Here is a 71,339-nt window from a genome sequence, read left to right as displayed (position 1 = left end):
CATGTTACCATAAAAAAGTTGGATGTCGACATAAAAAGGTAGCATCTAGCATCTTGGATGTCACACGTGGGCGATATTTGAGATTTTTTGAGATTTGAATGTCAAATATCGCCAACATGTGACATCTAAGATGCTAGATACGCTACATATTGAAGTCAACATGCAACTTATTTATGTTAACATGCAACTTCTTTATGTCGACATGCAACCAATTTATCTCGACATGCATCTTAGTTATGTTAATATGCAAGATTTATTTGTTGACATGCAACATATTTATATCGACTTGTAACTTATAAGTGGCAACATATTTATCTTGCATGTAAACATAACTAAGTTGCATGTCATCATATTCATCTCGCATGTCAACATAAGTAAGTTGCATGTTGACATAAAGAAGTTGCATGTTGATATAAATAAGTTGCATGTTGAAATAAATAGGTTGCATGTCAGCATATTTATCTTGCACGTTAACATAACATAAAAAGGTAGCATCTTGCATCTTGGATGTCACAGGTGGGCGATATTTGAGATTTTTTTTTAGATTTTGAATAATTCTATGGTGGCATATCTCTGCCCCTTATGTGCAAGTTATTTTCTATCAAGTAAGTCGACATGCAAGATAAATATGTTGACATGCAAGATAATTATGTCAACATGCAACATAACTATGCTGCCAAGCAAGAAAATTGCAATCTGATAAGAATTTTACAAAATCTCAAAAAAATCTCAAATATCGCTCAACTGTGACATCCAAGATGCTACCTTTTTATGTCGACATGCAACTTATTTATGTTAACATGCAACTTACTTATGTTGACATGCTAGATAAATATGTTGACATGCAACTTAGTTATGTTTACATGCGAGATAGATATGTTGACATGCAAATTATACGTTGTAAGTCAACATAAATAAGTTGCATGTCGACATGAATATGTTGCATGTCACATATTTATCTTGCATGTTAACATAACTAAGTTGCATGTCTACATAAATAAGTTGCATGTCGACATAAAGAAGTTTCATGTTAACATAAATAAGTTGACATCAGTAGGTAGCGTATCTAGCATCTTGGATGTCACATGTTGGCGATATTTGAGATTTTTTTATAACTCTTATTTGATTGCAATTTTCTTGCTTGTCAACATAGTTATGTTGCATGTTGACATACATATTTTGCATGTCAACATCTTTATCTTGCATGTCGACATAATTAATAGAAAAATAACTGGCATACAAGGGACAGAAGTATGCCACCATATAATTCTTATCAGATTGCAATTTTCAACATAGTTATGTTGCATGTCGACATAATTATAGTGCATGTCAACATATTCATCTTGCATGTCAACATATTAGATACAAAAAAACTTGCACACAAGGGGCAGAGATATGCCACTATACATATGCTAGATGTTAGTACTAATTAGACTATTCGACAAAGTTACAAATCCGGTCAGGTAGTGGCCAAAATGTTAACCACCAGATTTACACGATCAGTAGTACATCTACTCACATTTCTGACATTGACATATAATGTTCACAGAATGTCCCTGTGGACATGATATCAGTGATATGCATCTTGCAATAGTCTACGCAATTAAGCATGGATAAAAGTGTCTCCATTTTGATTACTATATATTCTTATATCTATCTATCTATCTATCTATCTATCTATCTATCTATCTATCTATCTATCTATCTATCTATCTATCTATCTATCATCCATCCATCCATCTTTTTCTTATGAATAGCAATCAAAAGAGTACGTCACAGTGAAAAACGATATTACTGGCATAACAACCAAATCTCAATATCAAACTTGACCTTTTTCATACTTTTGTTTACGTGTTCTGTAATTGAATCTAAAGAATTACGGAGAACCCCCAATAATTTCTGTGCATACGTTAATACACTGAAACGTAAGGCCGACCACGAACGCTAAATGATTGACATGCCTCGAAATAAGGACCAGGCACGCAATGCGAGGACTTTGCTTTCTCTTCGTGTTCCATGCACACATCCAAAATAATTACTGCAAAACGGTGATAATCAGAGAATTGACAACGTTAAATTGCCCGCTGCCAAAGCGCCATTCCCCCAAGAATTGTAATTGGTCATAGACTGTCAAGTAACAAACATACAATATAAAATCATTGGCTTTCGTGCTTGTTCTTGCCAGCGTTTTTGGTCTTTGCTCAATTATAGAATGGCTACAAGGCCGTATCTGACTTTGACCAGCGGTGTAGAATTGCCAAACTGAAGGTCGATCCAAATGCTTCGCCAACAGTGAAGTCAAACATATATTTATTGAGCTGGGGGTTTATACGTCTCATGACGGGGGCGCTTGTCGATGTTTCCAAACATAACGACGAACGTAACTTAATCATATAAAACAATAATCGTAAATCGTGCTGCAGTGACTTCAGCAAAGACATCTATATGCCATTGTCTCAAAATGCAATGCAAATGTATCAATCAGAAATGGAAATTATGATGGATAATCCTTTCGGATTCGGTAACCCCAGATGTGTTTATAACTGTTGTTTGTGGTTTATGGCCGACTCTTTATCATCTGCTGAAATTATTTTATGAAGCATTAAAGATGTTTTTCAAGAATCAAGATGATTTATCTTAATTTTGTCTTTTATTTCACCTTTCCTCGATTGAAATACCAGTATTGTCCTTTTGTAAATAGAAAAATAAAGGTTATGGTTTTGGCATTTTAATCGATTAATAATAGTTTATTATTATTTTTATAGTGATTCTATAGGAATGAAAACTATTGGTTACATAATTATCAAAACAATTTGCCATTGATGAATAAAGATCGTTGATCATAAAATTACCTGTCTATACTTGAGACACGTGACAGGAATTCACACACGATAAACAGATCAATTCGAAGACCAATGAGCTTGTGAAATAAATAAAACAACAAAGATTTAAACAATTTTAATATTTTATTTGGGACAAATATATTGTGTTTTTAGTTTTTTGAAATAAAGAAAAGGTGATCCTCACAGCGCATAATGCCACTGTAATAAATAAAGCTACTTAAGGGAGTCGAGTTTTTGTCAGATTAATGTTTGAACAAGGTGGTATGAACATTGCGAATTCGGTGTCGTTATTACAGCTTGTCTGAAGGCAATATTCTCAAAACGTTGGATATTTTGGAATATTTACGTAACATTTGATCTGCTGTTTTAGTCATTTAATGTGTTTGACTTAATAAAAATCTAATATTCAAGAAAAACAAAGTAAATGTTGAATGACGTAATTACAGAATAAATAATTTTTCGAAATAAATTGTTGTCATACACACAAACATATCGGCCTTATTTTAAGTATACTCTTCATTTGGAATTCAGTTACATACCATTGTCATAAGACCGCGGAACATTAACTGGCAAGATTGGAATTATACAGCTTACGTCAATTTCACCTGTTACAGTCAGAGCATTTGAATTGGCGGGGACATGACGCGGACTTTTGAGAAAACATTGGATTGAAACTGTATTATTTCATCAATAAGTTAATATTCAGCAGATATGAGAGATCTATGGTGGCATATCTCTGCCCCTGGTGTGCAAATTATTTTTCTATTAATGATGTCGACATGCAAGATAAATATGTCAACATGCAACATAACTATGTTGACATGCAAGAAAACTGCAATCAAATAAGAATTATAAAAATCTCAAATATCGCCAACATGTGACATCCAAGATGCTAGATACGCTACCTATTGATGTCAACATGCAACTTGTTTATGTAAACATGCAACTTCTTTATGTCGACATGCAACTTATTTATGTCGACATGCAACTTAGTTACGTTAACATGCAAGATTTATATGTTGACATGCAACATATTTATGTCGACATGCAACTTATAAGTGGCATGTCAACATATTTATCTCGCATGTAAACATAACTAAGTTGCATGTCATCATATTCATCTCGCACGTCAACATAAGTAAGTTGCATGTTGATATAAATAAGTTGCATGTTGACATAAATAAGTTGCATGTCAGCATATTTATCCTGCATGTTAACATAAATTAGTTGCACGTCGACATAAAAAGGTAGCATCTAGCATCTTGGATATCACAGGTGGGCGATATTTGAGATTTTTTTTTAGATTTTGAATAATTCTTATCAGGTTGCAATTTTCAACATAGTTATGTTGCATGTTGACATAATTATAGTGCATGTCAACATATGTATCTTGCATGTCAACATATTAGATAGAAAAATAACTTGCACACAAGGGGCAGAGATAGGCCACCATACATATGCTAGATGTTAGTACTAATTAGACTTTTCGACAAAGTTACAAATCCGGTCAGGTAGTGGCCAAAATGTTAACCACCAGATTTACACGATCAGTAGTACATCTACTCACATTTCTGACATTGACATATAACGTTCACAGAATGTCCCTGTGGACAAGGTATCAGTCATATACATCTTGCAATAGTCTACGCAATTAAGCATGGATAAAAGTGTCTTCATTTTGTTGCATGTCAGCATATTTATCTTGCATGTTAACATAAATAAGTTGCACGTCGACATAAAAAGGTAGCATCTAGCATCTTGGATGTCACAGGTGGGCGATATTTGAGATTTTTTTAGATTTTGTAAAATTCTTATCTGATTGCAATTTTCTTGCATGTCAACATAATTATGTTGCTTGTTGACATAATTATCTTGCATGTCAACATACATGTATTTATCTTGCCTGTCGACATATTTGATAGAAAAATAACTTGCACACAAGGGGCAGAGATATGCCACCATAGAGATCACATTTCGGGAGAGATTATACGCAAGGCAATGCATTGTCCGATGTCTTCAGAGAGGCCAGCTCGCCAGCTCATTTTGTAGATGACAAACGATATCTATGTCTACCCTCTATACTACGAAACCAACTGAGTTTGATTATTATCAAAATTAGGTAAACTGACATGGTAAATAAAGTCTACATGGCTCTCTATCCCATGCACATCTATGTATGACACGTCAATTTTGTCATTACTCCTGTTGTATCGAATATCTTAAAAAGTTTCAAAGTACCTTGTTCTAAAGTCATCATATCTTTCATTTTCATGGAATTTAGGTAATATTTTTTTTTACACAACTTGAAAGTTTATCAATAAATAACAGTCTTATGCTGCGGATTCATTAATTTAAGAAGTGCATCAGTCTTCTCTTATTCCGCAGCGACCGATTGCAAAGAGGAGTTAATTTTGAAACAAACTCACAAAAATGAAAGTTTAAATGTATCAGCTTTAAAAAAAATATTGCTGTCAAATCAGTGTCGACCTACTTTATTAATTAATTTTAAAAAAAACCCAGTTAAATACATGTAGTTTAATCCATATATTACATGTATATGGTTATATATTGGTTTAAATATCAGTAAAGTGATGAATGAGTAAGGGAGTGTTGAAACCCGCAAACAAGCCTTAAGAAACAGACTGAACACTGGACCACAGCCAGCTGACTAAGATCTGCCAGAATCGGTACATTTACACAACCCCCGAAAATAGAGAGCACAGATGACGTAGAAAGGTTCAAGAAGGACAAAATGCATCGTACCATCTCGAAATGGAATAACAACTAACGCAAAATATAATAAATGCCCAATATGAAATTTTGCGTCGAGATCAACGCAAATGTTTTCCCCAGAGACTACTTGTGTTTATGAGACTACTATGTGTTGTTGGATATTCACATTGTCTTGACATGCCTTTCTAAACGAAAAAAAACCCCACTAAAATTCTGTCATTCCAAATAATACTATTCGTTGTAATTGTGAAAATACAAAATGTACTTTGACGTCGCGCACGGTGTTGGTGTTAATTTCGGTAACGTAAAAAACGTCAAAAACGTCATTTTCACTCGTCATTATCATAACTTAATGATACATTTCATTAACCACAACATACAAATAAATTGAAAAATAAGACCTTTAAGTTGATTTTTTTCCACATGTAAGAGATTTTATATTTCAAAACTGTTATATAAATAAATATTTGTAAGAAATATCAATGTTCAAAAGCATGTGATTCGCTCACAGCTTTCAATTCTTATTCCTAAATTCTTAAATGAACTTCCTCTGAAATTAGTCATATATTATAAAAAATAGCTCTTGATTCAAAAATGATATACAAAACTCCTTCATTCCCGAGTCTGTTCTACTCTTCTATGTTTCCTTTTTTCTTCATTAATGTTAATTCGTAGTGTAGCAGTCAAAGATCCCGTTGAAATAATCAAAATACATGTTCATCGTCACATTACGTTTAACGTCATTGCGTCATTTTACATGACCCTATATCTTATTAGTAAAAATAAATTAATTCGACCGGTTAAGTTCAGATATTTATCATCAATTATGTCTGTAAGTTATTATTCCTATATCTTATTTAGTTATTATTATACTTTGGTACCTTCTTCACAAAATAATTTGTAGTTATTTATAATTTTCTGTAGAACTGTTTTTATGAAGAAAAAAACCCCGCACACATACTGCATGCCGTAACGTTTAAGTCCTTGCGTCATTTTACGTACCCGTGACATATAATGTTGACATCATTTTTTTCCTAAAAATCAATTATTTTTATTCGCAATGCTTGTATATTTGGCATCAAATTGTTTGGGAAAAAAAGCACATTTCTAACTGCGATTCATTTTTGTGAATTTTCTGCGCGACTTTTTAAAAGAAGTGTCTAAGTTACTTTCTCTTTCATTGCTTATGTAGTTTAATGTGTTTTTATGAAAGTGTGACATTTCATGTTGACATTCTAAAATGTTTCTATTAAGAAAATTTGCGGACACATTTGCTTCTTTTTAATGGCTATACAACTTATGAAAATGCACATTCTAAAATGATTTCTATTATTATGAAATATAGCCAAAATTTTTTTTAATGGGCATAATACTTGTGATCGCCATGCTACGTATAACGTTCGACTGTGAAATATATCTCTTGTGACACGTGTCTTGAATAAACTCCAGCATAACGAAAAAAATTTTATCATTGAAAATTAAATTATTATAAAATATATATTACGAAAATTTTACACAGAAACAATTTCTCTTTATTAAAAAAGTCATATATTTAAAAAAAAACTTCAATAGATCATTGCAAGTTCCTGAATCACAATTTATATTTTGGCAATTAACTCATCTTGCCCTGGCCATTTTCGAGGATTTTTTACGCATCTACAACTCCATTCTGGGAATTCTTTGATCCGGCGTCGATCCCTGTCATTGATTACGTCAAAAACGTTATGACGTATATCTGTTACATTATCAAAATAATTAGTCCACCAAAAATTTCTCTCCCAAAATGAAAGTTCACAGAGATAATGTAGTTTATTTGAGATATGTACCCAAAAAGTGTTACCTATCTACATGCCATTTCTAGAAAAAATTTCAGGTTTTAACACCGATTTATGAAATATAAAAAAATATTCCTACATTTTATTACATGTTTTGTTGAAGTCCGTATACATTCGAACAGATCGGTATATAAAATTACAAATGTCCAAATTTTTGTTTTAAAAAATACTCAAATACTGTGCGCGCACCCTGAAAGGACATTTTAACACCAACACCGTGCGCGACGTCTATGCTTTTTTAGACTTTCGTGATAAAAACTCTAACTCATTAATTTTAAGGCTGTAACTCCGATTGTAATGTAAATATTGTTCAAGATTTTTAAATCGAAATTGATATGATATTAAGTATACAACAGCATCAATACTATATCTTTGTTTTAGGAATAAGGAATCATTCTTTGAGTATTATGAGGGGATAATTTCGGTCGGGGCGTGATCAAATCCAATAAAGCCAGAAGGGCTTTATGATAGATTTGATCACGGCCCGACCGAAATTATCACCTCGTAATATTCAAAGATTGATTCCTTATATCTTATATTTACATAATTCTAAGCAATTGTACGATTTGATATTTAAATATAAACAAGCATTCTGAGAGTATTGCATAAGCAATACACGTCCCCTACCGGTTTGTATTATTCTATGAAAGCTTCCAAGCACACAACTATTTCAGAGCTATTGTAAACGAGATGTCATGCTTTAATCAGAGATAAAAGAACAGAGGAAATTAAAACTATATAGTTGATATAGAAATTAAATAGGAAATAGGTAAAATAATACTCTTTATTTCATCTCCTGTTATTTTGCCAAGTCTATTCTGTATTCGCTGGTAAAAATTTGTGAAAACAATGCACTGTTATGCACAATATTATTTCTTACCGTCTTCTGTACCCCGAATCAAACCAAACAGTTAAACAGCCCAACCCGACAACGAACCCGATTGTAATTTATAATACAAAAAAACCCTGCCGATTAAATTTACAACACAATGCTTGACAGAATTTATTTGTTTGTTAGAAATGATAAAAGGAATGGTACAGGAAAAGGAATGGTACAAGTAACGCACGATATTATTACTGACTACATACTGACCTCGTTTATTCAGTTACACACCGAATCCGATAACGAACCCGAACATTTAAAAAATTGGAATATAAAAAATTAATTTTCTCGAAAATATGTCAATCAGACGCTACAAAAGTGTAAACTTGATCTGTAGTTTGACATTTTGAAGCTGTTCAGCAAGTTTCATATCATTCCTCAAATGCATAAAGAAAAAAAGTGTGGAAAACTGAAGTGGGACAGACAGACGGACGGACGGACGGACGGACAGACTGACGGACGCAGAGGAAAGCTATAGTCCCCTCCGGTGAAACCGGTAGGGGACTAATAAGCAAACCCCGCTGGCGCCTCAGTTATACATGTACGCCATTAGAAGTTATGGGTTATATAGTACAAAATCGATACGTAGTGTTATCACAGGCAAAGACACTGGAAAATGTAAATATATATTGTTAATCATGATAATTTTTAAGGTACGATTTAGTGATTATGAGTAATTATTACATTTTGCGCTAATCCCGATACAAAATAAGTAATAAGGTTAAATATAATTATTATGGAAGTACATCTATATTATATTTTGCGTATTTACATTTTGCGTTGCTACAGTGCATTTTTGATATGTACATGTACTTATCAAAGACTTGTTATGGTATTCTAGTTCCCGCCTTTTAAGAATTTGTAAGAAGGAAATCGATGAACATAATCTTATTTCAAAACATGTTTATATTTTTTAATTAACTCATTTTATAAAGTCGCTGATTTGATGGAACTTAATATTTCACTGTAAATTTAGATGTAAAACATTCTTTTAAAGACAAAAATCGTTATCAGGAATGACAATGTAGTAAAATTTCGTTTAGTCAACCCATTTCGTGAAAGCCAACCCTACTTGCACCAGCCATTACGCGACCCTATTTCGCTTCGTTGCGTATTTGGTACGGATTAGAGTATGCTCTTGAGCAGATTGGTGTTTGGCTGAGACGGAATGTCTCCCCCGCACGGCTCCGTTCGACTTTTACACATACCACTAGAGTTTCTTCACGGTGATTTTCTGATTGTCTGACAAATCCGATTACCTTTATCGATTTACATAATTGTCTGTCGAAGTCCTAGGTGCCGGTACTCCTCATTGGAAGAGATCGGCTTGTTCGCTGAATTCCGTGTATCAAATAAGCTTCGTTAGACTCACTGTGCAGAATGGGTCTGCAGGTATGAAGGATTGGACATTAGTAGGCACTACGTTCTGAAACGATTCTGATTAAAAATGGCGACTATTACGACAAATGTTCTGTAATGCAAAGCGTTGTCAAGTATAGTTATTACCTACACCCATTATAACAAATATTCCTAGTTTTTAATGAAACTACATAATTAAGCAATGCCTTAAAGGGATTAAGAAACGATTTGAGCTCAATCAATTTTCTTTTTTTCATTTTTAATGTCTAGAGTTTTCAATGTGAATGTTTTGAGTGCTTTGTCAAAATTTGAAAGTCAAATATCGAGTTACATGCGAGTAACGGAGGTGAGAATTCTTTTTTTATAAACAAAGATCGTGTCCAGTTATTGTTTACATATCTGTTGTATTAGTATATCAACTTCAGTCAAATGTGGTTTATTTTTGTTGATGAATGTATTTATTTACTCATTGAACCAGTTTATCTTGTTTGCAAAAGGAATTACTTTACATTATATGAAAACAAATATAAGACTCGAGCTGTGTTTACAACACGACTTTTCCCTCTGTATCTCGCTCGTAACTTGACTTCTGACATTAAAATTTTGGTAAATTATTCAAAATACACAAGTAAACCCTTTTATATTGAAAAGATAAGAATTAAACTTTCATCACAAATCGTGTCTAGGCCCCTTTAAGAAACCAAGAAACACAATTATAACGATACTTTAATGTGACAAAATAAATAAAAATGAAAAAAAATATTAATACTTACAGTGCTTTATGTTACATAAATGTAATTCCATATTGAAGTATTAGTGTCTGTTGACGATTTACAAGCGGAACACAGAGATTAAATTACCGTAATAGGATTTATAAAAGATAATTTTTGGGGGAATTACTTTATTTTTTGCTTTTAATTCTTTTTAAATGAAGCATTTAAGATATTAAAGATAAAGCATTGAAAACAAATTTAAGTTCGTAAATTTTTAGTTAGATGTAAAAACCTGACTAAGTTCAATCAGATTTAACATGGTAAAATAGATAAGATGAAAATCACAGCAGCAGCAACAACGATGCAACGTTGCAACGTTCACACTAAACATTATAACTTTTTATAATTGTAAAAATAAACCCGTTGATTTAAACTTCAACGTCCTTTCCGGCCAGAATCAAATGCCTTCAATGGCGAAGAGTTGCAGCCTTGCAGGCCTTGTTTATATGATGGTTTTGTGATGTTGATTTTAAAAAAAAAACAAAAAAACAACAGTATTGTAGATCTTTGGATGTTTGCTTCTGAAAGGTAGACAGGTGGGTGTCATGTTGTGTCATGTTGTAAATTTTGAATTTACCGGGTGGCAGTAAATACAAATTTTTGTTGTAAATTTTGTATTTACTGCCACCCGGTAAATTCAAAATTTACAACATGACAGTTGAACTAATCATTGGAACAATGGACCTCGATATCAACCCAATGGTGTATAAAGTTTACTACTTTTGACATTACGACTATGTTGTGTGCACAGTATACTTATAGTGGCGTGTTTTATTTAAAGTAAAAAAAAAATAAGTCAAAGGACCCATTTTACTTGATATTTTGTATTAAAATATAATTACTAGTAGTTGGTTTGATGAAAGTGAAAACAAACGTACACATGTGCACGTACCATCAACAATACATTGCTTTCCAACCACAATGCATGGAATTTTAAGTATATAAAAAAGAAAAATTAGAGATCGATATATGCCGTTTGTTTATTTCAGGAAAAAAGGTTTAGTTACACGCAATGATAAAGAGAGTAAACAGATATCTAAAGCTGTCAATTTTAGACAACTTCATTTTTATTTTCGCTGTCGACTTTTAACCAATTTCACAAATATTTATATTATTCATAAGCCGAAAAACTACTTTTCTCCGTGTTGTGATGAAGATGCATGGATAAAATTTCTGATTAAGAGACAATAATTTAAGAAAAATGATACTGGTCGATGGGGAAAATTGTCTGCCAAATATTTTAACCATTTTTTATTTCGGGGATAAAATTTCTTACGAAAATGTCAGAGGGTCACATCCAGCCGCAAAGAAAATAGAAATAATGGGATATTTGTGTGACTCCTATTTTTCTTGATTTGTCCCTGAGTTCGTTTTGTCTAAACTATACCGAAAAAATCCATCCACTTAGTGACACGCAATGCCGCACAAACGTAGCAAGCGATCGTCATTTTCCCCAAATTCCTTATAATACTCACTCTGCATGCAAAGAGAGTAACGAAGAGAGGAAAAAAAAAGCCCAAAAATGTTTTGCAAAGTTGAATCTTTTTGTCATTTAGGTGCCAACTGTAAATTGCGTAGTGATACATGCAATTGTGTAGAAACGTAAGGGGGCAGGGGTGGGATCAATTACTTATGATATGTGATATACATGTGTGAATGTGTAAATATTTCAAAATTGAATTGAATAAATGAATAAATGCTCAATTATGCATGCTTAAATTTAATTTAAGTGATGATGCTTTGGTTTAAGAATAACACATTGTTGATAAAATATTTAAGGTGATTTTTTTCTTAACTAAACAAGTCATTGCGTCTTCTTTTCGCACCTCGCGATACTTTGATCGTTGATTATTACATCGGTGGATGTCGATTTTACTCTCTGAAATAATTGTGTACATATATTGAGGTACTTATGTACGTTATGAATCGCCTCGTTATCAAAGAATATAACGTCAGCTAGAGTAAAATAGAATTAAAGAAGAAAGAAATTCTCCGAATGAGAGGAAAACAAAGCTAATTCAGGTGACAGGAAAGGGGATTTGACAAAGGAACAAAGAATAGCTGTCTGAACGGTCTTTAAATGTCTGTTGTAAAAAAGCACCTAACGAGAATGTCTGGATTTTTTTTTTTTTGATTTATAAAAAAAATTCCCAAAACAATCCGGTATTGTCCCTATTGGCATAGCTATAACATAAATGTTATATGACTATACTACTGTTTTTCATTATTTTATCCCCGATTTAACTCCTCTCCCATCATCAAAAAGTTTTAATATTGGTGGTTTACTCTCGTATTACAGGTGACATAAGTATTACAGGAGATATTTATAAGTAATACAGGCGATATAAGTCTCGCTTCTGTAAAACGTGATATAGTTGAAGCATTCCAATAAATATCATTACATAGTGGCATGTTTTATTTCGTACTTTATACATGTAGTGTTACTTGAAACTGTGATGTAAAATTGAAACCATCGGTTAAATGTCTATTACGCTGCATGATCGTTCATCCCGTTTTTTGTTTTTTTTTTTACCTTTTACGGTCAAGGATTTCAGTCACATGCGCAAAACGGAGAACAGAACTGATGGTCCAATGGGAATAAACATTCATCTTTCTGAAGTTTTTTTGGGGTTGGAAATGTTAAATAGTCTCTTTACATGCTAAATATTTACATGATGCAAAATTTGGCGTCCACATCGATCCCGAGATTTGTAGGAGGTTTCGCTATCTTTGCCAAGCGTCCGTCAGGTCACGTGGTTTACATCTTATTTAAACACAATAGAATCATTTAGGAACAATCGTATTTTGAAGAGAAGGCAACTAGGACTAAGACTTAGAAGAACGAACTCTAGGACCGCCGGTAAACAACAACTGACATCACACGGTAAGTCTTACACTTATAGTTACTCTAGTGTTAGCTTGTGGTACAATGGAAAATACCCATCCTTTTGAAAACCCAGATTTGAAAATAAAATTTTTTTAGATTATTTTTAGAATGATCACAAATAATTTTTTCATTTTTTATCTGTCTATTTTAAAAGTTAAATTTGTACTCATAGTCTGCATTTGCAAATTAAAGTATTAATGATCATATATAATTTTTATTATCATTTTAAGCTTCATAATGGTTTGTTTTAAGAAATTTGGAATGAATATAAGAACAAAGTTTGTGAATAGTGCATTTACAAATTAAAGTATTAATGATCATATATAACTTTTATTATCTTTTAAGCTTCATAATGGTTTGTTTTAAGAAATTTGGAATGAATATATAAGAACAAAGTTTGTGAATTGTGAAATTTAGGATGAGTAGAACTTTTTACAGCAATATCAGCATTCGCCTTCAATCTGAATTGAATCCGGAAATGAAACTGCTTTTATGTCATGTAATATTTTTGTAATACGAAGACAGATGCAAGATAGAAATGGGAAATTACGAAATTGGTCCAAATTGCTTACCACAGGGGCGACATTATATTACTAAAAGGCAGAAAATTTTAGAGTTCGACCGTGGTCTGTCTTTTATCATTACTGTTTATTATACGAAACAAAGCCTCCACTGCAAATATCAGGGGCTCTTGTCTGCTTCTACAAGTGTCCGCCAAAGAAATCAAGCATTTCACTTTGTTTAATGAAGCTCAAGTTTTTTTTTTGTCCCGAGATTTTAGGAATGGAGGGTTGGTGGGCGTTTCTGTTGGAGAGATCCTTACGAAAATGATGTCCCTTCTAACGGTCTTCGAAATGTTGTATTGGAAATAGAATTGGAAAGTTATGAAATATTTAAATATCGAACTTTTGACACGGTCATATGTTTCCCTCGAGGCCTTTTGGACTCGATGGAAACAGAGGCTTCCCGCGCACTTGTTGCTGGAATCAGGAGAACAACAGTGGAATTCTATTGTATCCCAAGTGTCTCGCCGACAACAGTCAATGTCAAAACAATGTAAAATTAAACCCCGGCACACAATTGTAATTGTTAATTTTACAAGAACAATATTCCAAATTTTCGTTCAAAACTTTATACGAATGATAGCGAGGTCTCAGGAGCAATTATACGCTAATTTTCAATATACATAACATTGATATTCTAATTACATGTATCAATTTAAAAACAAAAGCTGAATTAAAAAATTTCATTGAAACATTTATTCAAAATCTGATTAATTTCACCTTATGTCGCGTTTCCTAAGTTTAATCGAAATGAATAGATATTATCGATGTAGTAAATCGACTTGAAAATTCATTAAAAATTCGGAACACCTACATTGCCCCAAGGAAAGTTAACTCACCTTGTGACGTAATTCAGTCAGATGTCGTTATCGAATATCGAAAAGAGTAAGCATTTGAATTGACCGTAATGAAGTTGAGAGCAAAGGACCTTTGGGAGAAATACCAATTTCGTCTACAGTTGCAGTGGTGTAAATTCCTTCTAAATGGAAAATATTCCACTGTTGAATCTTTAAGAGAAAGAAATGTCCCGTCAATTACCAGAGCACATATAAGAACAATGCGGGATATTGTAATGACTTATAATTTCATCTCCGGTGGCCAAGATGATAAATTTATGCACTTTTACTATAGCAAATCTGTATATTATTTCTACTGCTTAAAAGTAAAAGAATATCGAAAATAAATATCCACATATGCATCCTTAAATCTAAATTATCTAATTTTGAAAACAAATGAAAATAAATCAGATAAATCAAATTCAAATTTCAATAACGAGCATTTCATGGAAAATATCAAAAGTATATGACATTTTTGCGACAATGGAATCATTGTACAATTAACGCGGTATTGTAAAACCAATCAGCGCTTTTCCTGATGTTCAACTTGTTGTTTAATAAGGTCGAGCGTCCGGAGGTCTTTCACGACAATCGGAAAAGTGTCATGTTCAATAAAGCTACATTTAGGACCGGTCTTGTCTATCAAACTTGTATTAAGGACCGAAGTCATTGTATTTATAGTTAATGGAAGTTTGTATAATTAGGATAAAGGGAAAAAATAAAAGTCGTAATCTAACGCCACTCATCGCCCGCGTCTTTTTGGGGTTAAACGCATGATAGCCGGAAACCGTCACCGGAACTATAGAAGATGAAACTTATTAGCTCAGTGTGTAGTTTTATAGTTATGAACGAAATGCAGATTTTGAATTATCACGGTATTGTCAACCTGTCTGTGGGATTGAGAATCCTACAATGTTTATTGTATGAATAAGTTTCATTCAGATGATTGTGAACAGTGTCTTCAACTGTCATAGATGATAACTATTGTAGTTTATTCACTACCATAGTTTCCATTTATGAATGTATATATAATGTAATCTATATGTAATGTTGGTACTGTTACAATTAAACCAACGTATTTTATTCAAAAGTTTTCATCTTAATTAAAATGAAAAGGAACTTCATTTGAAAGGATAGTTAATTGAAAGTATTGTACTTGCAAAAAAAATGTCGAATTCAATTTAAATTTGGATCTAATTGAAATCTGTTAAAGGCGCCTCTTATACTACGAATGCGCTAAACTGTTTTACTTGTTGCAATTTTCTTTTTTCTCAATGTAAGTTTAAAGAGCAAAAATTATAAGTTATAATCGTGTATTTCACACTAAACACCGTCTCCAAAACGAGGAAATGTGTGGGAACGACTATTGTTTATCCAATATTATATATGGGGAAGCCATTTACTGATTCCAATAATTTTGACGTTTATTTTTAGAGACATAACATCACGGCATGGGGACGTGGACATACCTATGTTTACTGGTGGCCTTCCTTCTTAACTGGTTCACTATTGAAACATCAGCAAACGATCTGATTGATGACTGTTACAGGAACCCCGAGTTATGCCAAGAAGTTGGGATTTTATTCGGTAAGTGACAGTATCTACACGTGCTGCAGAGTACTTCATTGAGTTGACTAAAAGATCGGACACAAGTCTTCTTAGTACTTCTTTGAAGTTTGCATATTACATGATAATAGAATAAAACACTTTGTGAATTTCGTTTTCTGATAATTTGCAGCACGATAGAAATAACTTCGAACCAAACGCTCTTCTCGAAATCCAATTTTATATTTCATCTAGGCTCACAAAACCACAAGAGACACTAACTATAGGACATTTTTGACCCAACAATTGAAATCCAAACATTTTTTTTTATCAATTTTTATCAATCAGAGGTGGTTTGAGTACACGGATATTTTTTCAAATCGTCAGCTTACTAAATTTGGCCTATTTTAACGTTCAAATGATGTTTTGCTATACAATTGTGTGGCAAGCGGATTTTTAAGCCATGGCACTGTATAGTTGCCACATTAGTTATCTTAGAATTGAAAAACATATTTTTTGCTTGCAAATGTTTCTTTTTTTTAATTTTCAAAGAATTGATAGTTCCGTTACAGCCCATTTAAAAAGAACAAAATTGATCTTGAATTAAAAAAGATGTAATGAAATCAATCTTACGCTTATCAATATGAAAAGATTCTTTTTGAACATTGATTAACATTTGTAAACTGCAATAGATAGCATTGTTAAAAACCCTTCAAAATATAAACATTGTTGTGGAATACAATTAACAAATACACCAGTGGCGGTATGCTAGCAAACTGCACTTTCTTCACTCACTCATTACATTTGTGTACCCCTTTTAAAGGGTTAAAATTCACAATCAGATTTTATTTGTCCATTTACAAAAGCTTTCTATTCAGACAATGGACAAATGATTCTATAAATGAAATGAGTAACATCTCGCGGGCTTTAATTTGGGAATCATTGTCGAGGCAACTAAATGCAGATGCACCGAATGTGTACATCGCATAGTAAGCGTAAACCGACAATTATCTACGGCCTACCTATCTGTTAATTGTCTTCTGCATGGTCCGTATGGCAGCATTAGCTTGTAAGCTAACTTTTGTTTCTTTCTTCTTTCACTTAATGATTATACATTTATTACCGGGAGGCCATAAGAACTATGTAGATAACAACATCTAGATTATGAATGTACGTATTATCTAAAAAAAAATATAAAAACTGTAAGACGAATGACGATTGAAATAAAGATTAAAGTGAGTCCAAGTAAATGAAGCATAAGATAGTATCATTTCAATATAATTCAATTCCTGTTGTAAAAGAATTTTAAGAGTGCCGAACACGTTGAACATATTTGAAAACACGCGTCCCATTTTCCCACTTGAAATAATTAGATTAATTCACATGCCCTGAGTATTATTTTATATTCATTGTTCCGTTTCCGATGCACATGTACATACCGATACTCGTTTTCAGATCGAAGAGGGGGAGTTTCTTTAATCAGAAAGAAAAATGGGACCTCATACTGAGCATATTATTTTTCATTTTATTATCTTTTGATGGATGCCATTACTCTATCATCCGTATTTTAATTTTTTAATAAAAGTTCGTAAATCAATCAAACAAACCTTAAATTTTAGTTGAATTGCGTTTAGTTTTACATGAAAATAACACAATGACAAAATCAAATTGCGGGGGGTAGTTCATAGGAATGTATTAATTCAGCCCGAAATGGAGTCAGTAAACACATCATTTATAAAATATTAACACTAATATTGGGTTATGGAATTAAAAGATAGAAGTCTTTTGACAGAGACCCCACTTCTGCATTGCAGAGAATGCCTTATTTGAATCAATCACCCGGAGTGGTTATCTCAGCCTATGTCTTAATCTTTAATGATGGTAATCACAGCTCCCTGATATTGTATTCCTCCGCGGTCACGGCGATCATGCGTTATCAGTCTGAGTATAAAACCATCCGCTCCCCGCGGTCAAACCTTAGTCAACTTATATCAACAGGATTAATTTGTCGAAGACAACTCTATGCTGCTGATTTATACCGCTCTTTTGATTAAATTCTAAGCTGTATAGACACTCTAACGTACGGATTTAGTATTAAATTGTGCCATTTCTAAACAGGAGGACTTTGTATAAACATCTCGTTTAGAAACGACTGTGTCCTTACTTAACAGTAGAACTACTGAATAAAAAAATATAAAAATGTTAATGTTGGAAAAATAATTTTGTTAAGCAATGATTGTTAAAAAATCTGCTTTAAATTGAGCATCCATTACATCTGAGATTTCAGTTTATTGAAAGTCTATAATGACCTGGTCACGATAAACTTAATAGAATGAATTATTAATGAATTGGGTGACTATATCAAATTGATATCTCTTCATTTAATTAAGTGTACGTACATCCAAATCTCAAATAATCGAGATTTGATTTTATTGAAAGAGAACCTTATCTATACCAATCACGCTGGCTTTAAACTTAGTATATTAGATATACGGACTTCCCGATGCTGTAAATTGTTAAAGATTTAACATTTTGTAAATTATAGCATTCTCTTACCTATATACAGTGGGTTTTTTTATAAACTGTGCCAGTTAACATCTTGTAAAGGGCCATTAAACTTCGATTTTATAAATAACCAATAGCGTGTTACAGAGTAAGTTGGCCATATTAACTAATTTCCCAAACAGCACGATATCACTCCATGATGTATTGAACATCAAACTAAGCTACAGGGATATCCCTTTTTAGATATCGAGGTGAAATTTCCCGTGATTAGACTATATTTCATCTAAAAAAAAGCCCAATACAATAGTTGATCAGTACCCATAGTCCCCAGAGAAAGAGTCTCGTCAGACTTAAATATCCCTTTATATTTTTTTCTATGATGAATACATTTGTTAAAGCTTTCTTTGGAATCAAATAATTTTAGTATCCTCTCTCTCTCTCTCTCTCTCTCTCTCTCTCATACTGACAGTACTAACCGGACAATAAGAATCGATTCGTTATAAGAAAGTGCCTTATCCTGACACTGATACTGGCGAAGATAGCAAAATTAACCGTTCCTACATCAATCATAACAAACAAATGGCTACGCTCTCCGTCCAGACACTTCTCCTAAGAAAGAGACCCTCTGCCCCTTTTGACTCATTTATTAGTCAAGACTATTGAACCACAATCAAATAACGGTCAGTCCCACATGTCAAAGAATAGCTTTCGGTGATCTTATGGGACTTTATATTAATACGATAATAACGTTGAAATAGAGACGGCCAAACATTAATGATCTAAAGCTGTTAATACTAGATTCGTAGGATAAACCCATCTTGCGGATTCAATTTGCTCAAATGGTTTCCTTCTAAGTCAAAATGCAATCGATTCTTGTTTTGCAAAATGATTTACTTCTTCATATATTCGTTACGTATTATTCTTTGAAAGGATATATAGAAAGTTATACCGGTATTGCGTAGAGAACAGCTTGTTTTGAATGAGCAACAAACTGTCTCCCACACATCTGACGTCACTTTATGGGGGAGGGAGGATGCAAACAATCTTATCTGCGTCCATTACCAAATCCCTGGGTTTCTCTTTTTTGGGCTTTCTTTCTATCTAAGAAGGGCAGACCATAAAACATTAAGGTTGCTACTAACAAGATAGGGGACTGATTTAGAGGGTTCCCCTGCCATCGTAAATTCCCCACCAATCTGGTCCCTAATGTTTCTGGTAAGGTCGTCTCATCCAAGCCGAACTGGCTGTTTAGAAATGATCAATTTTTTCTCCATTAGGCCATTAATGCTGTTTGCAGGATATCAACAGTCTAATTAACGAAAGAAAGGTTACGTCTCAAAAAAAGGCTCGCGCGTTTATTTTTTTTCTTTTGAAATCTTACAATTTATAGTTTCGCTAGCGAGTTATTTTATTTTACGTATATTAAGTAATTTATATTTATGAATTTAATTTACTAATTGACGAGGCGGGGACCCACGGAAACTTTTGTATAGTAACATGGTAACCGAAAAAAAAGAAACAGACGCTGGAAACTTGTAGTTATGTGCAATTGTATTATACTTTTGCAACTGATATGCAATTTTTAAGTTGGCCAATATTCCCAAGACGGATATTTTTATCTAGTTTTGCCATAGAAAAAGAGGCATTTGTTCGATGTAGACCCTTTTAGGGCCCTTCTTGCATTACGATCCTGTCAGGCGGAAATTCCACTCTGTAAATTATTATATCTTGGCCTGCACCACTCCATTGCAACTATCATTACCACTGTCATTGAATTTCCTGCAGTTCCAAATAAATCTCAGGGAGCGAATGGACGTTCAGATTTAGTTTCATTCCGTGAAAAAACAAAACAAGATAAATCAAGCTGAACCGCTCGACAAAGATAGCAAAGTACAAAATACATTAAAAAAGAAAATTTAATATGAGATGACTATATGAGCCTGTTGACTTTAAATACAAGAACATTAAGTAAAAGAAATTTAAAAATCTTTTAGTACTTCTAAAAATATCTTAAATAGAATCACCATTCCGCACTTTAATAGATTTTTTTTTATTTCGGAGTACTAGTATATCTTTTATAGGAATGCTAATTTCTTTGCTCAAACTCTTTATAATTATTTTTGGAATTGTTTTGAAGGTCAGCAACAGCCTGTAGACAAAAGATTTCTTCGATTTGGGAAGCGAGCTCTGAGTGGTGATCACTATATAAGGTTTGGAAGGAACAGTGATGACAAAAGATTCTTAAGATTCGGGAAACGCGGGGAGCAAGGGAGTGTCGAGGATGATTTACGCGAGGCTCTGAACAAAGTCATAAAATTCAAAGAAGAAACAGGTCTCCCGCTGAGAAAAAGAAGATCGGCAGATCCGCCATTAGTCAAAGACGTTCCAGAAGATAAAGACAGCAATTCCACAGAAAAGGAAGATTCAGCGTCCGAAAAACACAAACGTGAAACCGACGAGGTTTCTGAGGAAAACAAGCGTTTCATGAGATTTGGAAGAACACCTGCTGAAGACGATCCCACGTATATGAAAAGATTCATGCGATTTGGAAGAAATCCCGATTTAGAGAAGAAATTTATGCGTTTTGGGAAAGATGGAAACGAAAAAAGATTCATGCGGTTCGGGAAACGAGAGGACGATAACATGGTAACAGACGATAAGCGTTTTATGAGATTTGGTCGCGACCCCAAGGATGATACACTTATGGAAAGATTTGTTCGTAATGGTCGAAGCGGAGACGATAAACGATTCATGCGATTTGGTAAGCGGTTCATGCGATTTGGAAAACGATTCGATAATGATGGTGAATATGATGATGAAGACGAAATGGGCGCAGAAAAAAGGTTCATGCGATTCGGCAAAAGTGGAGATGAAGAAAAGCGATTCATGAGATTTGGCAAAAGCGGAGACGAAGAAAAGCGATTCATGCGTTTTGGGAAAAGCGGCGATGAAGAAAAACGATTTATGCGATTCGGCAAAAGTGGAGACGACGAAAAGCGATTTATGCGATTCGGCAAAAGTGGCGACGAAGAAAAGCGATTTATGCGTTTTGGAAAAAGTGGCGACGAAGAAAAGCGATTTATGCGTTTCGGCAAAAGTGGCGACGAAGAAAAGCGATTTATGCGTTTCGGAAAAAGTGGAGATGAAGAAAAACGATTTATGAGATTTGGCAAAAGTGGAGATGAAGAAAAAAGATTCATGCGTTTTGGCAAAAGTGGTGATGATGCAAAACGATTTATGCGATTTGGACGAGATCCAACAGACAAACGTTTTATGCGATTCGGAAAATCTGTATGATATCCTATGAAAAAATTTAAAACAATTTGAATTTGTGAATGTAAGCAGTATGATCCGTTATTATATTTGTAAATATCAAGCTTCAATATTTTGATGAGAATGTTAATAAAGTTGTTCATATGATGTGATTTCCGGAAATTACATTCAACAAATATTATTTTCTTATACATATTACATATATTCATACATACTGTATATTATCTTTAGTATTTTTGCTCAACTGTGTTGAACATGCTTGAATATCATACTTCGTTTATAAAATAGTTGATTACAATAAAACGCCTTTTTGGTCATTGATTTTCCGCAAGGTATGCTTATCATAGGTTCATCTTGAATCTTTCAATAAGTTTTTCATTTAAAATCTATGAAATACATTATCATTAATATCAAAATATTCTCATTGCATATATCACATTCAATGTATTTACAATGTATATATATTCACACCATACTTGTAACAAGATGGTCAAATTGAACTTGGATCTAAAAAGGACAAGAGCAAAACCCATTCTACACCGTTTCTGACATTGAGAGAATTTAAAGAATCAAAAGAAATACGAAACCGGTACTATAATAAGACTAATATCTTCTCATCAAAATTATACTACAGTGAAGCGAGTACAGCAGTATCAGTCACGTAGTATGGGGGGGGGGAGGGCTCTGGTCCCCCCCCCCCCTTTTTTTAGCATCAAACATTTTTCTGAAATTAACATTATCAATGAGTTGCCCCCCCCCCCCCTTTTTGTAGGAACATGTAAAATGTTGAGAAAAAAAAAGGAATTTAAGAATGAAATGAGGTATATTACGTTACCCCCCCCCCCCCTTCCTTCTCATGGATTAGGATTTTCGTGATTTTTGTCATTCTTTAATTTTTTTTTAGCATGAGCCTGGCCCCAAAAATATTTAAAAATATGCTACGTGCCTGAGTATATAATTTAACAGTTGATTAGATTAGTTTATCATAATGCTATTTGCTGTCTCTTATAAATTTAAACAGGAAGCACTGCGAAAAAGATTATTTCTAGATAAACTGGATAAAAATATGACAAAATCGAAGCAAGCTATAAAACAGACATTCATTATAAATCATCATTATTTTGTAAGGTTATAATTTTGTCTGTAAACATAAATAAATATCTTAATAGAAGGGTTACGTTTCAGTCGAGTTGTGTGATACAGTGCGTAGGCGCCACATACCGGTCATGATGACGTCATTCATACTCACTGACCACTGACCCCTTCTGGCCATGGACAGGTTTAATTTCGTTAATCTTGTTGACGGCAAAGTGCTAAAGTTTCCTGGTAGGAAGTTGACTGACATAAATGGCTGACCGAGGCCCCCAGGGGGTGGATGTAATTGTGGGTGAACTCTGTGGTAGTTATAAACTTTACCTCCCGACCGCCAGACTTGATTATGGAAATAAAGCGACAAGTGTAATAAGCGACTATGGACTCTAGAGATCTGACGTCATATGTCGACTTGCTGGACAGTTATTCACTTTATACACAAGTCATATTGATGTATAGAATAATTATGCACATTTCTGCTGGAAATATATCAAATATTGGCCAAAAAAATCCTGATTGTATTCTACTTCCCGAAAGTCTAAACGCCCGACAATATTTGCATTCAAGAAACTATTAATCGATCATTTAAGATAGGAAAGTTTTAGTTTAGTTTTCCCACGCATTTAGATGACACACCATAGACTGTGAAACTGGTCAAACCTGGACTTTGAATTTTAAAAAAATTAGAAGAATCCAATTATAAATGGAAAATGTATATGAAATGGATGTATAAAATGAGAACCTTTCATTCACAAGGTGACATTATTTTGTATGATTTTTTGAAGTGCCTTAAAACTGAATTAGCTTCACTGTGCAGTATACTATATTTGGCTGTTCATTCATGCATAAAGGTAATGTATTTCAGAAAAAAATTGATTAATAATTACATCATTAAGTAACGTTAATTTTTTTTTGCAAGATCGCTCCCACATAAACTCCATGAACATCAAAAGGTATTTTATTTTGTTAATTTTTTAAATTTCTCATTTAATCTTTCCTAGATAATCCATATATAGTGAGTAAAAGTAAGTAAATTATCGATATTGTCGAGCAGTTAGTTATATGTATAAAAGGGACAATTCTTCCAAGATGGAAGTTACTGCAAAAGAAAGTTTGACGTCAGTCCGTTTATTCTTGGTAAAATGTCAATCGATGATAAGTTAATCCACGCATAGTAAACCTCAAAAGTATAAAATAAGACAACACAATTTTTTAACAAAATTTATTTTATGTAATCGAATTTTTTTATTCGATTACCGTGATAAAATAAATTCATTTAAAGAACTGAAAAATAAATATAATTCAAAGTTTACTTAGTGCACAGTTATATTAAGAAAACAGTCAGTTCAAGCATGTATATTTTACAACATACACCAAAACAAAGCATGGCATTGCATATAATCTCATAGATTCTCATTCGTCATAGCATAGCATAAAATATGGACTTTAACCCGGTTTTAAATGATTTCATTTAAAAAGGTATGGTCACGATTTTGGTCAAAAAATATTTTTTAGATTTTAATGTTTACAATGCTTCAGTTAGGTATTTATGATAGATAGGCAATCAAAATTTGAAGGTCATTTGTTAAGTTTTAAGCGAGTTACAGAGCTTACAATTCTTTGCTATGTAAAACAAAGCCTTTGTTTACATTTTGAGTCTTTCAGTGAAAATTCCACTTATAGACCTACAATGAATGCGTTAAACTTAGGAGCTGTTTATCTATGGTTAAAATGAATAAGAAGATAGACACAATACCTTGAAAAAGGTTTTTTACTGGTATATTCAACCTATGTAAACAAAATTAGGGCACGAGCCATGTTTACATGACAAAGAATTGAGAGCCCTGTATCTTGCTTATAACTCTACGACTGACTCTCAAACTCCATTTGATCATTAGAAATGCATTTCTAAAGCATTGTAAAAAAATAGAATTTGTGCAAAATCGTGACCATGCCCCTTTAAAATAATAAATGTTCACATTGCAGACTGGCTTCTCGTCATCGTTTGGAACTCTTCTGTGTATGGAGGCGTTTTTGTTCAAACCTCATAGCATATATACCATATCATAGCATACCATATCATTAAGTCCTTCATTTCAATTTCTCATAGCATAGCATACAATTTTAATAGCATTAAATTGGAATCTCATACTAGCATACCATTAATTTTGCATACTAAAGCATCGTATTAAATTGTAAAAGATATGCATGAAATGACTGTATGCGTACAAACTGCTTTGTTGGATTGTCCAAATGGAAGTATGAACGCAATTTAGGAATTCTATAATTATAACCTTCCCTGGCTGTTAGATGACACACCGGAAGTCTGCCGATGTAAAGAGTTTTCTCTTAATTTTTTTGTTGGGGGGGGGGGGGGGGGGTTCTTACGTGTACTTTATTAAACCACAAAACACAAAATGAGATTTGGATTGAATCCAAATCGTCGATATATTAAGATTAGTGATTATGATATCTATACATATATATGATTTTTTTTTTGTGGAAGAATATTTCTTATGCATTAATGTAAGCTATTCTTTCGGAGATGGACGCTTCATTTAGCAAATCTGCAGGGAGATGTACCAAACTTCCGTTTTTCAAGAAAACTGCTGCCAACTTTATCATTGTATGAGCATTGACGGAGGGAAGGGAAACAACTCTCAAACTTTCTCATTTATCATTTAAGCAGACTATTTTTGTTTATAATTAACGGAAAATCTTATTGTCATTTATTTCATACATTGTATTTCAAATATTTTTTTTTCTAATGAACGTGTGTGTTATGATGTTGAGGATGTATACAAAGTTACCTTTGCACATAGTACTACACATTTGCTTATCAGTCAGTACTTGATTTCAGAAAATTTAGGTTAAGATGCCGAAGAGCGTCGGTACCTTACGTACAAAATTCCTGAAATTTACTGCTTACGAAAAATCTGCTAGTTTTGTACTGATTACCTAATTTTGTCCCACTTTATATGCAAATATTCAATACCATAAAAAAAACACCACTCCTTTTACCGCTACATATACGTATATATGTATACTTGCTTTGAAATTCTCTTTAACCCCCTCTGAATGAACATATAACAACAATTAACTTTTTAAAAATATTTTATTGACATTTCCAAACATATTTTACATGTATAATATGATTAATTTATTATTAAGAAATAAGCTTCTTACTTCCAACGGAATACTGATAGAGAAAGAGTTAGAACTTTCATCATTGCATAAATCTAAATTTGAAACAAACAAATCATATCACCTAATTATCGTAAATAACATTAAAATATAACAATGTACAATGTATAATGGCAGCTCTTATATGAATTCTCATTTACATATAAATATTTTAAAGAACGTCAAAGAAAAATCATTAATAACTTATGACAGAGTTCCACCACACTGTGGACTCAATGATTGTGACGTCACTGACCAGCACGTGACCTGGCCTGTTGATACCTGTAACAGGTGTGGCAGCAGTAGCTTCTGATCTCGCTGTCATTGCACGCCGTCTCTCCGGCATAATGTATGTAGTTGGCACAGTTCAGTGTACCACGTGGTGTATTAATTGACACAGGCTTGTCACCGTACTCACAACCTGCAAAGGATTATGGGTATCACACAATTTTTAAAAATAAAAAGTCCAGAGAAATATCAATAGGAAAATTGAATGATAAATCGTGATTGCTAAATTAGATATTTTGCTATGTTTTCAATAGAAACTGAAATATTATACATGTACGCGACCACTTGATTCGTCTCCGCATCATAATGTATATACTTTATTGGTGATTTATGGAAAAAGCCAATTTCTTTATGTATATGATGACAGTAAGTATTTGGAACTCATTGCGTATTTTATCAAAAGATTTATCAGACCGAAGTTAAAAAATCGTTAAAGTTAATACGAGGTCGATTACAGTTACATATAAAATTGAGTTGTCTCTCTTTGCTTGAGCTCTTCTATGCCATTACCTGCTACTGGGCTCCTAATGCTACTCTTGATGTGTTCACAGGTTCTGCAGCACACCTGTTTGACAGAGCTCTGATAGCAGTTGATCCTCATTATACCGTTTGGAGTGTATGGGGTACACAGTTCTGGGTTCTGATCACCCCAACGGCAATCTGCAAGGGAACTGATGTTTGAACAAGTAAACTCGCGCGCGCGCGCGTGAGAGAGAGAGAAAGAGAGAGAGAGAGAGAGAGAGAGAGAGAGAGTAGCTCATACCTGGGGTTGAATCCGTGGCAACCCGGGGACAAGTAATGCAACACAATCTCTGGTTTTCAGGTAAGTAACATAGATGGCGCTTTTGGTTGATTACGGCACAGCGAGGCGTGAGGTCTCCATAAGCACAATTTGCAACACCTGAAAAGAATAGCGAAAATTAGACGTTTCATGGTTAGAAAAAGAAACGGAAAGGCGAAAACGCTTACACTGCAGAAAAAAACGCACCTCATGCATTTTACCGTTGCAATTCCTTTGAAATCAAAGCCTTCAATTAAACCAAGAGTAGCTGACAAGCTCCAGCAGTGAGGGGAATTCCCGACAATTAGTTCCTCATTATGTTACCCTTAAGATGGAATCCCTGCCGATCGGATCAGCACGTGGGGATTTTTTTTTTGTATGTGAGATCATTTACGCTACTGACACAGTGAGCCTCGGACATACATCAGTGTGTCAGTGGTGCATACACGAGTTTCTGGTTCAACTGAATCTCAATCTTTTGAAAACACTATGGTAACAATTACCAGGGCCATATTTAAAATATAAAGTGAAGGTAATTTTCGGCGCATTTGGAAAGAAAACTAGAGGTGTCATATCTCTTCCTTACCCAAACTGTTAACTAGGATGCTAACTTGAGAGTGCATATAGTAAGTTGCATGGAAAATATACCGGTAGTTATTGTAAAAGAAAACTGCACAGCAGTAAATACATGTAACGCCCTGTTGACTCGCGCCATACCTGTATTGAGTTGGCGTAGGTACTGAGCACATCTGTCACAGCAGATGTCACGTGTTCTTGCTACGTAACAATCAAATGCCTCAATGTTTCTGCACTGGAAACTTCGGTCTCCGTATTCGCAGCCTGAAACAAAATAAAAAGAGCCATGTTACGATGCTTTAACAGTTTCGTTAATGCAATGTATTATTTACTGGATGTGGCAGAATTGCCTACCTGTATTGTAACTTTGTTTAACAGCAAGACAAGTTTCGCAGCAATCACTGGAAGATCTTTCATATGTATAACAAATAAATTTTCCTAACGTACGAACTGCCTCGTTGCACCTTAACCCATTGATGTAAACATCATAACCACCAGGTGCTGGACAATTCTACAAAATTAACATAGAAATATCACATTAGTAATACTTCAAGTTTTTTTTTCCAATGAATTTTGATCCATATCGCTCCATTTCATAATGCAAAATCTTAGAAAGATAATTACTGGATCATTGGACATGCCGCCTGTATTTGGAGCCGTCGCCCTGCCCCTGTTTATAGGATACACAGCAGAGCCGCTTCCAGAGGGATAGTAACTACTGCTACCGCCCCTATAAATAGTCGATCCACTTCCTGTGTTACCCGGATAATAATTTGGATTGACGCCACTTCCGCCGGAGGTGTACACATTTTGTCTGTTTGAATCTTGTGTGCCATACGAATTATCCGGCCGACTGTTGTAAAGTCTACTGCCTGAACTGGTCTGACCAGAACCACCGCTTTGTCCACCTAAATCTTGAGAAACATCATAAGAACGATATTCGGGTTCAAAATTTGGAATCTGAACACCCGACGAGTCACTTCCTTGTCCTGTCTGATAGCTTCCGGCTTGATAACTTCCTCCTTGATGTGATCCACCCATCATTGGAAGAGGCTGTTAAGCATAATATAAATCATGTAATACATCTATTGATATATCTTCTTATTTTAATCTTATTGTGAGTACAGTACACAACATATGTTAGAATGTCTTTTGAGCACCCCTCTACTGAGGAGTTGTTAATTTTTATGTCTAATCTCAAGCGTTCGCGCTGATGCCTCGTGACGTAAAACGACTATAAATCGGCCTCCATCATGAACACATGAGTTCCACGGTTAGAGGGGCATGGGGAGATCGCTGGTGGGTAACCACTAGACCACTGAGCAACAATTAAGTTGTTAAACAACGATAAGTGTTTTATAACTGGATCTTTTTTTTAACTGTAATCCAAGAAATGAGGATTAATTATTAATTTTGAACTTTTATTTAAAAGACTATGCTATTAAAACTTGCATTTATGATATATTACATATTACATTTGGATACCCATGTACGGTAACCGCAGCCCCCTCTCAATTAACAGACCCCTTTTCAAAAATTAAAAAAAAATTGAAAAAAACCCGCCAGAATTCAGAGATATTGCACCAAACAAGGGAATTAATAAAAAAAATGTCTTGAAATAGCACACCATTGCGTATAATATCATAACTATGCTTCAACATTTAAACTTCCTATTGTGAATGATGAAAATTTTATCTTTTTGGTTGGATACTAGTATATGAAACTTTTCGGCGTGTGTTTATTAATAAACTTATTTCACTGTTAGTACAATGTCTGTCATGTCTGAATGTTATTCACAAAGGTAACATAGGGAATGCAGAATATCCACTGGAAAACCTACAGAGGCAGCCAGATATTTTTGTTGGCAAACTTCAGAACTACGGCCTATCTGAAGTTGCAACAATCCTTATCAGAGAATTCAACTTTTTATCATAAGTTTTCAGTGTTATTTCCAGTTTGGTGTAAGCCATGCTACACTGAACCTATTGACACACCACAACTGGCTATACCAGAGGCAAATTTCTCAGCATCCAAATTGTTCATGTTCTCTTGCGTTCAGACCACAAGTAACTTAAAATTCTCAGCTGTTGTGTTTTAACAAAGGGTAATCAAAGTGTGCATTGTTTACTAAAATTCAAAACATGTGTTTGGAAACTGTTTGAAATTTTGTTTTGGCAAGTTTGTTTTTCGTGCGGTTTCAATTCCTATAAATCTAAAGCTACAATGATATTGCCGAATAGACCATGCTATAATAGCGTGGTCGGCTTTGACGTACCATGGATCTCCTTCCTTTTTATCTCTTTCTCTTTGAGCCATGGTAATTGATAAAAATTAGTTAATATAATGACGTAAAAGCAATTTGAAGTCGGAATCATACAGGAACCACTTGTGGTTAATATCAAAAATGAAAAATTATCAGTGATCTTTGCAGTGAACATGCTTGTTTCTCTTTTTTATATTTTATTTCATAGTAAATGTTACATTTGAAAACTTGGTATGTGTTTTATGATATACATCAAATTTATCTTTGACAGGTAGTATATCTATTTAATCATGCATTGCACTGTTATATTTTTTCCGTGTATAACAGTTCATCAATTTTATTCCTTGTGTAACGTATCTCTGCAATTTTAAATCATTTCACATACAGTTAATAAAGCTTGTAACATGTGGATCTTGAAAATCTTTTCAATTAAGACATCATGTATGTGTTATATTCCCAGTAATTCTGCTGCTCTAATGTATATGTATATGCTCTATGAGGGCCTTTGATTTGTGGATGCGACTATAAGAAAGACAGTAACATCTTTCTAAAGCTTTGATATACAGGCATAGCAAATTTTACTGGTTTTTAAAGGGTCAATGAATAAAGTTCATAATGACTGATATTCAGATATTTTAATACTTTTTTAGTGATTTGGCAGTAGGTGATTGTAATTGTGTTTTATGATGACATTTTATTAGTAAAGAATCAAGCTCTGATATATCAAAGACATACTTTTATGCTTACTAGTATTTGTATATCGTTTATTCCGAAAATCTATTCCAAAAAATACTAACAAATTCCAATGACATCCAAAAATCTACACTAGGTGGACAGTCTGATTTCGTAAACTTTATAGTAAAAATTCTCTGAATTCTTAAAAAAACAAATCTGAGCGACCGTATCCCCTCTCCCCCACTTTGATTAAAATACTATTGTGGATCTCTCATATACTTGTCGAATCTCGTACCGAATAAAAATCCTTCGGACACAATCAAGTAATGCAACGCTGCCATTCAAAATACCTTTCAATGTAAAAGTTTGATAAGTGCGCCGGAGACATACTGCTACATCATGTACAACGTTTCAATCAAACAATACACTACATAGTAGCATTAGAAAATTGTCAGATAATAATTTTGCATGGAGGAAATACTTTAGTAGTGGGTTAGGGGATATGACTGTCGAATGTTTATTGATTATCAAGGTGGTATAGAACACCTCCATATTGTGACTACCTTCGTTTTGAAATAAACAATAAAACCAAATTTTATTTTTCTTTTCTTTCCAAAAATTGTTACATATCAGAGTAGTTAGCAATTTCTAAAACAGTGAAAGCATGTTGATTATGACTTACTTTAATTCACATTATGGACACACCTCCTTAAATGTTTATGTGTTGTAGCTAAATCATGGTTTTATTAAATTTTGATGTCAAATATAATTGGTAATGTTATTAATTACATGTGCAAAGTAATTGTAATTTAATTCATTACATTTGAAAACTCTTGTAATGGTAATTTAGTTGAAGAATTTAAGCAAGTAATTGTAACTTAATTAATTAATTTCCATTATAATTGACCCTATCCCTGCATGGTACTCACCGGTAAATCGCCGCCATCTTGAGTAGAACGTCGCACTCGATCGGGCTTTTCTCTACGTTGCACAACTTAAAAAAGAACATGAATATAGGTCAAGAGATGCAATAAATCACGGAGTATATCTAAACTACGGACAGATTTTGTAATTTTACTTTTCTGTTTCTGGTTTTAAAATATATGCAGTTGGTATTTCAAAAGACGAAATAATTCATTCCAAACGATAGGGTTCCAACTCCTGTATCAGAGACTGAACGAGTGTATAGTCATTGCTAATTGATTTAATGTTCATGTTTGTACTTCAATTTTTTCCTCACCATTTCATGCCTTGGTAAAGTTATAAGACCCCACTAATGTCATTTAAGTGGGTGAAGAATGTACTTTGACAGTTTTATCCGATATCAGACACGGCGACTGATACATTTTGGGAAGCCTAAGTAAAACAACAGAACACCCCATTGTCTGTCGCTCATATGGCTGATTTAGAAACATAACAAAAAAGCTCGTTGTGCAGGCAAATCAGATCAAAGTTTTTGCTTCAATGTTTTAAATATCAAGTATTCTTGCAAACAACACATGCTAAGATAAATCGCTTTAAAGTCGATACATATCTTTGTTTCCTTTATTTCTAAAATCGTATACATTAGATGCTATATATCGAGGTCTTTCGTTATTAATATTTTAGAAATTAAGAAAAAGAATACTAGTATGCATATATAATCCCAAAGAGAGAGAGAGAGAGAGAGAGAGAGAGAGAGAGAGAGAGAGAGAGAGAGAGAGGAGAGAGAGAGAGAGAGAGATCAGATTGATACATGTATGTACGGTGGCCTTGGATTCTTAATACAAACCGCCTGCTGGTTGTGTTAGTACGTTCATACTCTGAGTTCTTGGAATACAACATGTAAACAATATCAAGGATATCCCTAGTATATCAAAGGCCTGGACGAAACCAAGCGCGCGATGCATAAAACCAAGGGAATTAGGAATGAAAGCGTCGTTTGATAACTAATTTTACGCCAATAAACAATTTGGCTGCAAACGTTTGCACGTCCGTATGACCACAGGCTCACCAGACCCCGCCAATTAGTAAACAACAAACCACAAAACCTCTTCAAACCTGTGTTTTAATTCTTCAAGGGAGGAAATGGGTGCTTCAGCTTCCTATCATTAACTATGCGTCCTCTGTTATAACTAACGAAAGGAAGGTTATTGAGGGAACTCATTAGGACGTAATCAATCAAGTCACGTGTCTGAGATTAATGTACCAGATTTTAAGAACAAAGAGCAACTCTGGTGTAGAACACTTTAAAAAATGAGCTAGTTTCAAAATATCAATAAAATTTTTCACATCTATTTAGGTAATTTTGATTTGAAAACTTGAAAGATCAACGTAAATATGCAAAGTCTGGTCTGTGTTTTATAATCCCATATCAGTAAAACTGGTCCGATTGTTAAAAATTGAAAAGATTAAAAGTATATGAATATTAATTACATGTAATTTGTGTTTTTTATATGTTTCAAAGTATATGTTTGATCATACATGTATAGATCAAATTAAAAGATTTTCAAATTACTAGAATTTTTTTAAACTCTTGAGATCAATTTTCAATTCTTTATTCACTCAAGATCTGTTCACTGGTATTTTAGGTTCAACATCAGTATATACAAATGTACACGAACACAGTCAAGGATCACATGTACAGTAGGAGTAATAATGACGAAAAAAGGTTAAAATCACAATACAATAGGTTGTTTAAGTTTGTTTCTGGAAGAACAGACTGAAAATTTCTTAATAAATATTGACAAGTTTTTTTTAGATCAGAACATTCCTTCACTTACTTTTCCCGAATCCAGTGCTCACAGATAAAACCAAGGACACAAAATATCCAAACTGAAGAACAAAATAAATAAAACGAAGCATTTTGTTTCTTCAATTTGACTCTAGACACCAAATGTAAGTATATATATTATATCAATCACATATTGATATATCCAGTTGTAGAAGCTCGTAGATTCTAGCTCGCAGTTTTTTAAGTGATTCCCCGAAATTAAGTGATCAGGGAAACACTTGTAATCATATACGTATAGCCAGGGATCACTCAGTGAGAGGGCTACAGAGGTGTGCGCTATGAGAAGCTGCCAAGTGCGGCTACAGGGTGATCCAAAATTGCATACCACATTAATGAATGATTATTCAACAATGGAATGCTTCCTTAGTAGTAGTCCATTTGGATATGAAAATTCAAGGTAAGTATCAATGCAGTAAAATCGTTAAATTTTACAGTAATGATAATTCATGTTGTCAAGTATACAAAAACTCTTGTTACTGTAAATCGTTACATTACATAAATCTTTCCATGAATACAATTGGTTATACGCATGACGTAAGTCCGTAATGTCTGTACTCTGAAACGTATGACAGTTCCGATCGATTACAAAAATCTACGCATCAACTACATACTTTTATAAAAATACATTAACGAATTCATTGCGCACGTTCTTGCGCATTCAGTAAAATACAGTATATACATACTGTTAATGAAGTTTTTTCGTTATCATTTATCAAGTGAACGCAATTAAAAAGAAAACCAGATAAATTTTTTTGATTTTTCAAGGAAAAATGTATTTTTTAAAAAGAGTTTTCCGTTGTACGTTAGGTGAGCATTGCCATTGTGCTTTTATGACGTTATGATAAAATAAAGCGTTAAAAAAAAATCACACAAAAAAGTAAAACTCATGTTTTTGAAAATCTACACTGTATAATGCTATCCTCGGGGATATTTTTCTTAATTCTGTAATGAATCCATTTTACCAATCTACTATTGTAATACTCTAAATACTTAATATAGCAAAAAATGGTGCATTTTGATATTTTGAGATGGCCCCCCACTAAACAACAGACGGTAGAATTTAGTATTTTTTATACATAAGGTAGAAAATGATGTTACTCTTAACATATTACAATTTGAGAAAAAAAAAACAATTGTAGTATTTGTAGTATTTTTTAATCTGCTTCGAATTGCGGAAAATAACAATTTTTTATACACTCCTATAGAAAATGTACCTGTATTCTGAAATGACCCCTAAAAAGAACCAAACGGTCCATTTTCTTGTAACTTTGCAAATAAACTAGAGATGGTGTAAAATACATATGGTTAAAAGATCAAGAGTTTTGCTATGGTAGTTTCTCCACAAAAACCCAAAATCTGCATCTTAAGGGAATGGTTATTCATTATAAAAAAAACAACACAAAGTATAAGTAACCTTAATTTTATTGAATTTTGAGTTTTGCATTGTGTTTTCTTTCCACAAATACATCTTTCAAAAAGATGCCAAAATGTGAAATATAAAAAATAAAAATAAAAGTCTTAATACGAATATTTACGTATAAATCGTATATCAATATAATATTAATGTTGATATAAGTTCGTGAATGTTCTGTTTAGCATTTTAAAGTGGCATGGTCACGATTTTGGTCAAAAATTATTTTTCCGATTTTAATATTTACAATGCCTCAGAGAGGCATTTTTACTAGGCAACCGAAATTTGAGTGTCATTTGTTGAGTTATAAGCGAGTTATAAAGCTTGAAATTCTTCGCTATGTAAACAAAGCGCTTGTTTACATTTTGAACGTTGAAGTAAAAATGTCAGTTTTAAACCTAATACGAATGTGTTAAACGTTAGGAACTGTATGCTTAAAATAAATAAAAAGATAGACAAATAAGCCGGAAAAAGATTTTTTACCGGTATATTCAACCTATGTAAACAAAAACAGGGCACGAGCTTTGTTTACATGACAAAGAATTGTGGGCCCTGTATCTTGCTTATAACTCTACGAATGACTCTCAAATTTAATTTGATCATTAGAAATGCATTTCTGAAGCATTGTAAACAATAAAAATAAAATATGACCAAAATCGTGACGATGCCCCTTTAAAATAAAACCATCTTTTTGGTAAAATAAAGCGTCTATGTCACTTCTAAAAATGTATTCTATGTGCACCCATCATTGTTCCTTTAGATTACTTCATGTTAAGATGGTTTTATCATGAAACCAATGTGGTTTTTTTTATCCTACTACCTATTTAGGAATTATTTAAATCAACAAATTATAATGACCCCCATCTCGAAAACAAAATTAAAGATTTACTCATTTGTGACACTTTTCTGTAGTGTCAAAAAACTTTTAAATGGTTGTTTCATAATTTAGAACACAAAGATGAGATGAGCTACCAATTATTTATCTTATTATAATTGATAGCAATAAGTACATATTATGAACAAATATTATAAATAGTTGTCCTTCCCCTTTACCATTTGTTATCCGCTTCGATATTGAACCATTTTAGTTAGGAAAGTATTTGTATTCTGTACTTTTGTCTTTTTAACTAAAAGTTTTTCGTAGACTTAAGTAATTTAAAAAGTAATTTAAAAGGTAATATCATTTTTCCTTGTTTATCATTTAGCCATGTTTTATCACTAAACTAATAATGATGTTGAAGTGGTCTTATAGTAATGTCATGCTATTAGATGGAATAAGGCAATCATATTTGTAAGTACAGTTGTTTAAGGTTCCTCGACACACCAAAATTTTATTTTATGGATCGATAGAGAATCTTTTTTGAAACATGATTCCACAAAACAGAGATCAATATCGGCTTCAGTTATTTTATACGAATTTTTTTGTATTTTTTCAGTGAAATAGGAAAAACTGTTTTGCAGACAAACAGAATATATTAGAGCTTAAAACTTGTTGTCAATTAATGTGTAATATAATTATAAATAAATTCATGCCAAAGATCGTTTGGTCAAGTGTTTAATTTTTTAATTAAAAAAATATTTCTGAAAATCAAAATTGTAATTCTTTAATATCTTTTTAATCTATGGATAAAATTTTAAAAATAACATATAGTCACATAAACTATTTACTAAAGAATGATATTTTACAAAGAAATTGAAATGAAAATGCGAAATTTTGGTAAATTGCTATTTATCAAATTTGAACCGATCCCGATTGAAAAAAAACTGATCCCGATCAGAATTATTTTAAAATTGAAATTTTACAAATAAACTGCAGTTTTTTTCTAAGTAATTGATATAAATTATAAAGTTAGTAAATGACGAAACCATTTTACAGCTAAACAACCTGAAATTTTTGCAAATTTCTGATTCATTCTAACTTTATGTGATTTCGTTCGGGATCAGTTTAATTACAATCGGGATCGGTTCGATTTTAAAATTTTCCATTTATACTTTAATTTCACTATTTGGTTTCAATTTCTTGTTGAAATATGATTGTACAGCAATTCTTAAATGCGAGTAACAGTTTATCCGCAGTTTTTATCCATAGATTTAAAAAATATCTACAATCCTTTTTTTTCATTTTCATAAATATTTTTTTACAAAAATATTTCAAAGTTTATCTGGCCGTTTTTGATATGTATTTATAAATAATTGTATTGTGCATTAATTGATAACAAATTTTTAGCTCTTATATATCTTGTTCGCAGCTAAAACGATGTTTCCGGTTTCTATAAAAAAATACAAAAAAATTCATATAAAATAATCAGAGGCCGATATAGGTGTCATTTTTGAATAATCATTTCTCAAATAATGCATTGGTGTGTCGAGCCACCTTAACATTTAATCTTTTTTTTGTGTTTTCGTCCGATTTATTTACAAGCGATGATGTAATACCTCATATTAACGCAAAGAGCATCTACTTAAGTTCATCAAATCCCATCTTCGGGCTTTATGGAAGATTTGGTCACGCACCAACCCGTATTTTTATCCCGTTATACATCCAAAAATGATACCTTATTTCTTATATTTTTATTTGTTGCAAATCATGGCAATAACAATTCTCCATACCTTCTCTTTTCATTTGTGATGACCTAGAAAGCCGCTTCGATTAAGATGACGTAACAAAAAATAGTACAACTATGTTGCAAACATTTGATTATCATGATAAATAAATATGACACTACTTTTGACAAGACAACATTTTTTTTATTATAATAAAGGGAAACAGAAAAGAAAAGTCACTTGTAGGCCTGCAACTGAAAAAATTAAAGTACTGAAGAACTGACGGGAGTTGATTTTGTCGATGTTTATTTATTTTAAAATCAATGATATGTTAATTTGCATGACAAGTACCTGTAGTTTCTTATTGAATTACGCACATTTTTATGATATGAATTTTTTTGATTTTTTCGACAAGAATGTCGAGAAACCTCCATATGAATCATGTTAAATAATATTCAAAGATAAAATTAATTCAATCAAACTATGTATCAGTAATAGAAATATTTCTCGGAAATTGTATGGATCCAAGCAATATTGAACTCTAGTCTCGTTCAAACAAACGCTCGGCTGACACCGTAAATCTCCGACAAGGATTTACGGAGACAGCCGACCGTCGAGTCGACCGAGACTATATTGAATTCTGGCGTAGGAATACATACGACTACAAAAATATTTAAATTTTTCGTACCATTTAAAATCTGATTATTTTCAAGGTATTTATAAATAAGTTTCCTTGAAAAACAATGCCTAAGAATACACTACATTGAATTTATCTATTATTTTCAAGAACTAAGTGTTGTCAGCGGTATCGATTTGTGCTGAGGTCCAAACACTGTTTCACTTTCGGTTTGTCTGAGAAACTGCCTAGGAGTTTTGATTAAAATTAACTCCCAAAAAACGATTGGAGCTTGGCGGAATATAGTACCACTTCTGTTGAAGTCGCATAGCGGTTAGAAATTTGAAAACAAAGCGATTAAAAGTTGAGTTAGAGTCTACTTACTAGGCATTTTCAGGAGAACTCTATCACAGAATCAGATTCAAGAACAGAATGATTTCCTCCGACATTATAGAGGAAAGCAATTTTAACTTCGAAGTTCTTTTTACGGAACAAAACGGACAGAAAAGCCCAAGAAGTTAAATTTGTCCGTGATCCGTGAATGGACTAAATACGAAAGGTCCGTGATATTGCTTTTGCAATTTTGACCGAGGCTTGTAATAAAGTCAGAGAATTAACTTCTTTGACAAATTGCGATGATAATTTTAAAGAACGCCTCGTTAGATGTCGATCCATAAACATTATTCTGTTCACAGGCCTAACGTGTTATCTAACATGAATCATTTATCCCCGACAATTAATGTTTTATTTTATAAGAAAATGAATGAATAAATACCGATACGTTTATTTTTTATGGCTAAATTATGTTTTCATTACGATATCTAATAGGTGTGTTTCAGCACAAGTCGGTTAGTTTGAGCACGTAGAAAAAGTAGTGACCAAGATTATTCATGCGCTACTTTGACCCCTAGACCCATAATGATGTTATGCAGGAATAACAACGGATTTCGCAAACAGTGTTATATAAGAAAAAAACATTTGCAAGTGTAAATATTTAAAAAATAAAACGGGATTCACCGGGATATGAAAATTCACCGGGATATGAGCTAGGTTGGTCACGTGATGAAATCTTGTAAAGCCCGAAGATTGATCACGTACAAAGAAAGTTCATCAAGGAGATCTTTTAACATTGCTGTTTATTACTTATATTTACTTTTGAGAAAACCAAATCGTTCAGAATTGTAAACATAACATTATTTAATGTAAATATTAATGCAAATAATTTTGACTCGTTAAAATGTTCAAACAGAAATGAACGTTTTTGCTTTTCTGTTGGTACTTAAAAGAAAACATATTTGCAAATGTAAATATTTATGTATAAATTTATATATACATAAATTTATGTACGCGATATGGACTTGGTCGGTCACGTGATCAAATCCTGTGAAGTTAGAAGGGATTCTCAGAAGATTTGATCACGGACCAACCAAGTTCATATTCCGGTGAACTTTTTAACATTGCTGTTTATTACATATATAAGTTTGAGAAAGGCAAACCGTTCAAAATTATTAACAAAACCGTATTTTTTGTTTACAAAAATGCAAACGTCGAACAATTATTAGCGGTTGCGGTAATCATTGTGACTTCAATAAAAAGTTCAAACAAATTTGAAGGTTTTTGCTCTCTTTTTTATTTAAACGTGGTAATCTACTTTAATGACTCAAGTCTGCTTTGAATTGCTTTTAGAAATATTGATGACAAAATATTACATTAGTTTACAGTTAAAAACGCCTCTCTAAATGTGTAAATTCATTTGTTTTTACTTATTTTTTAACGTTAAATTACAAAGTTATAAATCAATGAATAAATATATAAAATAAAATACAAAATTCATTCGAAAATTCAATTTTAAAAAGAAAAAACCCCATAAAACTCAAGAATGAGTTTCGAGTTTTCGACTTAATCACTGAAAAAATTGAACTCGTCTTACGATTTTGATAAGTTTTACAATCATTATTTATAATATCCAAATGTATATCTGACTAGTATGTTAACTACGTGTAGCAATCCACATATCTTTCAATTTCAGAAAGCTACAAGAAGAAGTAAGCATAAAGAACAACACAGATTAGTCCTTTAAGAAATTCAATTCACAAAACCAAATAATTTGTAATTTGTAAATTAATTACATACAAGTTCGTTTTAAAGCATGGCTTTTATCATATGAACTAACACTTATTCTTCTTATGATAAGAACATTTAATTACCCCAAAACCATAATTTGCGATAAAATATTATAGAAATATATCATTTTATACAACAGACACAGCATTTGAAATAGGACACATCTACATGTCATTGTAAATAGGACACTACTTGTTTGTAATGTTTGGTAGATAAGGCTACCAATCTTTTCTTTGATTCATTTGATAGCAAAAGTCATACTCTGAGTTACCAACAGAAGAACCATTGTTTTCCAAAGAGGGCATGGTACTGTATCCGTTATCTAGATCAGGCTCAGGATTTCTGCTTTGTCCCAACGTAGAGTAAGAATTATCTTCTAAGTAGCAGGCAGTGCCATATTCATTGCCTTTGTTATCTTTATTTAAATGTTTCTGTCTACTAGCATGTAGATGGTCATATTCTTCTTCTTCTTTTTCCACATAAATATCGTCTATTTTACCAATACCCTCCTGGTTATCATATTCTGGAGAAGAATTCGTGTGGGTGTCATTATGTCTTTGGTTTGTCACGGTAAGGTCATCGTAAGTGCTGTTGTCAAACATATTCGGCCGTTTGACTTGTTTTTGTTCTGAATGCAGACATTGTAACTTTCTGCAATAAATGTATGCATTTGTTATTTCTTGTTTTAAAACGTTTTGTTTAGATGCTGTCGTCTCAAACAAGCGACTTTACCACATAATCATATATTTTAAGACATTGCACTTACCGTCGTTTTATTAAACACAATACGAGACATACGAAAGATATCACAGCCACTATTCCTGCAATACTTGCACCTGCAATTGTTGTTGGGCTAGTTTCTGCTACAATAAATAGGGATTTACATGTATAACATTACATTACGTAGAACCAAGAAATTCAGTATATTTCAGTATAAACGATTTACAAGAACTATATCGTGTTATTTATCTGATCAACAGAAATAGGAGTAAATTAAGGATAAATTTGCTTATCTATCCAAATTAAGGTCAAAATAATCGACATCTTCCGCCTCCTTCTTGCTTTCTGAAATTTGATATGTATTTTGTATTACCCGATTCGGTAGACGTCGTTGAATCGATTTTATCCAGACTTGATTCTGAATTACTGCTAGAGATTTTCATGGATGTCGCATGAAAATATACAGGTTTCATAGTTGAAGTAGTTAGTTTCGTTGTTGCTGAGTAATCAAAAAGAGGCAGGGTTGGAGTTATGCTTTTCGAAGTTTTTATTTTTTGGGTACTGTAAACGTCCGTATAAACTAAAAGGAAAATTATGTTCTTTTATATTATACATAAAATTTTTATATTGTACATAAAATCTCATCCAAATTTTTATATAATACATAAAAGTTTTATGTAAAATATATATATTGTATAAAAGCAAAAGCATAATTTATTATCAAAGGCCAAAGCAGTGTTGTAACATACATCTGAGGTCAACGTGAATAACGCGTATATTAAACTAAAAGGAAAATTATGTTCTTTTATATTATACATAAAATTTTTATATTATACATAAAATCTCATCCAAATTTTTATATTATACATAAAATTTTATGCAAAATATATAAATTGTATAAAAGCAAAAGCATAATTTATTATCAAAGGCCAAAGCAGTGTTGTATCATACAACTGAGGTCAACGTGAATATCAGCTATTTTTAACTGATTTTTTACCTATTTAAAGGGGCATGGTCACGATTTCGGTCAATATTTTAAAAATCTATTTTTATTGTTTACAATGCTGATGAGTAATTCTAATTATCAACTAAATTTTTGAGAGTCAGTCGTATAATTTTAAACAAGATAGAGAGCCTAAAATTTTTTGTTATTTAAACAAGACTCATGCAATGTTTTGTTTAAATTGGTTCAATATACTGGTAAAAGTTCTTTTTCAAACTGATTTATCTATCTGCTAATTCCTTTTGAACATAAATGAACAGTTCCTAGCGTTTGTCACAATCATTTTAGATTTTCTTTGAACTTTCAAATAGTAAACAAACACACGATCTGGGCTTTGTTAACATAACAAAGAATTATGAGCTTTGTATCTCGCTTATAACTCGACTAAGTTTGGTTGACTATCAAATATGCATTAATGAAGCATTGTAAACATTAAAAACGAAAAAATAAATTTCCCTTCAATACGGTTTTCTATACGCTTACAATAAAGCAATTTGAAAATGACAAGTCCTGTTCCTTATATGCATGAATGTTGACATAACGATGTACATATATGACGTCTTATATATGACGCCTTTTGGTAATTAGCAATTAAAAACCACTGTATTAGTATAAATTTAGCAAGTAATCTGTGTTTGATTCTTTAGGCAATTTTACAGATGGTTCGTAAATACCACCAAATAAACCACAATTTGAGTGAAGACAAGTCCAATTCTGAAAAACTGTAAAATGCAAGTTTAATTTAACCCCGGTAAGAAATTCTTGCCAATAATACTTATGACATTTCATATTAATTTATCCAATTTATTTTCTGTCAGAAACCGGAATTATTGCGTGACACTCATAAAATATATATACGTCAGTTGATAATGAATAGTTTATATGAAATGATAAATAACTTGTACTTAAACGCTCTGTCTTAACTTAAGGGAGTATGGGACTGACACCAAAGTAATTAAATTTTTTTAAAAATTGGTTTAACAAATAGCATTGCATTTTTTCTAACAAAATATAACAATTTTTTGATAGGTTAATATGTTTGTTTCCATGGTAACGGTATCCAAACATACCCTTGTTGGAAATACTTCCGTTCATCAAAATACACCACTTACAACAGAAATGAAGCAATGCTACATCGTTTATAGTAATTTTATTTCATTTTTCTTATATGCTATTTATAATACATTGACAGAAGAACAATTTATTAAAAAAAAAATTCTGAAAGCCTCCTCAGTATCATACAATGTGCGACCGAATTTCCTCTGCATGGTTCAAATTTGTTACTTTTTGTGTTGACCTTCAATGCAAAATGGTCAAAAAATCTGTTTTGATATAATTGGAAGTTTTATTTTTGAACTTAAACGAAATATACAAATGTTATGCTTTCACTGGAAAAGGAGAAACTCATATGTCAATGACTTAGATAAAAAGATATTGCAATCTGAATTTACTCTGGTCTGTTTTTACAATTTCGCGCCATTTTCACTTGATCACTATTCTAGTGTAGATAAAATAATCAATACCAACTTTTTGTTCAATAAACATGGAGTCAATTAATTATATCTTTACTACAATGCTGGTACTTTATAAAATTCAACAAAAAAGTAAAAAATTATTCATTTAAATCTCAAATTTCCTCTGCTTAACTTGAAATTCCTCTGCTAAAATACAAATTTTTAAACCATTTGCACCTTATAACACTATACCAGGTAGGAACAAAATAATTCTAGTAGGTATAAACAAATAAATATTTAATTTATGATTTGCTACATGTATTATAATTATTTTTTTCAACTCTGAAACATAAAAAAAAGATTGAAATCAGCATTACATCATGTACAAAATGCACAGTACAAATGCCGACTATAATTTTAAGCTATTTTGGCAGAACAACATCCATTACTGTTACAACCATATATTATGGTATGAATTTTTTTTTAAACTAATCAAGTTTATACTGGACATTTAACTCCTCACATGTATATGTACAATGTAATAGATCAACAAACTTATACAAATAATGCACCCAAATCAAAAGCCCTTTCAACATTGTTACATGTATTTCCAATCTAGCATAACTAATGAAGCTGACAATTACCGCTCCAGAACGAACGCTATCAACAATTTTAATATATATCTAACATAAATATTGAAGCAGACAAGAGCACATCCTTGGCTTATCCTTGCAACATCTGCTTTTTATTTGGGCAAAGATGTAGTATAAACATCTTTTGAGATACTGTATGACTTTGAAAGTAAAAGTTGTGTGTTATTTTTTCACAATATAGATGGTTCCTTAAGATTTCCTTCACATGATAAGCATCCAATGTTTTACCAATATTTGTGTCAATGTTTGTCCGAAGTTTTGAAATCATTGTGCTATCTTCATCACCAACTATTGTCTTTATACAAATAGACCCATCATTCACATCCTTGACCATCTCTTCTATCATGTCACTCTCCATGGCCTTCATAGAACTTTCCGTTCCAGTTGATAATGCAATCATGTGGAGGAGGTGTTGATTTGGAATTGAGAGACAAAGTACATGTGCGACAGGATTTCGATCTTGTTGAAAAGTTTTCTATTTTTCCAGAAAATGTCCCGATCATAGATGAATGACCTGAAAGATGGGGTATAGCATCAACTTAAATACTTATACATAAAGAAATATCTAAAAACTGTTGTGACATTCGAACACAAGGATTTCTTAGGATGTACAATTTATGGTTCACAAAGACTAGGCCTCGGACAATTCAGGGTTTATTCAACTACATGTGGTTCGATTTCCATGGCATTCAAAAATTATATAATTTAGAATTTACTGATATAATAAACAAACGTTTTAAATGAATGAAAGACTTTCAATTGGCACACTCATGCTAGGAGTATTAAAAAGAATAAAATAAATGACAAAAAATATATTGCACAGTGATAATCTCTGGGACTAAAGATTCAGTCAAAATATATATGGAATAATACATTAACTTTTACCTTACTGTATGGGGGCTTTAATTTGTTGATATGAAAGAGTATACCCTTGAAATCCATGAAAATTTAAACCAATCACAGTGATACACTGTACCAAACGAAATTACCCAGTAGTTTATGTACTAGTAATTTATCAAATACCTGATAAACCGTCATGACTTCACTCTCTCTATCTATTCTGCCAACCAGCATATTTCTATGTATAGCTCTTCTTCATTAGAAGATCAATACAGTCTAAAAATGGCCTTGACCATCGGACTCTCTTAAATGCGTATCTGCTTACATCCCTAATTCCACCAAACTCCTCCACTGTCTCCAACCACAATCAGACATTTGGACAACTTCTTCATGGTCAACATCTGTAATATTAAGTTACATAATCAGGAATTTTTGCACCATGAGAGAATTTTAAATGGAACACCAGTTGGTTGCAAAGTTGATCAGTAAAACAAATATATGCATGTGTACTTGATATTATAAAGGCATAAACAGACTCTAAGGTTAACTCAGATTTAACAAACATAATAATATTTACTAAGAGAGGAATAGTTAATATAAGACAATGACTTCTGAAATCTTTACTTTTAAATTACATATTCTCCAATCAGATAAATGCAAATATTTCAACATGGAGAAGGGCATGGGGCTGTGAAAAGTAATTTTTGAGGGAGCATTATTGTGAAAGACTGAAAGTCACATAAAAGCTCCAGACACTGTACAGGTGTTTTAACGGGAAAAAAAGATACCATCTGAGGTTGACATTGTACTTGACATCTATTTCACACCTATTTGAAATTTATTTTGCTGTCAATATGTAAATTATGAGTTAATGTGTATACCATAGTGTATATCATTACAGAAAGTGTTCAATCTGTCTTTCTATTTTAAAATACATCTCCAGACGTCATGGGTTTCCAATAGTCTAACTCTTAACCCCACACATAATGGCTGTCAGTTTACAATTTCTATCAAAACTAAATCATTTTTAACCTCACTCATATATAGCATCAGAAATTACTGATACAAAATCAAAGTAATCATCATTTGCAGTCTCAACTTGTAGCTTATAGTCTGTCCCGAGTTACTGCTTCCATCACTTTTTGATTATTTTTAATAAAAATACACATACCTGTGAAAGAAATGCTGTTGAAGTCGATAAAAGGGAAAATATACAGGATATCTTGATTGACAAATTATCATTTTTCACTCATAAAAGTTCAATGGAACAAAAACAAATTTCTTACAGAGATTTATAATGGGAAATGTTTACATCTTTTCTCCATTCGGAAGTACTCCGAACACCTCGCACAATTTTTCAAAGTTATCATCCGGGCTTATTTATGGCTGATGCAATGCAAATGCAAAATCTCAGCAGACTTTTTATTTTGGGATGTGTATTGAAACCCGAAGAGGTAGAGGGGGCGTTTCAAAACATATAATCTGGACATTTTTTATAATAGTGGATGAACGTAGTTTGAACTCAAAGGTATTTATGATTATCGAAGTATCAAGCGAAAAGAAGTGGAAGCAAAAACTCGGGATAGAGTATAAATATAAATTGAATGCCAGATAATTTGACTAATGAATATGCATAGAGACGACAGGAGATTTCGTATGTGTGGTATGACATCATTTTGAACCATGCATTGAAAATCGACTACTGGAAACATCTGATTATCTGAAACATGTGACGACATGATACACATTCTGATATATGTTAGAATTAAGTTTAACTATTTAAATGAGAGACATAAAGAATTCTACTGTGTTCTGATATGTGTATTGAACCATAGTGGCATACTGTCAAAGACTTGTATAAATAATTAAAATTATTTTTTTATTATGAAATTACATCTCAGGTGCTTGGGGCTTTACAAACGAATATGTACGATGCTTACTTTGATAGGCATAGGTATCTTACATATCAATGCTTGCGCTTGTGCATTACAACGCCATAGCATTTATACAAGAAAAAATTAATGATGTCCATACCAATTTTACTTTTACTCTAGTCTCAGCAAGATTCGCCGAAACTGAAAATCTGAAAAAACGTCTATCAAAAACTTTCAGTCTCGACGAACTTAATCCTGCTGAGATTACAAATACTTTTACTCTATCAATGAATGTAAGTCAAACCTGGAGACATATCGCTTTTGCTGGCGTCGAGTCATCTTCCTCCATCTCCGATGAGAATTTTTCAGCTGTAATATCAAAATATGTGATTGATCTGCCCAATAGAGCGTCCACGTTCGCACTACACTATCCCTTTTCTGAGCTTTAGCAACCTTTATGTGGCGATTGGTCTTCTCAGCGTTCAAAATCAAATCCACGTTTCCTCCGCATTGCCGAAAACTGAACCGATATTTATGTCGTAAAAAAAGAATTTTGGGTTAAATTAACTCTTATTATCATTTATATTCACGATTTATTATTTACAAAACCTATAAAACCCTTTCCACTATAAATTTTATTGTTTAATACCTTAGAATTGAACAAACAGATTTAACGACCGCGAATTGGTTTACGTCATTCAGAGTTGCGCGGTAGATTCAAAATCGCGAGTCCCATACTTCCTTAACAAAACTGAATAAATATTGTACCATGATATGTAGCAGTATACAAAGAAAATGTATCCGCATATAAAAGTATTATCATGTCAAGTTTCATCATAAAATTATTCAATATCAGCATATAATGAAAAAGCGTAATTAAAATCATAATGTCATCCATCTCAGGCCAATAAGATATCCATTTTAACAATGTGTACATTTTTTGTTTTTACAAAAGTTGATTAAATATTTTGACATTGTCCAAGGATCGTAAAAACGATTACGTTTGCAACGTGAGATATGTATAGATTATCCAATAATTGAACACTGACACATGTGTAGTTTTATAAATAACAAGCATTCTGAGAGTATTGCATAAGCAATACACGTCCCCTACCGGTTTGTGGAAATTGTGAAAACAATGCACTAATATGCAGAATATCGAACCCGAACATTAAAGAATTGGAATATAAAAAATTAATTTTCTCGAAAGTATGTCAACCAGACGCTACAAAATTGTAAACTTGATCTGTAGTTTGACATTTTGAAGCTGTTCAGCAAATTTCATATTATTCCTTAAACGCATAAAGAAAAAAAGTGTGGAAAACTGAAGTGGGACAGACGGACGGACGGACGGACTGACGGACACAAGGGAAAGCTATAGTCCCCTCCGGTGAAAACCGGTAGGGGACTAATAAAGATGGCTGAATTTATAAATCATTTAAAAAATGTAACTTAATGTTTAAAATCTAAAAGAAAAAAGTCACTGTTGTTGCTATTAAAAGAAAATTATTTCAGACCGGTAAACTGTTTTGGATGCAAATCAGAAAGTTAACTGCTTTTAATTCATGCATTTATAATTAACACGTCAAGAAAAGTTAAAATCAATACTTTTTGGACATATAAAAAAATTTAAAAACAAGTGTAATATATTTTCCCCTTTCTTTGCCCTCGATTTTACTGCTTTTCATTTTTATGACAACTGATTTTATTCATGCATGCATGTTTTAGGTTAAAATTTATCAATTGATTAATTAAATTAAAAAGAAAAACAATGCAACGGCTGATTTTTTATTAGGCAGAGTGCAAATAAAAACCCCCCTACGAAATAGATAGTTAACTTACTGTGTTGTTTGCAAATCACTGGAAGACTTTCTGTACAATTTCTCTCTGTATAGCTGATTGTATATCTATATTTGTCGATACTATAACAGTTGTGATCACTTTTTACACTTTCTAAATAGAATGAAAGATAGCAATTGTATGCATTCTGAACATGAAGAATTGATAAAGCCTTTGACAAGTGAAATGAGTATTATAAAGATATTTGATATAAATACCTATTATGTATTTTCGTAATCCAGTCCAAAGATATGTGTTACTTTTTTGACATATATATTCCGTGTTCCCAACAATATAAAGGTTGCCCTTTTTACATCGGTTCCAGTACTCATCGAATGATGACATCTGTGTGTCCTTTGCAGTTACGTCGTTATTGTTAGCAACTTTCATCAGATTATGAAAAAGAATACATTGATAAATTTACAAACATATAATGCTTATTCTGCCTTTACAGTCACCTAGCACCAGACCTGTGGTAACGCAGAGCAATGCATTAATGTATATAAACAAATGCGAGTAATGTGTAATGCCACATATTAGGCATTACAAGTAATAATAATGTAATGCATTACTTTTAAAAATCTAGTGAAATGCTGCATAACAAGCCATTACTTTGCATTTCTATGCTTATTATGAATCTTTATAATTAAATAAACCCCTTAAAATCACACTAAGATTTTAGTAATCAAACTCGCAATCTATTAGATAAGAAATATGATAGTTATGGATGGACAACCTTAAAGGGACATTGTGGCGCACAAACTCCATGATGTAGCCAATATCAAAAACTTCACGGTTTCCACAATTATCTTTTATGTTTCATATGAAAAGATGAACTTTTGGAAAAATTACAAAAGAATATATTAAATAAAATTAAATAGAAAAATATGGAATTAAGCATTTGGCCAACAGCAAAATATTGAGTTTACATTCCGCTTCATAGGCACGCAACCGAAGCGTAAATTCTGCAGTGTGTCATGTCATATGTCATGAGCCAGCAACCTGTCATTGAAAGCTGGCCTCGCCGTCACCAACATTTTGAAATCACTCAATTTAGTCCTCAACTCAAACCCCTAAAAGAAAAATGCATGACTTTGAGGTCAAAACTCAGAACTAAGGCTGAGTTTTGACTTAAGGAAAGTTGGTAATGGTGGGGTCTGGTGTTTTTACGAACTATATAATTATTAAGACACACTCTATATGAATGTTTATATATTTCTTATCACAGACATCGAATAGCTTCAAATTCAAATTATTTTCTACGTGTGTGAATCCCATTGTATTCTAGACAGAAATCGCAATAACGTGACACAATATCAATGTCTAAAACAACTGGATTTGTTTACATGTGCAGATTTTGGATGAGATTTAATGACTTGTAAACTGATAGGTGATGACATAATGTACTTTGAAACCTGGAGTCCTGAAGCAAGTTGTAAAATTTAAAGAATGTGATACGATTTTACACACGGTGGCTGTGAGATTGAAATTATTACAATGATGGGAACATCTTTTTTTTCACATTAAAAAACCCAAATATATTATCTGTAGAAAAGAAATAGCGTATGAGCCTTCTTATTTTATAGATTTACAATACGTCAACGATTGCAATGAATTCGTTTTATAAATTTTGATATCCAAAATACTATCAGAAATGACTTATGATGCATTAAAGCATTATAGCTCTGTGGCAACGCACTTTGGAAAAATTACGAACTTTGTGAAAATATTTTTCATTTTAAAAATATTTTTCAAAGTGCGTTAATTTTGGTAACAAATAAACGTACTTTGATTTTGTTTTGAAAGCGTACAAAGCGTGTCAAATCTCCGCGAACGACAGCCCTTTGAAGAAAGATAATCCAAACTATATGATGATAGTTCCTTTAGTAACAAGCACAAATTGTTATATCATGGATGTAATGGGTCCATGCCTTGCAAACGGAAGCAACAATGACTCGTCAATTATTACCCATAATATAAATTCTAACTGTGGAAAATATATGGATTTTATGAAAGACGTCGACATTCTCGTCGTTGATCAAGGTTTTTACAATGCACTGGACTATCTGAATGATTTTGGGTTTATAACAGAGATGCCCACGTTTCATCACAAGTCTATGAAGCAGCATACTACAATGTACTTAAGAGGCCAACTTGTCAAGGTGCGTGACCAAAGTACACTGGTTCGTAGACACAGTTAATGGCCGGTTAAAAAAGTGGAAGTTTCAGGACCACGTCGTTCCAAAAAGCCACATACATTACCATACATAGGGGATTTCGTGCGAATGTTGGCTAGTCTTCTCAACAAATATAAACCGCCTATAAAAACTAATGATGACGAAGACGATAATTTTGCAAGAAACATGCGACTTGCGTGTGCATCAGTCGAAAATCCAGTCGAGAAAAGCCTTCACTCAGATATCATGGACGACCCAAAACTTAGAAAATTATTGATGCTCAGGATCTTCAGGTTGACGTCCCTGTTCTCTCCTTTGATCATCTTAGAAACCTCACATTTACCAGCTTAAACAAGCTCTTGATTTACTGATGAACATTTAACTGGGGATGACTAGCACATTAACTTATCTACAGCAGAACCAGACATTCTGCATGCACGTATCCAGTCTCGCCATGTTGCTAGCAAGCAATATAACCTTTGTATACAGTATTCCCCTACCGAAATTCATGGATGGTACTGCCAGTGTAAAGGAGGGGCTAGGACCGTGAGATGTTGTGCACACGTATGTTCCGTAATTTGGTTTTTAAGCTATGCGCCAAAAGCTGACAAATATTCATCGTCATTGCATAAAGCATCGACCATTGACAAAACTGACTAACTTAAAGTCAAATGGATGGTTAAAATAATAATTGAATACACAACTGATCTTTATGATCAATTAAAGTGTCTGATAATTTGTTTCAGTGTTAATTGTGCTATACCTTTTTGTCAAATAATCAAAATTCAAATCCGGCGATAGTATGTATTTTTTGGATATAGCTATAATAAATAACGTTGAACGTGGCATTCTGTTTACTACACAGTTGCTGTCTACAATTATTGCAAATCAAAGAATATGCATCTGTAGGTTTTCCTTTCTGTTGTAACAATAGAGATACATTTGGGCTTTTCTCTTATTTTTTCTTTAAGCTGTTTTTTGCAAACTACACTCCCGTACAATCGTGGTATCGGCATTATATACACTTTAGGGCGTAAACATATAAGCCCGCAGTTTCAATGATTTTTCACAATCATATTAGATAAAGTAGTTTTACTTGATACTAGTATTTAAAAAAAAAATAATTTAGGAACTATTTGTCAAAAAGGAAAAAAAAGTAATGAAAAAAAAATGATGAGATTCGAACACCGTCCGAGTTTAAAAGAAATATTTAAAAACCATCTGCTCTACCACTGCGCTAAGGGAAATACATGAACTTTACTTGATAAAAACTCATACATTTTAATATTGATAATATTTATACAGTGAAACATATTTTTGTTAAATGATAAAAATTACATATAATGGGTCGAGACTCAATTTTTATATTTTAAATATCGAGAATCCTTGAAAGTTTTTGCTTCAATCAAAAGTATTTCTAGGATGGAGAACACACCCATTCATAAGAAAAATTACAAATTATGAAGTTCATTAAAAAAAACCCGCCAAGTTGCTAATTTTCGAACCGCATGTTTTATATATTTACAATTATACAAACTAGCACATTTTTTTGCCATAATAGACTTAAGGTAGCTCGCGGGTTTACCTGCTTGTGAGAATACCTACCTTGAAAATTTGTCTACGTGATCCATAGGTTTCAGAGTTTTATTTCTAAAATTTATTTGCGAATAGTCTGCGCGGTAATAATGTTACCTTGTATCAAATCAATGTCATTGATAAAATCAAGCAACGCCTTTTCAATGAAATATATATTTAGTAAAATGCACATCTTAGTCGAGAAACGCATTACAAAACTATGCTCCAAACTTTTAAACGATTCAGACGAAATTAATTATACTCAACACAATAACAGAGGAGATAATTATGAATCAATTCATAAAAAATAATCAGTATGTGTTCTTGGCCAATTTTTGACAAAACAAATTTAAAGATTTAACAGATTTCTCAAAACCTTAAATTTTCATTACGACGTTAGCCCGACGTCATCATTTCCTTACGTCTGAGAACCCAAATTTGAAATGCATTTATTGACATAACTAGCTGATTAACACATTTTAGAACATAAAAATAGTGATTAGACATTATTGTGAATGTTATCAAATGCACAAATGCAATTAATGTAAGGCTGTATAAAGATACAGAAAACTGTTTTTATGAAACTCTGAGTCAATCAATGCCCCCCAAAAAAATTGCCAGGCAATACTGACATAATAAGTTTGTAATCGTACAAAATAATTAGCTCAAGCCAAAAGAATTTAAAAAATTTATCGTTTGTTAAAATTACGGAAGTTATAATTGTAAAAAAGCGAAGTTAATGCATACAGTTCAATTAATTTACTTGTCTATTTTAAAACATGAATTTAAATGGAAGAGTTCCAACGCTCACTCATACTTTATAGAACAAAATGTGACAATGTATGTGACATCTCTAAATTTTCAGCACTTGATAATTATAAACGTTAGTATAAACAGTAATAAACTGCATTTAAGCTTTTTGAAATATTTCCTTTTATGCTTCTAATTATCTCATTTGTCAATTAAAAGTGTATGAATTTACTATGACGGTCAACTCTTTGCGTCGATTCCTATTGTGACGTCAGCAAACCCGCGAGCTACGTTAAGCCATCATCATCAATCCATGTTTGGGAAATACAACGCCTTATATATATATATATATATATATATATATATATATATATATATATATATATATATATATATATATATACAGAACGAGTACGCACGCTTTCGCGCAGCGCTTCATTTGTATTGTGACGTCATATTTTTGCTTTGTTGACGCCATGGCGTGATAGTTTCAACTGCAGATATTCAGCGAAATTTGTTGAAAATAGCTCGCTTGATGCGTAAAATTGATATTATATTGTGGAATAACATAAATGTCTCGAAGTATAAGCTATATTTGGGATCGGGTAAAAAACGCGAAGAGGGTTCAGAAAGCCTAGCCATCTGTCACGTTTTCTTAACCCGCATAAATATAGCTTAATTCATATATTTCAAGACAGTAAGCATGTATTTTATATTAATGACCCTTAATATGTGATCGCATAGGATCCTATGTTAAAAATTAATAAACTTTGAGATGACCCCTTAAACAAACGGTGTGGTAAATGTCTTATTTTTTTTAATCTTAAAATAATAATTATGTCAGTATTCTAGGGCAGAATAAATTTGACCCGGCCTCGTTAACTGTGCTGCGTGTATATATATATATATATATATATATATATATATATATATATATATATATATATATATATATATATATATATATATATATATATATATATAACACACAAGTTCTGGAATTGAATTATTTTGAGAACGGGGGTTGGGGTTGGGATTAACTTTAACTATACAGGCCATTTAATTGATTAAAAGAAGGAGGTCCCCTATCCCTCATCGTTTCTTCCAAACCATATATTATTCAGCAACTTGGAGTAAACATATAAAAACCGAAAAAGAACGACGCTTTGTTGTAAACGGTGATATCGTGAAAACGAGCTGGCAAAACAATAATTTCTCCACTGATATGTAAAAGAATCTGTTGGTGTTTTAACATAAACCCTCTTTTCAAATTCTAATCAAGTAAACAACTTCATTATTAATAAAAGTTACATTGACACACATTAAATTATTAATTAAAAAAAAGCAAAAAGATTTGAGTTTTTTTCTCGCACTGATATTCCAAAGGGTCATGTTGTTTTTTAATAAACATAACTAACGTTTTTCACATCATGTGCTTTATAAGCATATGCAATAGTTTGACAATTTACACATAAAGAACAACTCGGGAGATTTGAATTGTCCAAATATGACAAACTGTATCGCTTTGTAAAATTTTTTATTTCTTTCAAAGTGCGTTGACTTGGTCCAAAAATTAACGCACTTTGAAAAAAAATTCCAAAGTGTGTAATTTTTCAAAGTGCGTTGCCACAAAGCTCTGATGAGGAATAAACATATCCCTCTATCTCATTAACGAGAATTTTTTTTTATATATTCCTCCCGATTTTTTTATTAATATGCTTAAATACTAGTCACCAGTATTAACAGGGTTTTGGTTGGTATACAAAGTTGATGTACAAACGAGTAAGTTTACCTACCACAATATCCATTTGCAGTTGCATCACACTCCATGCTAGATAACTGTATCCGTCCATCTTGCTTTCGACAAGCCAAGCAAAACCCTCGAAATGATCTTTTGGACAAATTTACTGAAAATATAATTCTGAAGTACAACATATGCTCAATATTAAAGTTGCTAGCCTTTAATGAGTACAATGTTAATAAAATCCCAAAGAGTTGAATTTTTTTTTTACCTGTGTTTATGATATTTGTCGTCATATTTGATAAGTGTAGAATTAAATGTGTATGAAAATGACCTATTGACAAATTGATTCTAACTAAAATATGTGTATCTTACCAGTTATTACTTCATATTTGCTAAAAAAAGTTTTTCCGCCACATTCGCCTTTGTTGATATCCTGCTCACACGATAAGCTGCAGTTAATACTTTCAGAGATCTTAGAAAGTTTGGTTTTATCACACAGACATGAGCAAAGATTTTCCTAAAAAAATGTATTGTTGCTAAATTTTAATATTAATGTAATATTGTTCACTTAAGTAATAAACAGCAAGTTAAAAAGGTTACCTGGATATACATGTAAACTTGGTTGGTCACCTAATCAAACCCTGAGAGGCCCGTTCAGAATGTAAGAAAAAACCGTGTTTTTACGTTTAAAATAATGCAAACGTCAAACGATGAGCGCGTGCGATTATCACTGTGACGTTACGAAAAAGTTCACACAGAATTGAACGTATTTGCTATTCTATAGTTCATATTTAGTCTTTTTTATCCTACATATATAGACGAATTTTGAAAGTGTAAAGGAAATTTAGTATTTTTCCAAAGTAGATCAATCTTCGGTAATTTCTTTTAATGCTAAAAAAGAACATTTGGCCTTTGTAAACTTCTGTATTTCGCAGGTAATGATTATAAACAGGGTTGTTGCATGTGCAATGCAGCTTTCGTGCATTGTCCTAAACAACTTAGGTTAATGTGAATCTGAATCAGATACGGATTCTTAAAACTCCCTTGTTGAACTTTTTTGCAATGGAGCTAAATCCCAATATCATACATGCACAACTTTTTGTTCCAACTTAAGACAATAAACTACTGGTATATACCTTTCTCATTTGAAGTATTGCACTCAAAATCCCATTCCAAAATATGGAATACTGTTTAAGCAATTAAAGTGCAAATGCTATAACTAATTTTTTTGTTACCTGAAGTGCAAAGTAAAATTCTTCAGTGTCTGCACATCCTCCTTCAGAATAGTTATTAGATTTACAATGGAAATAACAGTTCCCAATAGTGTTGTTGATGAGCTTATCACAATGTCCCTCGCAGAGGCCTCCTTCATAACAGCCTTTACACAGTAAAGAATTGAAGAACATACAAGACAGAAAACTCTGATCAAATTAGTTTAATTTTTAATACTATTTTAATAATATTAAGGTTTGAAGTACACTCTAAAATCACATATATTAATTAAAATGTCATACTGGTGTCATTCACAATCTTAATCTGTAAATTAGTTAATAGAGAAAAGTTCAACTAGATGTAATACGATATTTGTAACAGATTTTATTTGTGGCAAAGTCTTTGATATTCTATAAGTCTTAGATAATTTCCAAAACTTAATAACCTTTTCACTTGTTCTGAGCATTATAATAGCGTTTTCTTCACTTACCTCTGTAGGCAATCCATGGAGTATATTTCCCTTTAACTGAGGACCAGATCGAGGAATATTCAATCATTATTGATTGATGATTGTGTATGTCATGTATACGAACCAAAGAGTCGTTTTGAGATTTACAACGGTTGTTGGCTTCCTCCCATTCAGAGTTCCATTCCACCGTGTCAGATTTACTACCTTTAACAATGCATATATCAATTTTTAATTTTCACACTAGAAACAAGAATTTTTTATGACATAATAATACTTACTTTGGAACCATAAAAGTATAAAAACCGCGGTGAATGTTAGAACAATCATTTTCTAGTCCATTTTCATTTTAATAACATTATCGATTTGTTCATATAAAAATAACTTCCTCATCGAAAGACCTTATCTAAAGACCGGTGACCTGGATATTTATTTTTTTAAGTGTTCTACCTGCTATACAGGGGTATAATAGATAAATAAATAATCTTTCCACAGCTCCCTTCTTTATCATGATTTTTACCTGGCGACAATGGAAAGAGATAAGCAATTCTTTACTATCTTTACATTTTTCTTATACCATCCAACCGCTGCTATTTGATTTAATTTCACTTATTTTTAAAGAAGTTGACAAGGAAAATAAGATATGGAGCTTGATGCGATATAGATATAGACATTTATTTTCCTTGACATTATTAATCTTTAATCCATTTCAATATAACAGTCCACAAGGAAGTGATTCTATTATAACAAGTTACCTTTTCGAGAGAGTCTATACTTTCTTACATCCGTTAGCTACATAACTATGTTATTAATACTTTTTGATTATTTTTTATCAATTGCTATTGGTCGTTTTCACATAATATACTATAACCAAAAATTCAATAATTATAAATAAATACACTAAAATATCAACTATCTTAAGCTTTAATCTTTGTAGTAAGATTTTCTTTTCACATTTCATACTCAGTCCATCTATATGGCCGACCGTTTATAAACTTTTAACACGCTTAAGAAAAGCATCCTTGTGGAAGTATTCAAATAAAACATGAAACCCTGTCAATGAGAGAGAATAAAGAGTATGTTCTTGACAAGACAATTTTTAAATGACGTCATACCCTTTATTCTCTTCCTTAAAGACGACAGGGTTTCTTGACATCAATAACTCAAATCTTAACCCCCCCCCCCGATTTTTTCAATTTCTTTCTTTGTTGAACTATTTACCCTTCCTATGACCCGGGGACCACTGTATGAACAATTTAGAATCTACACTATATAAAAAAGCTCACATAATTATATCAAATATATATATATATATATATATATATATATATATATATATATATATATTATATATACCATTGAAGTTTTCAGATTTTTTTTTTCAATATATAATTTAAACAAATTTGAATCTACAACCCGAATATGCTTTCTAACAAGTGTCAGCTTATCTTGAGAAATTGTTTGTGAGAAGAAAATATTTTTTTTTTCTCTCTAATTTTTAAATTTGAATCTGCAGTGCCTAAGAATGCTTCCACGCAAGTTTCAGTTTATCTGGCCAATTGGTTTTGAAAAGGTTTTAAAAGTTTTTTCTCTATTTATTCCTATGTAAAAATTTAACCTCCCATTGTGGCCCCACTTTACCCCCGGAGATCATGATTTGAACATTTTAAATTTACTTTATCTGAAAATAAGTTATAGTTTTGATGGCCAATTGCTGTTTGAAAATAATATTTTTAAAAACTGCAAACAAGTTTTCAATTATTCTGAACTATCTCCCCTTGAAAGAGAGTATGACCATTCATTAAAAAAACATTTCGAATCACCTTCACCGAAGAATACTTTGTGCCAAGTGTGGATGAAATTGATCCAATGGTTTTGGAAAAGAAGTCTAAAACTTCTAAAAGACGGACAGACGGGGCGGAGAGACGGACGCACGACAGACAATTAGTGATCAGAAAAACTTAAGTGATATTCAACTAGTGGAATAGTTTCCATTATTAAACATTTAATATTTCATGGAAAAATTTGATAATTTTATTGAATAAAGAAATGAATCAGATAAATGATAATATAATTTTTTTGTAACATTAAGAAGCAATAAGTATAAATTTCTGTGTGGAATAAATAAAAACATCATGAGAAACAACAGATATTTTCAACAAATATGTAACTATACTTAGGTTTGGAATAACCCAAATATAGTCACCTCAAAATAGATATTTTATAAGGTTTTAAGAGGATTTGTATTATACTATTATTGTTATACATATAACATGTAACGCACTCATTGCTATGAGGTCAAAACCAAAATCAAAACAAAAAACTGGGTCCTATAAGGCATGTCTATCAACAAGATCTATTGATTAGAATACACAATTTGATATTACTAAAACCATTTTAAAGGCAAGTTAAAAAAAATAAATCTTGACCTTAAATATGTTTTGTAAGCATTATTTCACTGTGTTTATAGATGAAGATTAACTCTGCTTTATGAAGGAACTGATCAAACACTTAATGCATATTTCAAGAATAACAGACGGTTAACCCTAACAATCCTTTCTTTGTCTTGACTGGTAGCAAAATTCGTAGCCCGAATTGGCAACTGATCGGAAATTGTTGTCTAAAGACGCTGCCATGCTATCGTACTCGTTATCACAATCTGGAACAGAGTTCCTGATTTTTCCAACTGTAGAATAAGAGGCATTTTCCAGCTCCGTAGATGTTGCAAATCTCTCATCTTCCATTTCTGATACAACTTGTTTTGGACGACTGGAATGTAAATGGTCATACTCTCCCTCTTCATTTTCTACATAGATATCATCATTACGAACAACGCTTGTTGTAGTTGTAGTTGTTAAGACGTCGTCATTCTGGTTCCGATTAGTTCCAGACACCAGCATCATATCGTTACGGACACCATTTGTTGTAGTTGTTAGCACGACGTCATTTTGTGTCCGGTTAGTGCCAGGTGCATGCATCATATCAGTATACAAATTATTGACGGTCTCGGACGAATGTGGTTGCTGAACTTCATTCTCGGAATCAGGTAGCTTGCTGTTACAAAAGTTAATTACCATTTAATATGCATAATATTGAGTGGCAATTGTAGAGTATCATATCATACGGATAATCACAATTATTGGCACAACTTTACAACATATTTTAGTGGTAAAAGAATCCAAAGGTTTTTGAGATACAGATATGTATAAACAGAAACCAATACCGATACATTCATCCAAAGTGGTAATTAATCAGAATCTAGATTTGAAAATCTTCATTCGGCTTTTAATGGACAATATGTCATTCTCAGATATAGTAGAATGTATTATAAATCTCAGTAAGACTCACTGTTTACGCTTTTTTCTATAAAGCCGGAAGAGGAGAACCAAAAAGGTCAATGCAAAGACAGCAACAAATAGACCGGCTAAAGCTCCAACAGTACCTAAAAAGACATGTTATTGTTGATAACAATGTGATGTAACTCGCAAGCAAGCTAAAAAGATTTTTCTATGTATTACATGTACATATTGAAATTATTACAAGGCCGACTTTATAGCAAACAATCTTGCAACACATTCATGTTAAATATATTGTAAGATAGTTTGCTATAGGTATATGGTTAAATAATTTAATTTAATTTTACCAAGATAGATAGATAGATAGATAAATAAATAAATAAATATATATATATATATATATATATATATATATATATATATATATATATATATATATATATATATATATATAAACTTTCCTCATCTTTATCATTTAAGAAATGTCATTGACACTTATTATAAGAAATAGATGGAAGTTACCGTGACTGTTATAAGATTTTTGCAAAAAATAATTTGTCGTTTAACGACATTATCTAAAAGAATGCATGTACTTTTGAGACACGAATGATTTTATTAAGATCAAACCTTTTATAGACCTTTTACAGTTGTTTTGCATTTAAAACAAAGTATAATCGACAAAAAATCCCCTTAGTTTATCAGTAATAGAAACACGCAATGATTTTGTACCGGTACTCAACATCGCCGCTTTGTCAAATGATGTAGACGATTGAAGAGGAGGAATGGAAGTTTGAACCTCAGTAGGATACTTTGAGCTAAGCTCAGATGACTGAATTGAATTGGTCGATATGTCTTCAGATAATTCGCCTGCTGTGGTCGAGGTGGACCTTTTTTCATGATCACTGGTGATATTTTCTGTAAATGCAAGACTAAAACAGCAACTGTATAACGGCGAATGATCCCACGGAGCGCCGGAAGAGCAATTTTTGCTACCAAATTATAATAAATAGAAATTATACATGTACATAGTTTTGCAGTTTTAGTAAGAGAAATAAGACATACAATGCATAAAGTTACACATTTCAGTGTTGTTATTCATACTAACCATTATATTTCAGACAAAGAAATAGAAGCTGTTGAGCGCAGTCAATATTGGTGTAGCTCCACTTTCCGTTGTCCACCTCAATATCATAACATACATCTTGCCTTTCAACTTGAAAAAAAAAAAATTGTTAAAATGCAAAAACAAAAACAGGACCCAGTCTCTCTTCCTCATACTTTCACAATTGTATTTGATATACTAAAATGATGAATGATTATATTTAAAAAACTAAATTATTTTCTCACTTGTTGAACCCGTCCAAAAATAAATATTGTCTTTACCTATAATTCTTTGAAATCTACGTCAAATTAATCAAACATTATCCGGTAAATCTGTGTGTATTCATACTGAGCGCAAAAGCGGTCGTGCATTAAATAACAAGAAACAAGCTTAAGAAACTAGTCTCATTAAATTTTTGATTTATGTTGACAGGAAGTGTATAGTTTTTTGGAAACACTTTTTCAGTTTGCAGAAAACTTAATTTGAATACAGTATACTCAATTCAAAATATAATGTTAGAGAAACTAATGCACCGTGTGCCCGTGCAGTGAAAAAAGTGACAATAAAGCAATATGCAATAAAATATCTTGATAATACCACAGAGACGAAAGGGTTCCTTATCGCAGTCAAAATTGCTTAAATGTGCATCCGGATTTATATCTGCTTTTGCACAAACCAAACAAAATTCATCTGATCTTTCATATACCAAAGTATCTATAAAATAAAGGAATTCAATGAATATTTCATTCTATCATAAATCATATATAAAAATTCAATTATCTAATCGAGTTTTTGGTGTTGGGAATTATAAATAGTATTTGTAGACTTGGGCCTATAACACATAGATATTCTAAATATTATTTACGTGACTTTTTTCATGACTTTGCTATGTCCTAAAATTCAGATTTTTTTTCATGAAAATTCTATATATTTTTGTTAAAATGATAAAACTGGCTAAAGAAAAAAAAAACCAAACTACTTACTATCGATAAAAATTCTAAATTGGTAACAATCTACAGTGTAATGCCATAAGTGTTTCACGTTTACGTAATGTTCACGAAATAATAAAATTATATTTTGAACTAAATTCCTCATATTTCTCTTATTATACATCGTTCCCTGGTTATATTTGGATGGTAGAAAATAGAGTGTGTATACGTCATTTTGGATTTCCCGATGGCGCATGGGGCTATTTTTAGATACAGAAGCAGACGTAAACAAACATGGCTTCAAATCGCTGTGAAATGTCACCAGTCCTAAAGAAACAGATCGTGCTTCTTCATAAAGAAGGTAGAAGTCATTCTGAGATTATCGAAATTACCAGATATGATTGCACTACAGTTTCTGAAGAGGTTTACTGTCCGACAAAGTGTAGCAATTATAACGTTTGAAGCGGAAGACCAAAACTTAGGAGTGATCAGTCAGATCGAGTCTTGAACAGGTGGTTTTGAAGGACCGTAGAAAGAAAGTGATTTAACCTCAGAATTAAATTAATCTATACCTAACTCACTGTCAACACGAACTGTTCAGCGCAGATTACATTTTTGGAAATGTAATCGCCGAAAAGTTGCGAAGACTCTAACAATCTCAAAGCGTGTTAAGTGGTGTCGTGATCACAAAAACTGGTCTGTGGATCTAAATTGGAAAACAGTTATATTTTCCGACGAAACTTAGGTTGTTTTAGGAACTGATCATAGAGTTTATGTCTGGAGAAAGGCTGATGAAAAATGGAGACCGGAATGCCTTGGTTTACGTTTGGTCCGAAAGTTCGTCTATCTGTGTCGTTTTGGGGCTGTATCTGTTACTGAGGAGTGGGCTTACTAACACCAATAGATGGAAATTTAAACACAGATACGCTGTTAGACAATAATCTGTGGCAAATTGCTGCCAAACACTTTTGTAACAACCCCTGGGTGTTTCAGAACGACAATTGTCCCGCCCACATGTCAGCTAGGACTAAAGCCTGGGAATAAGAAAATAATATTCCTTGCTTAGACTGGCCATCCCAATGCCCAGACCTAAACCTCATAGAAAATGTATGGAGATTAATAAAAATTAATCTTGCATAGGAGCAACGCGATATTAAAGGGACTTGGACAATATTTGAAATCAAAAATTTTTATTTTTATTTTTTATGCATAAAATGGTTTACTGGTGCATTTTAAATGATTGACCAAAATATTAAACATTTAAGTCAAGTTACAAGCGAGATACAGTGGTTAGAATTGATTGTAATGTAAACAAAGCTCGAGTCTTATAGTTGTTGTCAAAAACTGTAGTGTAAAGAATTACCATTTCTTAGACAAAATGACTGGTAAAAAACAATTTAAACTAATTCAATATCTTCATATCAACAAAAGAAAGATACATTTGATTAAAACTTACACTAATACAACCTATATGTAAAAAAAATGACAATATTTGAGCTTTGTTTACAAAACAAAGAATTATGAACTCTGTATCTCACTTATAACTTGATATCGTACTTTCAAATTTTGACATAGCATTATAAACTTCTATATTTATCAGCATAACCATTTAAAATGAAAAAATAAAATTTGAAAATTTTAAGTCAAATCGTGTCCAAGTCCCTTTAAAACAAATCAGGAACTTGTTGATGCTGTCCTGTATATCTGGATCTCCCTTACCCCAGCATATATACAGGGTTTAAATGAATCCTTATCAAACAGATTAAATGCTGTTCTTAAAGCTAAAGGCCATGCCACCAAATACTGAAAAAGTCAAAAGTTTGTAATCAACTGTATTTAGGTAAGTAGGTGTTTTGTTACATTGAATTCTCATACTGAATACACATAAAGTCGTGCAAGCGTGAAACACTTATGGCACTACACTGTATATATTTTGTTACCAATGACTAATAGTACTTAGATTTAAACAAGCCTGAACCAATGATGAGTGACTGTTAACATATACCAAAACAACTATCTAAAACTTGATCTATTTTGGATTTGTCTATATAACATTCTGACACGTGATTAAGTTAGCTTTTTCAGAAGCTGTCCATTATTGAAAAAAAAACAATACTTGCATTCTGTGTATACGCCGAAATAGTTATCTGTATGGCAATTAGCATCAGAATAACAGGATTCGTTGCATTTACTATGCGAAAGAATTCCTTGAATATTGCAGCTGCAGAAACATTGAGATTTCTTGAAAAAAAAAATGCAAATTTACATTGGATATTATAGCAACAAACAATTATTTTCACGTTGTAATCTAAATTACAAGTTCATTGCAGTGTTGAAAAAGTTTCATACTTAATTTAATTAATGATTCTTCCTCTGCAAAGGACCGTTAAATCTAGACAGTCATGCTGTATTTAATGAATACTTTTAAAGAAAGAAATATTTCGGATTTTTCATCAGGTTATATAAGTTATAAACTTTCCTTAAATCATATTTAAAAGTATTGAATATTATTTTCAATTAAATATTTTTCATTCTGGTGCGGAATATAAACGCCCTGAAATATTCATCTTTACGTGATGCTGAACATTTTTGGTATGAAAACAAATACAAGTAGTTGACGCATAAGCGTGTTCGGCATTGGAGACGAAAGAAAAAAAGAGACAAAAGAAATGTTTTGAGTCGAAGGAACCCCAATAGGGATAATTTTGACTTTCTATTGTTTTTAATTTTTCTGATCAGGCCTGAAAATAGGTGTCAATATGTTTATTGATATTGCTTACATTTATTCTGTTTCAAGGAAAGTTATGAAGTCCTGAATAGGTCAATTTGACAACGCATAAAGGTATTTAAATGCTATTTAATTTTGTAAACAAACTTGCTTTCATGCCTCTTCCTCAATGTTGTTTCTCTTGAATACTTTTCGCGCGCACCTGCGCAAAATTACACATACGTAAATCGTTTATTAATATGCATAAGAAAATATCCATTTCTCCATGCATTGGATAACGTTAGTACTCAATTAATACTATATGAATAAGTTGCTGTATTTGTCACAATCTTTTGTTTTATTGACACATTATAAATGTACTGGCAAACTTTGGGTATGATAGATAACATAGCAAAATATCGTTATATATACATGTAACATATATACTTTTAAAGTTTTTATTTTACTCTGCTGAATACATGTAATAGCAATATATATTTTATTGACATCGTTTTTGTTCAGGTGTTAACAGATTATACATGCATCAATTTTCTTTTGAATGTAGAACAATTAAAAAATAGAATATTTACATTAACTCACATCGTAATGATGTGTAACGTTACCTTAAAAGCAAAATAAATTGGTTCACTTTGTCCGCAGCTGTTTATCTCTTTTTGACACTCCAGGTAACAATCCTCTACAGTGTGTTTTTGAAAAGGTGCATCGTTTTGTACCAGGCCATGGGCTATGAGTTGAATCTCATAACAACCTATGAAAATTCAAACACTATTAAAGACATTTGCAAAAGTGCATCATGAGTTTCTGATAGACAACATTTATGTAGTTTTTGGAAATCAAGTCTTCCAACAATTTGTTGGAATTCCCATGTTTACCAACTATGCCCCATTGTTAGCTGATCTATTTTTTGTATTCTTATGAAGCAGAATTTATTCAAAGACTTGTACGTGAAAAAAAAATAAATCACTCGCTGTGGCCTTCAACTCAACATTCAGGTATATCGACGACGTATTTTCAATTAGCAATTGTTATTTCCATACTTACGTCGACTCGATTTACCTCAGTGAACTTGAAATAAAAGATACCACAGAGTCTGCTTCTGTTTCATATTTCGATATTTAGTCAACTTTCCTTACTTATGTAGCAAGATACCTTCATCACCTGCATATGGTGTTTTTATCTCTCAGTTTATTTGATGCCCGAGGGCATGATCTTCGTATGAACAGTTTCTTAGGCAAAGTAAGCTATTGACAAACAAGTTGATAAAACAGGGCTATCAACAGTCCCGTTTGAAGTCATCTTTTCGTAAGTTCTATGGTCGATACATCGACCTTGTCATCAAATTCAGCCTTCCACTGGGTCGCATGCTGACTGACGTTTTTCATACTAATTGTTAGACCATTATTAATCACCTAATTGTCTACAGACTTTTCCGGGTTTTTTCCACACGGCGGTTGCGACCGGTCAACAGAGGACTCTTACTCCTCCTACCTCTATCCTGATCCTACCTCTATTTATTTGGAGGTCCGTGTTGCTCTGCTTTGAATTTGTATTTCGTTTTATGGTTTTAAAGATGGTTTACGGTTTGTTATGGTCATTTTTTCCTGTATGTAACCAAATTATATTTAATGTAAATTCATTAGCAATAAATCATACTGATCAATTACAGCTCTGATTATTTATGCATGAAATCAAAAGAATGCCATTTTCAATTCTTTGTACGGTGACATATTATATATTAATGCCGCCCAGTTTAACCAAAGTGAATAAGTATAGATACAAATAAAAAATCTGCATCTATTCAAAATGAGCAGAGCATTAAGATTTTGGTCCGTTTCTATGTCCTCTAGATTGAATCCTTTAATTTATATGGATTGCTTATTAACTTAAATTATACAAAACTAACAGTCTAGACCTAGATGACAAAATGTATGATAAAAAAATGACATTCTCGAATTTTGTCTAGGATTTTGTAACGTTTCTTTACACTTAAAGGGGCATGGTCACGATTTTAATCAAAAAAATATTTTTTTTCGATTTTAGTGTTTACAATTCTTCTGTAACTAAAGGCATTTTTGATAGGCAACCAAAATATGAGTGTCATTTGGTGAGTCATAAGCGAGTTACAGCGCTTACAATTCTTTGCTATGTAAACAAAGCGTTTGCTTACATTTCGAATGTTGAAGTGAAAATGCCAGTTTTATACCTAAAATAAATGTGTTAATCGTTAGGAACTGTAATTTATGCTTTAAATGAATAATAAGATAAAAAACCCTGCTTTAAAAAAACAGGGCACTAGCCTTGTTTACATGACGAAGAATTGTGATCCCTGTATCTTACTTAAAACTCAACGACTGGCACCCAAATTTCATTTGATCATTAGAAATGCATGCCTAAATCATTGTAAATAATAAAAACAGAAAAATAAAATTTGACCAAAATCAGTACTATGCCCCGTTAAAAATACTCATAATGAAATCAATTACCTATATACGAAATCCATGGAGTATATGTCCCGTTTACTGATGGCCACATTGGTCGTATAAGGAAATCTGTCGGTGATCCAAAATTATTTGAATTGTTAAGTCTTACAAGTGAACCATGTCCAGTTCCACAGTGTTTATCAAGAGTTACCCAAGTTAGATTCAGGGTGTACGGTTGACAATCTGTAAGTTTGTGAAATCGAAAGAGCTAGGTACAATTTTTGTAATGCTTTAAACATCCAAAAATATTAATTTTAGATAGTTGTTTTACCAAAATGAAAACTAAACAACAATTGGGAAAAAATGCAAAAAAATACTTACTTATCAAATGAAAAACCAACAAAATAGAGATGAATATCAAAATATTAAATTCTCTGGTTATATTCACGTGCATATTATAGGTATTGATTTGCTGCCGAAAAATCGTTTCGCCAAGTTAAAATACAATTCATATATGGATGAACCCAATTTCCTCTTCGGTAGCAATCATTCTTTTGTTGAGTTTTCAAAACACTTCCTGTTAGACAGGTTTTATTGCTGCAATGCTGAAACGGGCGATACCATTTGATTTTTTAATTTACAGTCTGACATAATGTAAAAGTTATTTCGCAATTTCAATACTACTGACATATCTTTTTTTCAAATATTATTATGAGAGAATTTCTAATTTAAGATTGCCTAAGTTTGTTGTTGTTGTTGTTGGGGGTTTTTTTGGGGGGGTGGGTGGGTGGGGGTTAAGTGGGGGTTGTATAGTTTATTTCTACACTGTATATGCAGGTTTTCATGTACTTGTATGTTAATTAGAGAGGTTATGCAATGTACGAGGGCTGTTCAAAAAGTTTGTGAACAATGGCGTCTTTGTCATTTTAAATGGTATTTTCTTTTATCTTTTACCAAATTATTTGTTTTTCTGTAAAAAGTGATATAACTTTAAGAAGGACGGAGAATCGTCGAATTAAATGTTTGTGAAAGGTGGTCTTGAAGCTGGTTTCTTCACTACATTAAATGAGGTTCTGCAATGTTATATACTTATAATATATAGTTTTCTATAATAGCGCTGACGTCTGTGTTGGCACCAAATCAAGCAATGGAGATAAAATTTGATTTATAAAAAATGAAGCTCAAATAAGCTTATACATGTAATTAGAAGTCCTGATAAGCTAATATCAACAATGGGAAACACTAAAGAAAATATGTTGGTAATTATAAATTGATTATTTTTCTTCCAGTTGAGTATGTATCGTGTAAGGAAATAATTTTGTATTTACAAGTATTGAGGAAGACATTTGTTTTGAAACATCATACGGCTTTATTGTTTTGATTGTTTTTTGACATTTATGAATTTTACTATCTTTATAATAAACAATATTCACTAACTTGATTTTATGTATTTTAGAAAATGTTTGGATTATTTGTTTTAATATTTAGAGAGGGGGGAAGTAAATTTAAAACGACTCCTTTGCAGTAATTGTGTTCTCAAAATATTAATGTAAGAAACTACTTTTGTTATATAACAGGCATTTAAAAAAAGTAAATAAATCTGGATGATGCCAACTAAAACTTCCAGGAATCAAATGGAGGTTTAATGATATATTAAGGTAGTTGAAACAAATAAATTCAAACCTAAGCACATTTTCCGACATGAATCAGGAAGCAATTTAAACAGTTGGGGGGTTTTTTGCGTCAAAAATGTTTTCGTCTCTATCAACAACGTAACAAGACGAAAATATTGCCCTTTGACGAAAGAAAACATTTAAATGATTGGCCAAAAAAGCGCAGATATAGCTTACTCAGATAAATATTACAAGAGGCCCATGGGGCCACATCGCTCACCTGAGCAACAATTGCTTTATATGGGTGTTCAAAGCATATTGTGCCAACGGCCCCTCGGTATAAAAACAAAAAAAGATTACCATAAAATAAAATGTATCCAAATTTTACACTTATTTTCCAACACTTTATCTTTGATATGGTACCCTTATGAAATAACTTCCAATTCCCTTTATTTTAGTACTACCTCTTAACTTTATAAAACGATCAAATTATCTATGAGAATATGCATATAGGTACATTTTCATCTTTAACTACATTGTACTAGCTCGTTATTGATTTTATTAAAAAAATTCTTATGTGTGAAAGAGGGAAATTGTACCTCAAGACGCTCAAATTAAAAACATTCAAAAATTTAATTGGTCTTCTGCATTATAAACGATTGTTGTTTATCAGGCGTGAACTCGTGCTATGTTTTATAACCTTACTCACTTGATCGATGAATAATAAATGCATAGGCGTCGGAACTGGGTGGAGGGGGAGGGGGTCACCCCCCCCCCACTTTTTTTTGCAAAGTAAGACATATCCCTACTAAAAAAATTTCTTTTCTTGCCCACCCTTTATTTTCATCTTTATTCAAAATCAACGTTAACAAATGGCTACAAATCAAGATGATTTTCCACTGTAATTTTTTTTAAGAATAGCAATAATACATTTATCCCCGTAACAGTAATGTTTTAATATGTTGTTAGTGCATCAGATTTTGCTCTTTCTGCGCAGGTAAAAATTTAACTGTCTTGTTTACCGAAGTCTATATCTGATTCGATATGTAAAAATTCCAAAATACAGGCGATATTTCCCCTCAAGTTAAAAAGCATAAACGAAATTCAAAACAAAGTAAATGAACTAAATCCACGGTCACGAGACAAAATGTCAACGCATTGAAAAATTCACTTCACGAAATCGGCACAAATATATTTAGCATGTTTCAAGTATCCCTTCGCACGTAAACTGTTGCACAACTAGCAAAATCATCTTTGTCAGTTTGACCCGTTTGTCATGCGTCAACATTCAAACATGGCTGCCTTATACATAGTCTCGCTTACCCCAGACTCTCGCTCTCGAGACTTGATCTCACACGAGGCAAGTTTTGAGAGCGAGAGTCTGGGGTAAGCGAGACTACCTTATACAATGAACTTTCGTTCTCGATATGGAATACCGAACCCGAAGTTATAAACTGATTGACAGCGATTATCTCTTTATTTATTTTTTTCGTAAATAACTCAAATTTGAAAAAGAATTCGCCGATTATTTTTGCAATTTATATTTTCCTTTCCACAAGGATTATTTATGTAAAATTACGTTGTATCTGACTCAGTAGTTCTTGAGAAGAAGATTTTTTAAAATGCACCCCCCCCTTTTTCTACAGTTTCTAGGTTTTCTCCGTTTTAAATAAAGATCGGTCTTTCATTTTTGCAATTTATAATCAGCTTTCTATAGGGATGCTTTGTGCCAAATTTGGTTGAAATTGGACAAGTGGTTTTAGAGAAGAAGTTTAAAATGTGAAAAGTTTACAGACGGACAGACGGACGGACGGACGACGGACAAAAGGTGATCAGAAAAGCTCACTTGAGCTTTCAGCTCATGTGAGCTAAAAAGGAATTTGTAACTTTTCAAGCGTTCGTATTTTTCAACGAAACAAAGTTTGTATTTGAAAACAAAATAAAGTAAAGATTCATACAGTCAATCAGACTTTGACAATTACAAATAAACATTTAATTACAGTGTAGGAAAATGGTTTTAAACTTTTTCTTTTAAAATTTCAAATATTTTAAATCTGTTAATATCTTAAGACACCTTTGTGTACTTTAAGACAACTTTGTATATTTTCAATTTCATTTTATCCAAGTGGATTATCATTAAAACATTAAAATTCAATGAAATTTTATTTAATAATATTTTCATATTAAGGTCAACATTTTAAAGTAAAATGTAAATGTGCCGATTTTATATGACCTTACTCCAGATATTTAGAATAATGTTTTAATTTCATTAAGTACATATACATGTTTGTTATATTCAGTAGTATATTCTCACTATATAACTCTATATAGACGAATAGTCAATAATTGTAATATTGGCTCGTCCGAAAAATATTGACCGGTCAATATTTTTTTGATATTGACCGGCTAGGAATAATATCTAGAGAACATTCCCTCTATTTCAAATAATCGCCTCTGATTAGCTGATTCGTAAACGATGACGTAAATAACTTTTCGCGACTCCAAAACAAGGTGACGTCATTATAGACAGTCAGTCAAGGCAAGTAAACAACGAACGCGCAATGCGACGGTTTTGCTATCATA

At 32.3% G+C, this 71,339-nt stretch overlaps 4 protein-coding genes across 4 annotated transcripts; 1 reads left to right on the top strand and 3 right to left on the bottom strand.

The window, feature by feature from the left end:
* Positions 1-13,151: 13,151 nt before the first annotated feature.
* On the top strand, positions 13,152-22,352 carry LOC128163579 (FMRF-amide neuropeptides-like). Its single transcript, XM_052827209.1, has 3 exons — positions 13,152-13,310; positions 16,147-16,299; positions 20,900-22,352. The coding sequence occupies exons 2-3, from the start codon at positions 16,164-16,166 to the stop codon at positions 22,057-22,059; spliced, it is 1,296 nt and encodes a 431-aa protein (XP_052683169.1). The 5' UTR covers positions 13,152-13,310; positions 16,147-16,163; the 3' UTR covers positions 22,060-22,352.
* A 3,871-nt stretch (positions 22,353-26,223) lies between these two features.
* LOC128164366 (uncharacterized) lies at positions 26,224-33,935 on the bottom strand. The gene is made up of 8 exons (XM_052828164.1): positions 33,656-33,935; positions 31,823-31,887; positions 28,580-29,008; positions 28,310-28,466; positions 28,097-28,219; positions 27,362-27,499; positions 27,109-27,258; positions 26,224-26,731 (listed from the first exon to the last, which is right to left on the bottom strand). Exons 1-8 carry the CDS (start codon positions 33,735-33,737, stop codon positions 26,559-26,561), a joined length of 1,317 nt encoding a protein of 438 aa, XP_052684124.1. The 5' UTR covers positions 33,738-33,935; the 3' UTR covers positions 26,224-26,558.
* A 6,495-nt stretch (positions 33,936-40,430) lies between these two features.
* On the bottom strand, positions 40,431-57,179 carry LOC128192713 (uncharacterized). The gene is made up of 10 exons (XM_052865620.1): positions 57,119-57,179; positions 56,693-56,875; positions 56,226-56,368; positions 55,363-55,507; positions 55,043-55,153; positions 48,963-49,127; positions 48,748-48,858; positions 41,455-41,661; positions 41,128-41,224; positions 40,431-41,012 (listed from the first exon to the last, which is right to left on the bottom strand). Exons 1-10 carry the CDS (start codon positions 57,177-57,179, stop codon positions 40,580-40,582), a joined length of 1,656 nt encoding a protein of 551 aa, XP_052721580.1. The 3' UTR covers positions 40,431-40,579.
* Positions 57,180-58,877: 1,698 nt separating this feature from the next.
* LOC128185088 (uncharacterized) lies at positions 58,878-61,154 on the bottom strand. The gene is made up of 4 exons (XM_052854797.1): positions 61,070-61,154; positions 60,694-60,879; positions 60,017-60,110; positions 58,878-59,722 (listed from the first exon to the last, which is right to left on the bottom strand). The coding sequence occupies exons 2-4, from the start codon at positions 60,704-60,706 to the stop codon at positions 59,215-59,217; spliced, it is 615 nt and encodes a 204-aa protein (XP_052710757.1). The 5' UTR covers positions 60,707-60,879; positions 61,070-61,154; the 3' UTR covers positions 58,878-59,214.
* Between the last annotated feature and the right edge of the window lie 10,185 nt (positions 61,155-71,339).

The sequence above is a fragment of the Crassostrea angulata genome, chromosome 1, assembly GCF_025612915.1.
Source record: "Crassostrea angulata isolate pt1a10 chromosome 1, ASM2561291v2, whole genome shotgun sequence".
NCBI lineage: Eukaryota > Metazoa > Mollusca > Bivalvia > Ostreida > Ostreidae > Magallana > Magallana angulata.
The sequence above is the reverse complement of the archived record's forward strand: the minus strand, read 5'-3'. Positions and strand labels throughout refer to the sequence as shown.

Coding starts and splice junctions, on each gene's coding strand:
- LOC128164366 (XM_052828164.1), bottom strand. CDS start 33,737: ATGCTTCGTTTTATTTATTTTGTTCTTCAGTTTGGATATTTTGTGTCC. Junction 28,467..28,579: donor GCGGCATGTCCAATGATCCA/GTAATTATCTTT, acceptor TTAATTTTGTAG/AATTGTCCAGCACCTGGTGG. Junction 27,500..28,096: donor CCTACGCCAACTCAATACAG/GTATGGCGCGAG, acceptor TATTCTTTTCAG/GTGTTGCAAATTGTGCTTAT.
- LOC128192713 (XM_052865620.1), bottom strand. CDS start 57,179: ATGATAAAGAAGGGAGCTGTGGAAAGATTATTTATTTATCTATTATAC. Junction 55,154..55,362: donor CAAATATGAAGTAATAACTG/GTAAGATACACA, acceptor TTATATTTTCAG/TAAATTTGTCCAAAAGATCA. Junction 49,128..55,042: donor AACTGCAAATGGATATTGTG/GTAGGTAAACTT, acceptor ATCTGATGAAAG/TTGCTAACAATAACGACGTA.
- LOC128163579 (XM_052827209.1), top strand. CDS start 16,164: ATGGGGACGTGGACATACCTATGTTTACTGGTGGCCTTCCTTCTTAAC. Junction 16,300..20,899: donor AGAAGTTGGGATTTTATTCG/GTAAGTGACAGT, acceptor ATTGTTTTGAAG/GTCAGCAACAGCCTGTAGAC.
- LOC128185088 (XM_052854797.1), bottom strand. Junction 59,723..60,016: donor TATAGAAAAAAGCGTAAACA/GTGAGTCTTACT, acceptor CTTTTGTAACAG/CAAGCTACCTGATTCCGAGA.